Raw genomic sequence first — 71830 nt, forward strand, 5'->3', positions numbered from 1 at the left:
TCTTTAGGCATTAGGACTTAGTCTCCTACTCTGACTAGAAGTCTCATGTGCACGTGCAATGCACTCAACTTGTGTGTGTCCTGTGCACTTCCTATGCGTGCGATCTATGTGTAGCCTGTGTGTGGCTCCATGCACCTGCCCAAGTGCTGCACCCCTCCGAGGCAACCTGCTTTCTTATTCCTTGTGTTGTTACTGCATCTGCCTATGCACAACAACCCTTGTGTGAGCCAAGCCCTCCTTTTGGTCAACACATCCGAGTCATGGCATTGTACCCACAACTCCCCAATCATCTCCTTACACAAGGCATTATGCCCTTGTGCCATTCTGTTACTATCCTAGGTCACTCATCAGGGCAAAGTGCCACCCCATGATGCCTTAGTGTTGCATGGTTCATGTCAAGGGGCTAACACTAAGCCTTTATGGGTGACTCATCTCCCCTTGCTACAAAGTTTAGGAGTTTTTCCATCCATCCCTTCCCTAAGTCCTCAGATTGTGCTCCATCCCCACTCCAATTGTTTGGATCAATTGTGCTTGAAATAGAAGTGAAGTCCTTGTTTGGGAATATTTTTAAAAATAATCCTCAAAAAATATTTTTTAAGGAATTTTAAAAGTAGTTCTCAATTATTTGTATAAACAAAATTCTATTTGGGAACTAAAATTTGAAAAACAATTTTCTTTGACTTCTTCTCCATTAGGGTTCTACATACTTAAATGTTTTCAAAGTGTTTTCTATATTTTCAATTGTTATTTAGAACATTCTACAAAAAATATCTAAAAAGTATTTAAATTTTTAATAAAAAATTAATATGTTTTCAAAACAAATTCTCAAAATATTGTTTTTTTCTTTCAAAAGTTTGATTGCAATCAATGAAATAAGGCTGATATATTTTACCAATAAGGGCGGACTATATTAACTAATTAAGGCTAGAGAATGATACTCTCTATGCAATAACCTCCTTAACGATTATTCATGATTATTATTGGTTAATTTAAGAGGTGTAATTTTGGTGGCTTCAAGTAGGGATGACAATTCATGTTGGTGGATCATATTTGTACTACCTAATTATTAAACATGTAACATATAGGTCAAGGAGATTGAAAATTTTAGTACAAATTCAATATTTTCTCAAGGTTAAAAACCATAAAATGTAGGTTGGATGGAAATCTTGATGTCATGACCGAGAGAAATCTTGATGGAGCAGTTTGAAAGAGAAAATCTACATTACCTTCTGTTATTGATCTTTTAGGTTTATATACAAATAAAGTTGCTAACAGTTCCTAACAACTCATGGTAACAATTTCTTCTACTAACAACTTTTCAGCTTGAGACTTCTCAACCGTCTAACCATCTTGGAGCTTAACCGGTGCATATTTGTTGTTTCTTGACGGTTATTAATGAATAGTCGCAAGTCCTATCCAATATGTAACCATACACATTAATAATCAAATCTTTCTATTTAATAATAAGATTGCGTTAGGTTTTGTACAAGTCTATATGATTAATGTTTCAACTAAACATATTTGTGACTTAATTGACTTATTTATTTTTAAAAAGAAAATGAGTAAAATATAGGTTAAATAGTTTAAAGCTATAATTAGGTTAATTAACAAGATTATTAAACAAGTAAATTTGGATCAAATTTATAGTATGCAAGTTGATTAAAAAACTACTTATTTATCAAATGAGTTATACAAGTGTATTGAATTTAAGTCGTGTTAGTAAATTGCATTAAACTTTATCACCCCTAGTTTCAACTTATCCTAATTGATAATGAGTAATTTACTTTATAATATGACTTAGACTTGGACGAAGAAGTGATCGAAAACCTATTTAGAGTTGGCTAGGCTGATTGGGAGCTTGAACAAACAGAATTAAATTATTTGTTTTAAAAAAATAAATTATATATATACATATATATATATATATATCTTTTAAATATGGCATGTTTCAATGATTGATTATGAATTTAAATTCTTTTGTAACATGCACCAGAAGCAACCATTATTCTTGACTTACAAACTTTTTAGAGGTATCATAACATATGTAAGAAAAGTAAATTTTTTTGTGTGACGAGTGAATTGTTTGAACTATTTTATTAATTATGCAGTCAAATTCATTTTGGAACATATAGGAAAAGTCTCTAGGAACTCATATTTAATGATATATTGACTTGAAAATGATTCTCATATCTTATGTAAAGATTTTTTTTTCCTTTACTTTCTTTTAAAATTTTTTATTTTCTTTTATTTTGGGTCATGACATATTTTTTAATACATTTTGATAATCCATACTCTCATTTGCTTAGATTTTGATAATCCAAAAGTAAAATGATGACGATAAGGCTGATCTATTGATTTATTTTTTCTTTTTAAAAAGTTATAATCTTTATTGCTTTCTTTCCTCATCTTTGTCATTTTTATGACAAAAAAGAGAAGAATGATTTGTATAAGGATCTATACATGTGGGGATGATCTTGATGATTTATTTTGTTGAGGTTGCAATTCTATCTAATTATAGTCATTACAACTTGATGTTTAAAATTGTGACTTTTGTTATTTTTCATATGACTTAAAAAATTTTCTCCCACAAATTACTTTTCACAATATTGTTGTATGAGTGTGCACAAATCACAAGTTTCTAACATCTTTCAAGATTTACTTCATGATGATTAAAGATCTTTGCTTAAGATGCTTGGTTTAGACATAAGAGTCTAAATGATGTGTAAACTGTATTTGAAAATGTTTAGAAATTTATATAATTATTGTTTTATCATAAAATTGTCTAAGTGGGAGATTGTTAATTAGTTAGAATAGTTGGTTTAGGTTGAAAATTTTGTTCGAAATACTATTGGATTCAATTCTATATTTCCTTTGTTTTCACGTTGGCCTTGGAAATGTGCGATTGTTATTGATTCATTCACATGTCTATTTAGATTGAGTTTGTTGGGAGTATAATGACATGCTTAGGTGCATTGTGGCTTAATCATATAACAAGCCTAATTATTAACCAAGAAAACAAAAAATTAAGAGGAGCACAAGCACTCCATGCGTTCAACCACCCTACAAGAGTGCTTAAGCACTCATGTTTTATTTTGCATGATTATTTACTATTTTGATTGGTGTCTAATTGCCATTTATAGTTCAGCCCACTAGGTTTGTCTATTTATTAATACATTGCTTGATTTGTGTTTTTACACGTCACATGCCCCTATACCTTATTTCATCATTCTCCATGCACTCCCAACACTATCAAAGCTTTACTTTGATTGAGATTTGATAATTGCATCATCTCAAGTTGTGGGGAAATTTTCCAAGGAACATGTGGGTGTTGTGTCATGAACGAGTGTAGATGTTGCCCGATATAAGATCCTTCAAAGAAGGTAGCATTTAGTTCAACTATGCCCTCTTTCTTTCAAAAGTAATGAATTTGTTCTACAATTGATTGATCCGTGATTTTTACATTTATAAGACTTCTAAGAGACTTTATAGATGGTTTTCCATTGACATCTTATGTCTTATGAGATCGTTCTTAATTTGCTTTAAATATTTATTACAAATATTGAACAAGGGACTAAAAAAATCTTACAATCGAATTTTTGGGCTATAAAAAAATCAGGACTATCCATTTACTCCCTCTAAATAATTAATTTCATTAACCAAGATTCAAACTATCACACCCCTTCTAAATAGTTTTAGGAATCAAGAAGAAAAAAATTTAAAAAATACAGTTGATTTATTAAAAGAACAAACAATTGTCACAATCATACTCTCTTAGTGATGGACTTGGGAGATAGAAATGGAAGTTAATAGATAACTCTTCATAGACGATTCTGATAACAAACAAACGATGGTAGAAATAGGGATGGTATATGCAACACCCAAAATATATATCAATCATATTTTCATACAACGAACGAAGCACAGTATCGAACCACCGCCGCATTTACATTGGCACAGGGTCTATAAGCATCCATGCAATAAGATCTTTCATCAACTTCCCCACATGTGTGTACTCGTCTTGATTCTTGTATAAGAGATCTATCACACGGGCAAAATTAACAACACATGTGAGAAGAGGCATGGGCACTTGTGTACGTTTGAGACACTCCTCATTCATATCCTTCCATGCATTCATTATTTCATTAATGAACTCCTCACACGCCTCTTGCTCAGTAACACCATATTGCTTCATGTAGCATTGAACTCCTGAGACAACATATCCTCTTTTTTGCTCAAACTGTCGAACAAAAAAAAAGGAGAAAATCAAACAATTTCTATTGTATTAAGTTTCCTATATAGATTACTTAAAACTATATTTAGTCATATATAATTAAAATTAATAAGAAGCTTATATATTTTAAAATTATTTAATTTTTATATAAAAGAATTAAATAAGTGAAATAGGGTACCTCATGGTCAACTATGTCATCCATGAGCCTGCAAATGATTGCTGAAGCTCTAACCATCTTGGGGTCACTGAAAACCCAATCGAAGGCCTTCTTGGTTACCATATCTCCCATGCCAACAAAAGATATGGTTGCGAGCTGAAAGTAGCCACAACTTACTAGTGCGTTGGTCATGTACTCCTCAATTGTTGGTATATATTCTTGCTTCAACCATTTGGCTTCAACAAAATAGGCTTGGACTAGCTTTTTCATCTGAGTTACATAATCATGCAAAATATACATTAATTTTGGCCATACCAAACACAATTCAACGGAACAATAGGTCTATGTTTGGTAGCTAGGAAATTTTGAGGAAAAATATAAGAGAGAATGTAAAAACGGAAAAGTAAAAGAAAAGAAATGATGAAAAATATATTTATATATATATATTTAAAGCTGTAAATTATTTTTATATGCTATTTTAAATTCATTTAACTTATTTTAATCCTTTAATATAAAAATTAAATAATTTGAAAATACATAATTTTCTAACTAATTTTAATTATTTTTTATTTTTTATTTTATTTTCTGTCATGTGAGAATTATTTTTCTTATCATTTTTTTTTTTCTTTCCTTCCTTATGCTTACGAGAACCAAATATAACCTAAGGGATCTAGAAGAAGAAGGGACATTGATGCCAAACTGCTTGTTTTGCATAGTGAACACGGTATGGTTTTTCTTGCTTGGTCATCTCTTCCTCTATTTCTTCAAAGACATCTAAGAGAGCCTGATAACACAACTTCATATAATCTGGGAGTTGATCTATGCTGCTGGCATCCCATCTGCAAGTAAAGCAACAGATATATTTGGAACTTTCTACCAGAAACTAGAAATTAAGGTAAAGATGGTGATGTTCATGTATATATCAAACCTCTCAATCGCTTCGGCAAAGAGTTTGAGTTCTTCAAATGTACCATGTGTGTCATATATATCATCTATAATGGATGTCATGGCGAATACTTTCAGTAAGATCCTTCTAGCAAGGAAATATTGGGGCTCAAAGTACACTCCCAATACCCAAAAGTATCCCTCCACTATTCTGTCCCTTGCAAAGGGTAGCTTTGTAGCAAAATCTAAACCTTTCCACCACCTGATCAAAGATATATCAATAGATGATCAGAGTCATGAGAGTTGCTCAACAGCTAGCTTTCTGCAAACAATTGGAGTTAAAAAATTTACTTAGTGATCTCACTCAGCTCTTTCCTGTGGAGTGACTGCAACAGGTTGAAATCTAACTTTGCAAGCTTAAGTAAAGATTTATTATGTGAATCATATTCTTGGTAGATGGAAATGTAGTGCCTTGCCTCCACCCTTATTAAGCTCTTGCGAATCGGCCGCTCTAGAGCGTGAATCACTTGTTTTTTGAGAGGATTATCTGAATCAGGTGCCATGGACTGAAGGTGGGCAGTGGTGAAAGCCTGGGCTTCATCCAGTATGTCTTCTCCATGCACCATTAAATGTGTAGCTTCATATAGAGCTAGCATGCCTGGTAAGTCACCCACCAATGATTCCTTGAAGTTGCCTTCCTCGTCCTTGAACTTCTTAAATACATCTATTTCATCATCAAGGTTTAATATATAACCATTAAATCAAAGATAATTTATTCAAGACGACATATATATATATATATATGTTTATTTATTTATTTATTTATGAACTTCTTTTGATCATGTAGTATTGTTTTAAAATCGTGAGAACTTCTTGGATCAAATCAGTTATTCAAGATGACATATACATATTTATGAACTCTTTTTAATCATGTAGATGTGTTTTAAAGTAAAGAGGGTTTCTTGGACCAAAGCGGATAATATCTACAAGAAAAACCATTGAAAGTTCAATAGGGAACACCTAAAAGGATGATGATCTCCAACCCAAGATTCAAAGATCTAATCCTTAAATGAGATATTAGGAATGGTGTGACACTTTAGGCCTTCTCTCTAAGATCCTTTCCAAGGAATGAAAGGTCCCTCAATAATCTCTTTCCAATATCTTGAAATTCAGATCTCTTTTACAAAAGAGTTATAAGGAGGTATTTATGGGTGAATACCACAAAAATTTTCGGTGTCTTTAGTTTCCAAAATAGATCACTTTGATTGAAATTCATCCAAAATTCGTTTCTAATTTTGGTAGGACTATCATGATCTCTTAAGCGGATTTATGCCACTTGAGTGGGATTAGTTATTTGAGTAGCCCCTGCTTCTTTTGAAAAATCATTTTATAACATTTTAAGTCTAAAAATGATATTGAACATTTTTATACTTCAAAGGAGCCTAATATGTCATATGTCAAACCTCTTTAGACGTACCCATGACATCCCAGTTGGACGAAAAACAACTCTTGATCTTCAGTGAAGAGTAAGTCACTATAAAAAAAGACTTCTATAATCAAATATTAAAAGGAATAAATCTACCAACATATAAATAAGACTTAATGTCCCAACATACATGTTTGTAAGGTGGTTATAATTAGTATCAAAGCCCATCCAAACTCTGGTGTGAAAGTTCATTTAGTCTCGCAATCCCATAAAACATAACGAGAATGATTGTGATATCCTATGTCGAATAGGAGAAAAACTTTTTGATACCATATATATAGACCCTTCTTAATCATGTAGACTTGTTTTAAAACTGTGAGAGCCCTTTGAACTAGAATCAATAGTATTTACATGGTTAATAGTAGATCATTACACATACTCGCAGCAAATATGGGACAAAAGCTTTTACCGGATGGAATGTGGTAGCCTTCTTGTCTTAGTAACCGGAATCGAAGAGCAGCACTCGCAAGGTCATCGTTATCATCATCAACCAAATTATATGTTTCATACATAACTTTTAATGCGTCTTCTATCTCCCTTTCAAAGTGGTAAGCCAAGCCCAAGCGTTGGATTGAATCTATGAAGTTCAGCAGTTGTGAAGACTTCCCAGCAGTAGCTTTTAGCTCGTTTCTCACTTCTTCTTTCAGTCCTTCAAGTTCTTTTTCTTTGCAGGCATGTGTTACCTGGACCAAAAATTATATAAACAACATAAACATCTAATACTACAAAAAATAATTTTTTTTAGAACTCCCAAGTATTTACCGTATCATCAGGAATGTAGGTGAGGAAACAGTCACCCCAGAAGTTGGGAACAAAGTTTGCAGTGTTGCGAGCCAGCTTAGGATCAGCCTTCTGGGTGATTGATAGTGGGAAAGAAGACATACTTTGGCCAGAGAAGAAACCTATGAAAGTGTCGTTGCTTCTTATGCCCTTCTCGGTGGTATGTGGAAGTGGAACTCATGCATTTATAGGCCGGGCAGCTAGGCTTCTTAGTTTTGAGAAAATCATTTCCGTTCCGTTTTCTTTTTTCTTTTCTTAATATTTTCTGAACCAAATATAACCAAAACAATTATCTGAAGTGATTTTTGAAAAAGTTAAAATAAAATGCTTTTAGTCTTTTAATTAAAGTGTTTTTCAACATTTTTAAAAATGATATTAATTTTTTTTTGTTAAACATTGTATTTGTAAAAGAAGAGAACTTTCAATAAAACGATTTTAATCACTCTCTCAAACATGCATAAACAAAAAAATTGGAGATGGGTATTTTTAATCTAATTGAAAAAAAATGTTAAAAATATTTATATGTGATTTCAAATGATATTTGAACCAAAACTCTATAATGCCCTCATGGACATAGAGGTTCACGACTTATTATTATTTGTCGGTAACATGTCACATGTTTTATATGCAAAGATTTAACAATATTGTAGGGACGAAATGAATGATGTTCATACATTTGAATTGAAGATAAGATAAGATAAACATTGATGTCTCATCCTATTGAAGTAAAGGAGATTTTAGTATAATAATTTTGTGATTATTAATTTAGGATAATCTATTTTTATCACCTTTTGTGGACATTGGCTTACCAAGGATTTATTCTTTTATTCTAAATCCAATAATTATAAATTTGTCAAAATTGTGAAAATATTGTGGATTGAAGTCGAGCATGTTAACAAGGTAAACTTATACTCTACATTTGCTGAAAACCACCAAAATTGTGATTCAGAATTTTTGTAGGATGAGATTTGGCAGTAAAAAGCTAGTGAGAAGTTATGAGTTTGTTTGGGAACGACCTTTTAGAACAATTTTTTGTTCTTCATAACAAAAAAAGATACAAAATACAAGTTGGACAATTAAAAATATATATAGAAATAGCTAGATTAAAGATGGACAAGGTGGAAGCTCATGCTACACGTGTTATGATATCAAAAAATAATTGTATAAAAGATCACAAATGAGATTAATCCTTTAAAAAAAAAAAAGAATATTGAAGTATAGAAATTTCAAGATAATAATATTTTTTTTTTGTTAAATATATATCACCTGTTATTTGGGTGGAGCAAAAAGCAGCAAATTCGAGGGTTCCAAAAAAAATCAAACACAGTCACACCCAATTAATTTATTTGTTTATTTTCTTTTACTTTAAATTTTTTGGGGTTAAGATGAGGCTAAATAAAATATTTGGACCCAATTAATGGATTATCGATATTTTAAATTAATAAAAATGGAACTAGAATATACATTTTTAGAACTGATTTTTGTTGGAGGGTGGAGTGTGATGATTGATGTTGATCTTTTGAGTTTTGTAACAATGAAATGTAAAGAGAAAACACGCAAATTATACTATCAAATTTATATTAAGAGTTCCTAATATTTTATTTGATAGTGATTTTAAAATGTATTTTTGATATAAAAAGTGTTTTTGAAAAAAAATTATATATTTGGTAAAATTTTAAAAATAACTTTTAGAGTTGAAGAAAGTAGGCTTTGTTAGAAAATATTTTTAGGAGAATCGCTTAAAGTGTTTTTTAAAAAAAATCTTTATAAGTGATTTTTTTTTTTATGTTAAAAACATTTTTTTAAAAATATTTAATTTATCAAATACTTAATTTTTTTTAAAAATATTTTTTAAATTAAAAATACCTTTTAAAATCATTATCAAATCGATTCTTTAATTTAGTTTGTGGTACAAAAATAATTAGGATCAACATTTTAAAAGTTGTATTTCAGAACATTTTGAAAAAAGTTATTAGTTCCGAATTATTTTTAACTTATTTTTCATAAAAATATTAATTAGTTTACAATAGTCTATAAAATACAATTGAAAACATAAAGTTTCTTTTAAAAAACAAACCGTATTCAAAACAAATAAAACCCAAATTTATGTTAATTCTTAAGCATTTAATATTTGTTGTATTGCGCTCAAATATAGTTAATATATTATTTTTTGAAAAAAAAAATATTTTCACATACTCATATAAAAATAATTATAAAACAATAAATTTTTAAAAATAATTCAAATTTTATGTAATTTATGGTACGGAGTATAATACATAAAAATTTATATAAAATATTAATTATTTTTGGCTGCTTTCTTATATTTTATAAATTTTTTCGGAGATAACAACCTTAATAATTAGAGTTTAAGTCCAAAATAATCAATTTGTAGAAAAAAAAAATAGTAAAAATAGTACTAATTTCAAAATATTTATCAAAGTAATATTTTGTATCCATGTAATCATCCACATGAAATTTTTTTTTAAGTGTAAAAAACCATAGTTGGTAACTGTGGTTTTAAAAGTGTGATTTTACAATTTTCCTTGAAATCACAGTTAGTAAACTGTGATTTCAAAATTATTTTTAATTCACCCCAATTTTAATGGTAAAATATTCTTTATCATAATAACCATAAAACCATAATTAGTAAGGAATAATTTAAAATCACAATCATTGACATTATTTTTTATATGAAAATATAAAATTTTAAATAATATAAATAATTTGTTTCATTATTTTAAATTTTAAAAATAACATGAAAAAATAATTTTCTTTAATTCATATGTGATAAAATTTATAAAACAAATAAATATTTTATTTACCATAAATATATAAATTTTGATGGGAATGCATGTAGGTGAAATTATTTTCTCAAAATTTTAAGGAAAACATGAAAAAAATAAAGATAATATATATATATATATATAATTTTAAAACAGTAGTAGTAAAGAAAAAATTTATTAAGGATGATTTGTAAAAAAAATAGTTTTAAACTGCCAATGGAAAATAGTAAGAAATTTTCCACTTTAAGGAATTTTGGTACATTCATAATTTACTCTAAAATTGAAAATAAAAAAATAAAATTCTAAAATTCATATTTTTTTTAGTTGATGTGAAACCATAATCTGTAACCATAGTTTTTAGAATATTTTTAAAATCATAGTTAATAACTATGGTTTTATGGTTATTATGATAAAAAATATTTTAAAAATAATATTAAAATCACAATACTATTAAAACGAGGGTGTATTAAAAATAATTTTGAAACTACAGTTACTAACTATGATTCTAAGAAAAATTGTAAAATCACAGTCACATGTTATGGTTTTAAAGATATTTATGAAACTTTTAAAATTTTTTTATACTAAATTTTTTTTTTTAAGTGGATACTTATTATTACAATTTTTTTTTTTCTAAAAATGGATTATTTTGTACTTAAACTCTAATAATTATGTCCATTCATGTCAGCTTTTCAGCGTTGTCTTCGATCTCTGTTTGCCTATGTATCGAGCTGTTTCTTTATCATCCTCATCAGACCTCATGTCAGATGTCGTATGATATATCTTCATTTTCATTGTGTGGTTTGCAGTAGTACTATTCTTCTATTTTTTTTCTTTCAATTTTTGCGGCAGACATAGGAATATCGTTCCGAGGGAATAAAATCTTATATAAATTGGATTGTTCTGAGGGAAGAAATCTTATGCAGATTGCTTAGCATGATTGGTGCCACATCCTAATTTCCATACCATGGCCTACTATTTTAGATTTTAGTTGGCTTGTGGGCTCTCTCCCTAATTAGTTGGCAAAAGTTTCCCTTTCCAAAGAAGTATTTGTCAGATTTTTCATCTTGGTTGTCGAAAATATATATAATAAAATTTACATCAGTGTATGCTAATATAAATAATAAAGATGTAAAAGAATGATATCAAAAACAGATGATGGGACCAAGATATAAAGTAGTAGGACCGAATTTTATACAAAATAATAATGAGACTTGAACGTGATTGATCAAGTTTTTATATATCAACCAAATCCTATTAAGATTTAGCTTGGTTTCTTTTGTGGTTTGATGTTTCTAAGATGGGGAGAAGATGAATTTTTTTGTTTTTTGTTTTTTTATTTTTTTGAACATTTGGTATATAATCCAACCAAAAAAAAGGAAGCTATTATTATTTCAAAACAATATGGTAATAGTGCATTGCATTCTTACCGTGCTAGTCCAATTAAATCTCAAATGAAATAGGAAACATCATAAAGCCAAAGCCACAATTATATGGGCACAGGGTCTATGAGTATGGATGCAATGAGATCTTTCGTAATGTTTTCAACATGTGTGTTCATGGTTGCTGAATATCCATTCAAAAGCTTCCTTTGTTGCTATATCTCCCGTGCCAACGAAGGATGTGGCTAGCATAGAGTACCCACAACTTACTAACGCGTTACTCATATACTCATCCATGCTCGGTATGTATTCTTGGTGGAACCATTTTGCTTCAGCAAAGTAGGATTGGATTAGTTTTTCATCTGGGTTATAACATTATGTTCCTAGCTTGTACAATATAAATCACGTCATTGAAAGGTAAAAAAAAAATATATGAAGAGGAAGGACAAACCGCTGCTTTTGCATATGGAACACTACATAGTTTACCTTCCTTGGCCAGCTCTTCCTCAATTTCTTCATAAACATCTAAGACAGCTTGATAGCACAGTTTCCTATAGTCTTGGAGTTGGTCCATGTTGCTGATGTTCCATATCTGAAAGTGAAGGAACAGATGAAGATGCACTTAGATAACTTTGAATCCGAAATCTCCAAAAAAAAATGTAGAAATTAAATTGAAGATAACAATATGCATCTGTCAACCTCTCAATTGCTTCTGTAAAGAGTTCGAGCTCGTCAAATGTGCCATACACATTTTATACATCATCCACAATGGATGTCGTGGCCATTACTTTGGTTAGGACCCTTCTAGCAAGTAAGTACTGGGGCTCAAACCATACCCCCAATACCCAAAAGTAGCACTCCACCAGTCTGTCCCGAGCAAAAGGTAGTTTTGTTGCAAAGTCTAAATCTTTCCACCACCTGAAATGGGTAAACTCCGGCAGATTATTAGTATATTCTATCTACCTTGTGAGCTTGACACATGTAATGTTGGATTGTGAAGCCCGAATCAGTATTATTCCACTACTCAAAAGGACATGGAGGATTAACTTCCTCCTGAGCTCGTGGGGTTTAAGAGGGTATAGTGCTCCTAGAGCTTTTTTAATATTATTTGTTGAATGACAAGTTTACTCCTATTGTGTTTAACCCCTTATGTGTAACTGCAATTGAGAGGAGAAAGAGGTCAGTCCTATCATGTCTTTCTAAGGAGGAAAGAGGGAAACAAAGTAAAAAAAATCATGTGATACTGAATGTATCCATAAGACAGCCCTAGATGATTGTGTGGTGGGGTGTGGAATATCAAAGATATTCGCTTCAATTATGTGAATGAAAATTATGGCTTGTGTTACTCATGTGCCTATTATAGTACATGTGGGTCACATCCCTTTCTGGATTGTTTGAGGAAAACGGATATCTTGTTCTGGAAATGTACCTGAGCTTGTTTCTCATCCATCCAGTGGTCATTTTGGACTGCAAATGAAAGCTTTGGCTGTTAATCTTGTAGTACTCCATATACCCTCCTTGCTTTTTACTTTTAATTTGGGTGTGTTATTTGAATCAAAATCTTGTGTTACCCGCGCATTTTCAGGATAGCTCTGGATCTTTTTGGACGTTGCTTATTGGCTGGATATGACCAATGTTTTCAAAACCGGACCGGTAATCAAACCGGAAAAGTTACCGGTTCACGGTTCACCGGTCGGACCGGCGGTCGAACTGGTGACGTCATAAATATATAATTTATATATTATTAAAATTAAAAATAATTATAAAAATTTTAAAATATATATGAATAAATTAAACATCAATAATATTATTTTATATCTTTGATATTATCAAATTAAATCATATTAATATTTTAAATTTTATTAAATGAAATATGTATAATATTTAAATGTGAATATATAAAAAAATGAAAATTTAAACTAATTTCATAATTTTTAAAAATATTATATTATTTTTATTTAATATTATAAAAAAATTTAAAATCTAATATATATTGTTTTGTTTGGCATATGAGATAATAAAACACATGTAGCCGAGTGGTGTCTTAGGTGGACTATAGTTAAGGATTGGTCCAAGGTTCAAATCCTCTTGTGGAGTTTTGTTATGTTTTTTTTCATTGATATTTAGCAATCCTACATCGGAAAATGAGAGAAATAAGGGGTCAAATGACTCCTATAAAAGCCATCCTCAGCAAAGGCTTGGCATGGTCTTGTGGGCTCAAAAAAAAACCCACAATAATTGGAGTGGGCATGTGGGCTGTGTCATAAGACAGGCCCAACATGGAATCTTTCCTTTCATGCAATGAGAGGGTAATAGTTTTATTTTGTAATTTTTTTTTCAAAAAATTAAAATTATTTGAATCAGCCGGTTCCCTTGGAACCGGCCGGTTCACCAATTGAACCGCCGGTTTGAGCGATTCAACCCCGGTTCGATCTCAATCCGGTCCAAATGACCGAATCGAACCGGAATGATGACTGGTCGATGGTTGGACCGGCCGGTCCGGTTTTTAAAACATTGGATATGACAATAGCTCAGAACCACAAAAAAAAGTAAATTTTTTTTTTCTTCCTGTTGTCATCGATGATAAACCACGATTATTGATCCATTGTCGGTCTTTGGCTTCAACAAAGTAGGCTTCGTCTCCCTTTTCCTCCATTTCTGCAGAACACCATTTCATATAATGGTCTAGGAGTTGATCTTAATTAGCACCGATAGTGGATGTCATGACAAGTCATTATTATTATTATTATTATTATTAATCTTGGATTCAATAAGGTCAAAATAAAAGAATTGGGATTAAGGAATTTTGATTAATGGAAATTAAAAAATAATAGCCAGATAATACTATTTCACATTGAAGCTTGGGAAGCAATAAAAATGGAAAATTGGTAATCGACTCTCTCATATAAGTTGATATAATTAACAAAGTATATATGTGAAAGGGTTTGCATATGTATGATATATCCAAAATTGATCCAATTAATAGTAAATTAAGTCCAAGCATTCCAAAATACTCTATCAGTAATTAAATGTGTTTATGTAATGAAGATTTTGACTCATTTACATGTTAAAAAACAGTTAAACTTTATTTATTTTTAAATCCATTTTAAATCAAATATATTAACAATTATTATATTCACTTTTAACCAAAACAAATTATACCTTTTCATGTTAATATCCATATTTTTATAACATATACTAAAATAATATATTTTTATAAAAAGAAATATAATTTATGATTTTATTATAATATTACTATTCAAATTTTTATTAAAAACCATTTATTTACAATTACAAAACCATTTTCATTTTTAATAAGATTGAAATTAAATTTAATTAACATTATATAAATTAATTTACAATATTTTTTCAAAATCAAAATAAAAAATTATTTTTAAAAAAATTTATTAAAACATGTTTTTTTTAAAAAAATATATATTTTAAAACAACTTATCAAATATCTTTATTTTTATAAAATACTAAAACATTGGTTTTCCTTTTTAACTTAAACTTAATTTCTGAAAACTAGAAAATATGGTCAAATGGGATCTTTTTTTTTTTTTATTTATTTAAAGTGATTTTTAAAGATTTTAAAACTTTGTTAAACATTTCATTTATACAAGAAAAGCACTTTCAATCGTTTAAAAAACGCTTTTAATCACTCTTGCAAATATGCTAGAAACCAAAAATTAGAGATTGATACAATTAATCTCGTTGAAAAATAATATTAACGTAAAGATATTTTGTAATGATAATTTTTATTTAATTTAAAATTTTAGACTTTTCATCAATTTGCAATCACATAGGCCTACCAAGGATTTGATTTTATCTTCTAAATTCAATGATTATAGTAATAAAACATTCAAAAATTGTCACACATTATAAGTCAAATTAATTTATGCACATTAAATATTAATATACAGAATGTCTCATCTTTTCTATCAAATTATGTCTTTGACTAACAACTTTTTGTAATTTTTGTTTAATTAGTTTGAAATCATATTTTGAAAATACATATCTCAAAATGTGGTTTCTAAATTTGTACTGAATGCTAGGTTTTGAAATACAAAAGATCCAACAGCAAACATGTGGGACAAACTGAACGACTTTCATACGAATCGGGCTTCTAATGTCCTGTTGATATCATCCCATTCAAAAATAATTTCAACTTGGAAACATAAAAAATGTTACAAGTGAGTAGACATTTGCCCCACATCATAAATAATTGAATCAAAGATAAGATTTTCATTGCCTTTTATGGACCAACCAAAGATTTCGAGTCAAAGCAAGTATTTATAATAATTAAAGGTTCTATCTCTATGATTAAAGGATAGTACTTATGCGATCACACCTTCAATTGATCATAAATTTGAATTATTTTTAAATAATTAAAATTGAGTTTTTATTTTGGGTTTTTTCAATTATGCTAATAAAAACACATTTTTCCCATTTTACTTTTTATCATAAATCCTATGATTATAAAACCATCAAAATTGTGAAAATATCATAGATTAAAGTCAAGCATGTGAACAAAGGTAAAATGATACTCTACGATGTTCATAAAACTACCAAAATTATGGTTCCAAATTTTTGTTGGATGGAGTATAATAGTTGAAAATTTTCTTATGCATGATCAATTATGGCTTAGTTTGAGAACAATTCTAAATAATAAAATTTTAAATTATTATATGATATTTTATACAATAAAAATCTATTTGAGAATATGAAATGTTCTTAACATATTTTTTATTTTTTAAATATATTTTAAAAATAAATTTTATCTTCAAAACTTTATTTTTAATTATTTTTTATATTTATATAATTATTATATATAATAATTAGAAAAAAACAAAAGTAAAAACAACCTAAAAGATTTTTTTTTTAAATATCCTATTTTCTATTTTTTGTTTTTTATTTTTAATAACATATAACTATTTTTAAAAATAGTTGTCAAGTGACTTGACAACCCGTCCTTATCCAAATCGGAGACAAATTGACGTGGGATCCACACAACTCCATAATTTAGAAAGATTTCATTTCTCATGTGCTCTTGCGAATCTCGGGAATTATTGCAATTATGACACATTCTCCGCAGTGGGGTCTCCATGAATGACTCATGTCCCCATACCAAAAAGGGGAAAAAAACTTTTAGAAAGATTCCATTTATAGATGTTACTAAAAATTACTTTGCTACCATAATTTTAGACATATATGTATATATCCAAAATACCATGCCTCGATGCTAGATTACATTTAACATTTGACAACACTAGAGATTATGATGACTAACTGTGGTGGAAGGTGATATATCATACATGTTATACAAACATTATTAATCCTTTTCACATGGTACATACATATATATAGAACCATCTCCTGGCCATTTACATTGGCACAGGATCTATGAGCATCCCTGCAACCAGATCTTTCATCAATGGTCCAACCAGCGTGTACTCATCTTCGTCCTTGTACAAGACGTCCATCATCCGGCTAAAATTCAGAACACGGGTGAGGAGTGGAACTGGCACTGCTGTAGGTTGCAGGAACTCCTCATTATTATCCTTCCATGCACTCTCTACTTGCTTCTTGAACTCATCATAAGCTTCTTCCTTTGAAACCCCATATTGCTTCATGTAGCATTCTACGGCTGAGGCAACATGCCCTCTTTTTTGCTCAAACTGCACAAGAAAGAAAATCAAAAGAATTTCAGTATACACAAAACAGTAGCAGCATCCATTATGCAATATGGATATGTACCTCATGGGAAACTATGTCATCCATAAGCCTGCAAATGACGTTTGAAGCTCTAATCATCTTAGGGTCACTGAAAACCCAATCGAAGGCCTCCTTGGTTACTATATCTCCCATACCGACGAAAGATGTGGTTGTAAGCATAGAGCAGGCAGAGCTTACCAGCGCGTTGCTCATGTACTCCTCCATTCTTGGTATATATTCTTGCTTCAACCATTTGGCTTCAAGAAGGTAGGCTTGGACTTGCCTTTTTAACTGAGTTACATTGTTGAGATATTATGATATATTCTAGGAAAGTAGTTGTTATTGTTTAGGATTGTTTCCTAAACTCACGACATTGTTTAGGATTGTTTCCTAAACTCACGGTTTTCCCTTAATTAGGTTTGCTTGATGTACTATATATTTACGTGGATGAATATCAATAAGGGTTAAGCTTTGACCCTTTAATCACACTTTACATGGTATCAGAGCACTGACATGCACACACAATAAAACAATGGCCGGCGACGATGAACAACCACCATTGCCGCCACCTAAAAGGGAGATGAATTCACCTTTTTTTCTCGGCACAGGAGACCGACCAGGCGACTTCATCACTCCCACTCGCTTACGCGGCGACAATTACGATGATTGGGCTTCTAATAATGAAGATCACAATAGTTGTTATGGACCACCAAAAGAATTCTAAAAAGAAAAAACCCATGTAAATAGGGGAAAATCCTAAAATATCGGTAAAAAATAAAGGAAAAATTCACAAAAATGGGGAAAATCGTAATTTTGGACATGTGAGTTTGGAATTTTGTACTTGGGCTTTTTGACAAACTACCACTTTTTCCTTATTTATTTATTTTGTTATACAATACATTACAAAAAAAATACTATCAAAATTAAGATAGGCCTTTTTTTTTGCTTTTAAAAATTAGAAAATAATTGTAAATTTTACAAAAGGTACAAAGATTTGAAACTTAGGAAGTTCAGTCTTATTACAATTCATAGTAACACAACCCTTTTCAGAAAAACTGAGCCACCAAAATTCAAGTGGGGCTATGCAATATTTTTTCCTTTGTAAAGAACAGTTCTATAAATAACAAAACACAAACGGTCATTGATCACACAATTAACAGATAGAAATTTATTGTATCTTAAAAAATAATGAATTATCAAGCAATAACGCCTGTTTGGAAATGTTTTCACAAAAAAAAAAAAATAGAATAGTTTTATCTATAAAATCATAGTCATTAACTCGAGTTTAAACTTAAATTTAAAATCATAATTGGTAACTGCACTTTTAATTATTTTTAGAAAAAAAAAACATTAAAATTATAGTCATCGACAATTTTGTAACTTGGATTGCATGAGCACTGGTTTGAGAATTATGAGGAGTTAATTTATGGAATTTTTTTAAAATAAATTATTTTTATTAAAAACTCAATTAATTTGGGGTATTAAGACTAACAGAGGGTGCAGTCTACCACAAGCAGACTGGATATGAAAAAGAGGTTAAGACTCATGAAAAATAATATCTCTCATCTATTATCACACAATTTTTGTCATTAATTATCTTTCTTCTTTTTACCGTTCATTAACTAATTTCTAACCATCAATTCATTTCTTATGATGTTCATCATGTTTGAATGACATGTAACTATTTATGATATAGTAAACTTTCACTCATATTAAAATTAAAGTTAAAAGTAATTAAAAAATCAATTGATATAATAAATAATAAATTAAAATTAAAAGTAAATAATTGAAATATTGGAGGAAATTAAAAATAAAAATTTTAAAAATTTTGAATTTTAAATTTATCCATATGGAAATTGAGGGAGAAAGATAATTTGTATAATATAATTTTTATTAGCAAACTCATTTTAAAATTTTGTGTTTGATAAGAATGTAATAAAAATATATTTATTCTAATAATGAAGATCACAATAGTCCAAGTTGTTATGCACCACCAAAAGAATTCTAAAAAGGAAAAATTCACCAACGGGAAAATCGTAATTTTGGAATTTGGATAGGTGTATACTAGTCTCTTTCTTTCCTTTCCCTGGTATGGAAGGTATAGGTCTATATATACTTGGAAGAACCAGTCAAATTCGGCAAAATCCATATTATAATTTTCTTTGATTTCTTAGAGAAACTGAGTTCCCCCAATGCCCGGCATACAGAGGAAGATGAAGAGGGCAAGACGAAGACGTACAGGAGACGAGGTAAAGGGATTTAATTTCAATTATTAGAGTGTAATGTAGATGATTAACTCTTTTCTGACGTCCATTCTCAATTCTGGCTACGTAGTACATATCCGATGACGGTGATTTTGGGGAGGACCTGCTTAGCGAGTTGCCGGATGAAATTCTTATTTCAATACTATCTCGCCTAACCCTAAGGGAAGCTGCGGCTACCAGTGTTCTCTCACAGCGATGGAGGTACTTGTGGACATATACTTCACGTCTCAACTTCGATTCAGTAGTTAACAAAATTGTCAGACGGTCGCATTCCTTCGCCCTTTCGACTGCTGCAGGGCGGCGGCGGCGGCGGCGCAAATATATTAAATGGGTTCACAAGGTCTTGGCAAAGTATAGAGGCGGCCGAAACTTAGATGAATTCAGGGTTTGTTTTGATTTGTCTAAGAGATCTCGTTCTGATATCGACAAATGGTTTGAGTTTGCAATGTCAAAGAATGTCAAAAACCTTGAGTTCGACTTCTTAAGATGTTCTTCTCAGAATCAGGATCGGGATCCCTGGTTCGTCATGTTAAGTTATTTTCAGAATTTCTATAAATTCCCGCATCGAATTTTGGGAGTGAGGGAAGCACGGGATCCTAATGGTATGTTTGTTGGCTTTAAGTCCCTTAAAACTTTGTCATTGAAGTCCATAAATGTGAGCAGCGAAGCTGTTGAGTATTTCTTATCGAACTGCCCTCTTCTCGAACGGCTATCTGTGCATGGCAGCGAAAGTTTGGTTAATTTAAGGGTTGCTGGCCCATCCATCATGCTGAGGCACTTGGAGATAGTCAAGTGTTCCTCTATCCAAACCATTGAGATATGTGACACAAACCTCGTTTCCTTTACCTATCGGGGAGAAAGGAAGGGAGATCTGCTGCCAAACAATATGCATATTGAGAATTCACCTCTCCTCGTTGAGGTATTGGCCGGTGTTGGAAGATTAGGGTTTGCAAAGAATATGCTTTTGAAGCTTTCATCTTGTGTTCATCAGCTGCAGATTCTTCAATTGACAGTCGATCATTTTTTTCCGGTTAGTTTATGTATAGCTGATTTTCTTTCTTTTGTGCTTTTTGAAATTATAAAGTGATCATATTGCTGGTTTTGATTCAGGAACGATCAAGAGCCTATTTGCTTCCAAAATTAAGAAACCTCAAGCAATTAAAATTAACTGTCTTTGTTGGGTGCCCTGAGAATTGTCTCCTTGGATTTGTTGCAATGCTGAAGAAGTGTCCTCACTTAGAGAGTTTGGTGTTGCAGGTGGATGTTCTTCTGTCTGATTCAATCAAAATGTATATTCTTAGCTATAGTCCTTGCTTGTGTAAATGATTTTGACTCCCTGGCATTTTATTTTACAGTTAAAATGGCGAACTCAAATCATACCAGTCGCAAAAAGATATGCCAAGGCATTGATCCAATATTCCCATCAATACCTGAAACTGGTGAAAATTGTTGGTTTTAATGATTGTAGCAGTGCTTGTGAGCTAGTCATGCAGATTATTGAAAATGCTATTGCACTCGAGAAAATTATCATTGATACAAGCCAAGGACATAGGAGGAGGGGACCATGGTTGAAGAGACAACTAGCTGCAAGAACAAGAGCTGAGCAATTGAAATCACATGTACCTCCGAGCCTGGAATTTATAGTACTTTAAATCTTAAGCAGGTGTATGGTTTTGGAATTCAATTTTTTTTAGTATCTACTTCTGATGTTTGGTATTAATATTAAGAATTTATGGTCTCAATTAATGCTTATTTGGTTTGCTTAATTGTGAATGAGAGTGCTGCACAAACTTAAAAATTCTCCTAATGCATTTTGGGGATCGAGGGATTCACGACTTCCATACTCCCAAAACCCTCTTGCGTTAATAAGCCAGTTGCATATTCCCTAGATATCGTCATTGTGTCTTCTTTCAATTGCAATATGAAGACCATGTCTTATCTTATAGGTAAAAGTACATTTTGATACTAGCACATGCACTTGAGAGGAGTAGGAAAGAGTTCATCTAGAAGATTAAAAAATGTTGAAGATTTAAAGATTAAGGTGGTGTTTGTTTTTTTGGTTTTTTGCTGAAAGCAATTTGTTTTCAGAATTTAGGATGTTTGTTTTTATACTTTTTTATGACTTATTATAGACTTTTTATTAAATAGAAAAAACCAAAATATGTAATTTTTTCTAAATAGAAAAAATAACATATTGATTTTTCTTTACTTTTTAATATTTAATAAAAATAAAATACTACAAAAACAAACAATCTAATATTTAACACTATTAAGCATTTATGTTCTATTTAAAATTAAGTAAAAAAACAAACACCATCTAAGAATTAATAGTTGAAGAATTCATAAATTGAGTTTTGAGGCCCTTTAAAATCAAGTTTGAAAAATCCAAAACCAAGCATTCACACCCTTTGATTATCATTGTTCAATTCAAGTGAAGCCGATTCAAAGGCTAGATCATGCTGAAGGCCAAGTCATAATAAGACCCAAATCAAGTTAAAACCCAAGTCAATGTGACCAAAAGCCATGTGAAGGTCAAGAGTAGTCAAATTTCAAGTAACACCAAAGGCCAAACTAAGTCAAATCCCAACTCAAGCCAATACAAATCAAGTAAAAATTTAAAGTCAAACCAGTGTTTAAGTCAAGTCCATGCCCAAGCCATGTCAAGACCTAAGTCAATGCATGTCCAGTGCAAAGGTATACCTCTTCAATAATGCCTGGGTTTGTAATGATTCTTCCATACACCACTTTGATTGTTGTTCAAAATTGTTTGTCAATGGTGGATTAATCTGCTTAACAGTTGCTCAATGACAAACAAATCCACAAAAAATGAACTTCACCGTAACTACTGATCATCATTTTAAGCAGAATCTACCAAACGGACCAAACCTCATCTTTCTTCCTCTTCTATTCTTCCTTCTTTACATATTTTCTTTTATCAAAGTTCGAATACTGCTAAAATTTCGGCCATTTCCTCAGTCAGAATTTACAACCTTTGTTTTGGACGGGGGGTTTAGGTTGAGCTTAACTGCATGCACATGAAAGTAAGTTTTAGGAACATGCTATGTACCGTAAGGTACCTATCAAGTCCAAATCTAGACCATTGGATATGTATAGTGAGATTTAGGCATTGAACAAGGGTACAAGAAAATGAGACCAATGTATAAGGGTATAAACAAATGAGATTATGATATAAACAATAAAACTTAAAAAAATTGTACATACACTACTTGATTGATGGTGTGTTTTTAATACGTATTGAAAAAAATATCATTAGCTAGGTATCATAAATGAACCTTAAGTTTTAATATTCACTTCTTCCTTATATTCTTCAACAGTAGGACACGCCTTTTCATTAAAGTTCATTTTCAAAAGTAGTTTTCCTAACATTTTTCAAACACTTCTTTCATATCCTCATTTTTTTTTTTTAAGAACAAAACTCCATTTTTTGAACTTGGAATGTTGTCAAAATGTTTTTTATATTTTCAAATATTTTTAAAAAATAACTTATACATATAATGCTTTATTTTTAATCATTTTTTATATTTATACAATTATTTTTTTTTAAAAAAAACCTCAAAGAACAAGTAAAAACAATTAAATTATGTCATCTGCAAGGCAACTTGTTTTTAAAACAATTTTCAAAAACGTGTTTTGTAAATGATTGATCGTCAAACATGTTTTCATATTTTTCAGTTCTTAAAAATAATTAAAACTTAGTTTTGAAAACAATTTTGAAACATAGTCCAATCCTATATATGTATATCCTAAAATTGGGAGTATATGTTGTATAATTTATGAGTAATATCATAAAATAATTATCTGAAGTGACTTTTGGATAAAAAAGGAAAGAGAAAAAAATGATTTTAGTATTTTAATTAAAGTGATTTTCAAATTTTTTGAAAATGGCATTAAATTTTTTTGTTAAACATTGGATTTGTACAAGAAGAACACTTTCAATAAAACCATTTTAATCACTCTCTCAATATAAACAAAAAATTGGAGATGGGTACTTTTAATCTAATTGAAAAAGAATGTTAAAAATATTTATATGCAATTTCAAATAATTTTTGAACCAAAACTCTATAGTGCCCTCATGGACACACAGATTCATGAATTATTATTATTTGTCCTTTATGTCACATGTTTTATGTCCAAAGATTTATCAATATTGCGTGGGACCAAATGAATGATGTTCATACATTTGGGTCTTCTATGTCTTTTTGAAATACCCCATCCAAAAATAATTTCAATTTGGAAGCACATAATATGATATATGTGGGAGCAAATGATAGAGATTTGCTTCATTTTATCAAATAATTGAATTGAGGATAAGATATACATTAATGTAATCTCATCCTATTGAAGTGAAGGAGATTTTAGTATAATAATTTTGTGATTATTAATTTAGGAATATTAGATTTTTATCATTGACATTGGCTTAGCAAGGATTTTATTACCTACGGCAAGACGTAACAAAAAAGGCAAAAAGACTTACAAAAGATTCCATTTATAAACTCTTTGGTCCCTTAAAATTAAAAGAACAAACAATTGTCACAATCATACTCTTTTATTGATGGACTTGGGAGATGATAGAAATGGAAGTTAATAGATAACTCTTCATAGATGATTTTGATAACAAACAAACGATGATTGAAATAGGGATGGTATATGCAACACCCAAACTATATATCAATCATATTTTCATACGACGGATGAAGCACAGTATCGAACCATCGCCGCATTTACATTGGCACAGGGTCTATAAGCATCCATGCAATAAGATCTTTCATCAACTTCCCCACATGTGTGTACTCGTCTTGATTCTTGTATAAGAGATCTATCACACGGGCAAAATTAACAACACATGTGAGAAGAGGCATGGGCACTTGTGTACGTTTGAGACACTCCTCATTCATATCCTTCCATGCATTCATTATTTCATTATTGAACTCCTCACACGCCTCTTGCTCAGTAACACCATATTGCTTCATGTAGCATTGAACTCTTGAGACAACATATCCTCTTTTTTGCTCAAACTGTCCAACAAAAAAAAGGAGAAAATCAAACAATTTCTATTGTATTAAGTTTCCTATATAGATTACTTAAAACTATATTTAGTCATATATAATTAAAATTAATAAGAAACTTATATATTTTAAAATTATTTAATTTTTATATAAAAGAATTAAATAAGTGAAATAGGGTACCTCATGGTCAACTATGTCATCCATGAGCCTGCAAATGATTGCTGAAGCTCTAACCATCTTGGGGTCACTGAAAACCCAATCGAAGGCCTTCTTGGTTACCATATCTCCCATGCCAACAAAAGATATGGTTGCGAGCTGAAAGTAGCCACAACTTACTAGTGCATTGGTCATGTACTCCTCAATTGTTGGTATATATTCTTGCTTCAACCATTTGGCTTCAACAAAATAGGCTTGGACTTGCTTTTTCATCTGAGTTACATAATCATGCAAAATATACATTAATTTTGGCCATACCAAACACAATTCAACGGAACAATAGGTCTATGTTTAGTAGCTAGGAAATTTTGAGGAAAAATATAAGAGAGAATGTAAAAACGGAAAAGTAAAAGAAAAGAAATGATGAAAAATATATATTTATATATATATATATATATATATATATATATATATATTTAAAGCCGTAAATTATTTTTATATGCTATTTTAAATTCATTTAACTTATTTTAATCCTTTAATATAAAAATTAAATAATTTGAAAATACATAATTTCCTAACTAATTTTAATTATATTTTATTTTTTTATTTTATTTTCTGTCATGTGAGAATTATTTTTCTTATCATTTTTTTTTTTCTTTCCTTCCTTATGCTTACGAGAACCAAATATAACCTAAGGGATCTAGAAGAAGAAGGGACATTGATGCCAAACTGCTTGTTTTGCATAGTGAACACGGTATGGTTTTTCTTGCTTGGTCATCTCTTCCTCTATTTCTTCAAAGACATCTAAGAGAGCCTGATAACACAACTTCATATAATCTGGGAGTTGATCTATGCTGCCGGCATCCCATCTGCAAGTAAAGCAACAGATATATTTGGAACTTTCTACCAGAAACTAGAAATTAAGGTAAAGATGGTGATGTTCATGTATATATCAAACCTCTCAATCGCTTCGGCAAAGAGTTTGAGTTCTTCAAATGTACCATGTGTGTCATATATATCATCTATAATGGATGTCATGGCGAATACTTTCAGTAAGATCCTTCTAGCAAGGAAATATTGGGGCTCAAAGTACACTCCCAATACCCAAAAGTATCCCTCCACTATTCTGTCCCTTGCAAAGGGTAGCTTTGTAGCAAAATCTAAACCTTTCCACCACCTGATCAAAGATATATCAATAGATGATCAGAGTCATGAGAGTTGCTCAACAGCTAGCTTTCTGCAAACAATTGGAGTTAAAAAACTTACTTAGTGATCTCACTCAGCTCTTTCCTGTGGAGTGACTGCAACAGGTTGAAATCTAACTTTGCAAGCTTAAGTAAAGATTTATTATGTGAATCATATTCTTGGTAGATGGAAATGTAGTGCCTTGCCTCCACCCTTATTAAGCTCTTGCGAATCGGCCGCTCTAGAGCGTGAATCACTTGTTTTTGAGAGGATTATCTGAATCAGGTGCCATGGACTGAAGGTGGGCAGTGGTGAAAGCCTGGGCTTCATCCAGTATGTCTTCTCCATGCACCATTAAATGTGTAGCTTCATATAGAGCTAGCATGCCTGGTAAGTCACCCACCAATGATTCCTTGAAGTTGCCTTCCTCGTCCTTGAACTTCTTAAATACATCTATTTCATCATCAAGGTTTAATATATAACCATTAAATCAAAGATAATTTATTCAAGACGACATATATATATATTTATTTATGAACTTCTTTTGATCATGTAGTATTGTTTTAAAATCGTGAGAACTTCTTGGATCAGATCAGTTATTCAAGATGACATATACATATTTATGAACTCTTTTTAATCATGTAGATGTGTTTTAAAGTAAAGAGGGTTTCTTGGACCAAAGCGGATAATATCTACAAGAAAAACCACTGAAAGTTCAATAGGGAACACCTAAAAGGATGATGATCTTCAACCCAAGATTCAAAGATCTAATCCTTAAATGAGATATTAGGAATGGTGTGACACTTTAGGCCTTCTCTCTAAGATCCTTTCCAAGGAATGAAAGGTCCCTCAATAATCTCTTTCCAATATCTTGAAATTCATCCAAAATTCGTTTCTAATTTTGGTAGGACTATCATGATCTCTTAAGCGGACTTATGCCACTTGAGTGGGATTAGTTATTTGAGTAGCCCCTGCTTCTTTTGAAAAATCATTTTATAACATTTTAAGTCTAAAAATGATACTGAACATTTTTATACTTCAAAGGAGCCTAATATGTCATATGTCAAACCTCTTTAGACGTACCCATGACATCCCAATTGGACGAAAAACAACTCTTGATCTTCAGTGAAGAGTAAGTCACTATAAAAAAAGACTTCTATAATCAAATATTAAAAGGAATAAATCTACCAACATATAAATAAGACTTAATGTCCTAATATACATGTTTGTAAGGTGGTTATAATTAGTATCAAAGCCCATCCAAACTCTGGTGTGAAAGTTCATTTAGTCTCGCAATCCCATGAAACATAACGAGAATGATTGTGATATCCTATGTCGAATAGGAGAAAAACTTTTTGATACCATATATATAGACCCTTCTTAATCATGTAGACTTGTTTTAAAATTGTGAGAGCCCTTTGAACTAGAATCAATAGTATTTACATGGTTAATAGTAGATCATTACACATACTCGCAGCAAATATGGGACAAAAGCTTTTACCGGATGGAATGTGGTAGCCTTCTTGTCTTAGTAACCGGATTCGAAGAGCAGCACTGGCAAGGTCATCGTTATCATCATCAACCAAATTATATGTTTCATACATAACTTTTAATGCTTCTTCTATCTCCCTTTCAAAGTGGTAAGCCAAGCCCGAGCGTTGGATGGAATCTATGAAGTTCAGCAGTTGTGAAGACTTCCCAGCAGTAGCTTTTAGCTCCTTTCTCACTTCTTCTTTCAGTCCTTCAAGTTCTTTTTCTTTGCAGGCATGTGTTACCTGGACCAAAAATTATATAAACAACATAAACATCTAATACTACAAAAAATAATTTTTTTTTAGAACTTCAAGTATTTACCGTATCATCAGGAATGTAGGTGAGGAAACAGTCACCCCAGAAGTTGGGAACAAAGTTTGCAGTGTTGCGAGCCAGCTTAGGATCAGCCTTCTGGGTGATTGATAGTGGGAAAGAAGACATACTTTGGCCAGAGAAGAAGCCTAAGAAAGTGTCGTTGCTTCTTATGCCCTTGTCGGTGGTATGTGGAAGTGGAACTCATGCATTTATAGGCCGGGCAGCTAGGCTTCTTAGTTTTGAGAAAATCATTTCCTTTCCGTTTTTTTTTCTTTTCTTAATATTTTCTGGAGCCAAATATAACCAAAACAATTATCTGAAGTGATTTTTGGAAAAAAAAAATAAAAAAATGCTTTTGGTCTTTTAATTAAAGTGATTTTCAACATTTTTAAAAGTGATATTAAATTTTTTTGTTAAACATTGGATTTGTACAAGAAGAGAACTTTCAATAAAACGATTTTAATTACTCTCTCAAAAATGTATAAACAAAAAATTGGAGATGGGTATTTTTAATCTAATTGAAAAAGAATGTTAAAAATATTTATATGCGATTTCAATAATACCCTCATGGACATCATTCAAGACATTATTATTTGTCGGTAACATGTCACATATTTCATATGCAAAGAATATGCGAAGATTTAACAATATTGTGGGGGACCTGATGTTCATACATTTGAATTGAGGATAAGATAAGATGATCAACATTGATGCACTCTCATCCTATTGAAGTAAAGGAGATTTTAGTATAATAATTTTGTGATTATTTATTTAGGATATTCGATTTTTATCACCTTTTGTGGACATTGGCTTTCCAAGGATTTTTTTATTTTTTATTTTATTATAAAGCCAATAATTATAAAACTGTCAAAATTGTGAAAATATTGTGGATTGAAGTCGAGCATGTTAACAAGGTAAACTTATACTCTACATTTGCTAAAAACCACCAAAATTGTGATTCGGAATTTTTGTAGGATGGGATTTAACAATAAAAAACTCTTTTTTACAAGTAAGAAGTTAGGAGATTGTTTGGGAATGATAATTTAGAACAATTTTTTGTTTTTTATAACAAAAAACAAAAAAAAATATGTTGGACAATTAAAAATTGTTTTTTGTTTTATGTTATTTAGAATAAAAAATATGATATTTTCAAATAACATCTTTTTATTGTTTTTTATTATTTTTACTTATTTTCAAATAATATTTTTTTAGAACTCTTAATATTTACCGTATCATGGGGGGTGTAGGTGAGGAAACAGTCACCCCAGAAGTTAGGAAGAAAGTTTGCAGTGTTGCGAGCCAGCTTCGGATCAGCCCTCTGGGTGATTGATAGTGAGAAAGAAGCCATGCTTTGCCTAAAGAAGAAACTTAAGAAAGTGTCGTTGCTGCTTATGCCCTTGCGGGTGGTATGTGGAAGTAGAACTCAATGTATTTATAGGGAAGCCCTGGTTTCTCTAGGCTGTTTGGATTCATAGAAAAAAAAATATATATATATATATATATATATATATATATATATAGAAATAGCTAGATTAAAGATGGACAAGGTGGAAGCTCATGCTACATGTGTTATAATATCAAAAAATAATTGTATAAAAGATCACAAATGAGCTTAATCCTTTAAAAAAACAAACAAAAAAAAAGAATATTGAAGTATAGAAATTTCAAGATAATAATATTTTTTTTTGTTAAATATATATCACCTGTTATTTGGGTGGAGCAAATAGCAGCAAATTCGATGATTCCAAAAAAATCAAACACAGTCACACTCAATTAATTAATTAATTTATTTTCTTTTACTTTAAATTTGGAGATGGGCATTTTTAATCTAATTAAAAAAGAATGTTAAAAATATTTATATGCCATTTCAGATAATATTTGAACCAAAACTCTATAATGCCCTCATGGACATAGAGATTCATGACTTATTATTATCTATCGCTAACATGTCACATGTCTTATATGCAAAGATTTAACAGTATTGTGGGGGACCAAATGAATGATGTTCATACATTTAAATGAGGATAAGATAAGACGAACATTGATGCACTCTCATCCTATTGAAGTAAGGGAGATTTTAGGATATTCATTTTTTATTTCCTTTTGTGGACATTGGCTTACCAAGGATTTTTTTTTCTTTTATGATAAATCTAATAATGATAAAACTGTCAAAATTGTGAAAATATTGTGGATTGAAGTTGAGCATGTTAACAAGGTAAACTTATACTCTACATTTGCTAAAAACCACCAAAATTGTGATTCGGAATTTTTGTAGGATGGGATTTAGCAGTAAAAAAACTCTTTTTTACAAGTGAGAAGTTATGAGTTTGTTTGGAAATGACAGTCTAGAACAATTTTTTGTTCTTCATAACAAAAAAACATTAAAAATGGGTTGGACAATTAAAAATTATTTTTTATTTTATGTTATTTAGAATAGAAAATAAGATGTTTTCAAATAACATCTTTTAGTTTTTTTTTTTTTCACTTATTTTCAAATAATATTTTTTTAGAATTCTTAATATTTACCGTATCATCAGGGTGTGGGTGAGGAAACAGTAACCCAGAAGTTAGGAAGAAAGTTTGCAGTGTTGCAAGCCAGCTTAGGATCAGCCCTCTGGGTGATTGATAGTGAGAAAGAAGCCATACTTTGCCTAAAGAAGAACCTTAAGAAAGTGTCGTTGCTGCTTATGCCCTTGTGGGTGGTATGTGGAAGTATAACTCATATTTATAGGGAAGCCCTGGTTTCTCTAGGCTGTTTGGATTCATAGAAAAAATATATATATATATATGGAAATAGCTAGATTAAAGATGGACAAGGTGGAAGCTCATGCTACACGTGTTATAATATCAAAAAATGATTGTATAAAAGATCACAAATGAGCTTAATCCTTTTTTTAAAAAATAATAATAATATTGAAGTATAGAAATTTCAAGATAATAATATTTTTTTTGTTAAATATATATCACCTGTTATTTGGGTGGAGCAAAAAGCAGCAAATTCGAGGATTCCAAAAAAATCAAACATAGTCACACTCAATTAATTAATTTATTTATTTTCTTTTACTTTAAATTTGTTGGGGTTAAGATGAGGCAAAATAAAATATGTGGACCCAATTAATGGATTATCAATATTTTAAATTAATAAAAATTGAACTAGAATATACATTTTTAGAACTGATTTTTGTTGGGGGCCTAGTGTGATGATCGATGTTGATCTATTGAGTTTTGCAACAATTAAATGTAAAGAGAAAACATGAAAAATTATATTATCAAATTTATATTAAGAGTTCCTAAGAATTTGTTTGATAATTATTATACAACGTACTTTTGATATAAAAAATGTCTTTGAAAAAAAAAATTATATATTTGGTAAAATTTTAAAAATATTTTTAAAACTTTTAAAAATAACTTTTAGAGTTGAAGAAAGTAGGCATTGATAGAAAATATTTTTAAAAGAATTACTTAAAGTGTTTTTTTTTTTTTTGTTTTTTTTTTTTATGTTAAAAACATTTTTTTAAAAATATTTAATTTATCAAATACTTAATTAATTTTTTTTTTTAAGTTAAAAACACTTTTTAAAATCATTATCAAACTTACTTTTTAATTTAGTTTGTGGTATAAAAATAATTAGGATCAACATTTTAAAAGTCTTATTTCAGAACATTTTGGAAAAAGTTATTAGTTCCAAATTATTTTTAACTTATTTTTCATAAAAATATTAATTAGTTTACAGTAATCTATAAAATACAATTGGAAACATAAAGTTTCTTTTGAAAAACAAACCCTATTCAAAACAAATAAAAAACATAAATAAAAGCCAATTTTATGTTAATTCTTAAGCATTTTATATTTGTTGTATTGCGCTCAAATATAGTTAATATATTATTTTTTGAAAAAAAAAACATATTTTCACATGCTCATATAAAAATAATTATAAAATAATAAAATTTTAAAAATAATTCAAATTTTAAAAACAAACCCTATGTACCGAGCTGTTTCTTTATCATCCTCATCAAACTTCACATTAGATGTCGTATGCTATATCTTCATTTTCATTGTGTGGTTTGTAGTAGTATTCTTCTATTTTTTTCTTTCGATTTTTGAGGAAGACATAAATTGGAATATTGTTATGAGGGAATAAAATCTTATATAAATTGGATTGTTTGGAGGGAAGAAATCTTATGCAGATTGCTTGGCATGGTTGGTGCCACATCCTAATTTCCATACCATGGCCTACTATTTTAGATTTTAGTTGGCTTGTGGGCTCTCTCCCTAATTAGTTGGCAAAAGTTTCCCTTTTCAAAGAAGTATTTGTCGGATTTTTCATCTTGGTTGTCGAAAGTACATATAATAAAATTTACATCAGTGTATGATAATATAAATAATAAAGATGTAAAAGAATGATATAAAAAACAGATGATGGGACCAAGATATAAAGTAGTAGGACCGAATTTGATACAAAATAATGAGACATGAACGTGATTGATCAAGTTTTTATATATCAACCAAACCCTATTAAGATTTAGCTAGCTTGGTTTCTTTTGTGATTTGATGTTTCTAAGATGGGGAGAAGATGAGTTTTTTTTTTTTTTTTTTTTTGAACATTTGTATATAATCCAACCAAAAAAAAGGAAGCTATTATTATTTCACAACAATATGGTAACAGTGCATTGCATTCTTACTGTCCTAACCCAATTAAATCTCAAATGCAATAGGAAACATCGTAAAGCCAAAGCCACAATTATATGGGCAAAGGGTCTATGAGTATGGATGCAATGAGATCTTTTGTAATGTTTTCAACATGTGTGTACTTGTCTTTGTCCTTATACAGGACATCCATGACGTGGATAAGATTAAGAATAAGTGTGAGGAGAGACATTAGTGTTTGTGTAGGTCTAAGCAATGTTTTTAGAATTGAACCGGTCATTAAACTGAAAAAGTTACTAGTTCACGGTTCACTGGTTAGATCAATGGTCGAATCGCGGTTAAAGTGTTTTTTTTTTATTTTTTATGTTAAAAACGTTTATAGGGAAGTAGAACTCAATGTATTTATAGGGAAGCCCTGGTTTCTCTAGGTTGTTTGGATTCATAGAAAAAAATATATAATATATATATATATATATATATAGAAATAGCTAGATTAAAGATGGACAAGGTGGAAGCTCATGCTACATGTGTTATAATATCAAAAAATAATTGTATAAAAGATCACAAATGAGCTTAATCCTTTAAAAAACAAACAAAAAAAAAGAATATTGAAGTATAGAAATTTCAAGATAATAATATTTTTTTTTTGTTAAATATATATCACCTGTTATTTGGGTGGAGCAAATAGCAGCAAATTCGATGATTCCAAAAAAAATCAAACACAGTCACACTCAATTAATTAATTAATTTATTTTCTTTTATTTTAAATTTGGAGATGGGCATTTTTAATCTAATTAAAAAAGAATGTTAAAAATATTTATATGCCATTTCAGATAATATTTGAACCAAAACTCTATAATGCCCTCATGGACATAGAGATTCATGACTTATTATTATCTGTTGCTAACATGTCACATGTCTTATATGCAAAGATTTAACAATATTGTGGGGGACCAAATGAATGATGTTCATACATTTGAAATGAGGATAAGATAAGATGAACATTGATGCACTCTCATCCTATTGAAGTAAAGGAGATTTTAGCTAGTATAATAATTTTGTGATTATTGATTTAGGATATTCATTTTTTATTACCTTTTGTGGACATTGGCTTACCAAGGATTATTTTTTCTTTTATTATAAATCCAATAATGATAAAACTGTCAAAATTGTGAAAATATTGTGGATTGAAGTCGAGCATGTTAACAAGGTAAACTTATACTCTACATTTGCTAAGGTAAACTTATACTCTACAAGGTAAACTTATACTATCATCCTCATCAGACCTCACGTTATATGTCATATGCTATATCTTCATTTTCATCGTGTGGTTTGTAGTAGTATTCTTCTATTTTTTTCTTTCGATTTTTGAGGAAGACATAAATTGGAATATTGTTTCGAGGGAATAAAATCTTATATAAATTGGATTGTTCTGAGGGAAGAAATCTTATCCAGATTGCTTGGCATGGTTGGTGCCACATCCTAATTTCCATACCATGGCCTACTATTTAGATTTTAGTTGGCTTGTTGGCTCTCTCCCTAATTAGTTGGCAAAAGTTTCCCTTTCCGAAGAAGTATTTATCGTATTTTTCATCTTGATTGTCGAAAATATATATAATAAACTTTACATCAGTGTATGATAATAGATGTAAAAGAATGATATCAAAAACAGATGATGGGACCAAGATATAAAGTAGTAGGACCGAATTTGATACAAAATAATGAGACTTGAACGTGATTGATCAAGTTTTTATATATCAACCAAACCCTATTAAGATTTAGCTTGGTTTCTTTTGTGATTTGATGTTTCTAAGATGGGGAGAAGATGAGTTTTTTTTTTGTTTTTTTTTATTGAACATTTGGTATATAATCCAACCAAAAAAAAGGAAGCTCTTATTATTTCACAACAATATGGTAATAGTGCATTGCATTCTTACCCTGCTAGCCCAATTAAATCTCAAATGCAATAGGAAACATCATAAAGCCAAAGCCACAATTATATGGGCAAAGGGTCTATGAGTATGGATGCAATGAGATCTTTCATAATGTTTTCAACATGCGTGTACTTGTCTTTGTCCTTATAAAGGATATCCATGACGTGGATAAGATAAAAAACATGGATAATTGTATTTTGAACCTCAAAAAATTAAGTTTTAATCCATATAAGTTCATTATTTAAACCCAAAATTTAGAGAAAGTGTGAAATTGAAAAGAATGATATTAATTTTTTATCTTTTAAAAAATGACCTTTATTGACTATGAAAAAAAGAGTAAAAAAATATTAATTTAAATTTTATTCATTTTTTAAATCTCACTAAAATTTAATTTAATTTAGTGATTTGGAAAAAAATACACCCTTTTCCAAAAAAATAAAAAAAAATTATTATTATTTAAAAATCAAACATCTTGAAAAATATATATTTTTAAAATTGTATGTAAAAAATAACTAAAAATATGTCAAAATTAATTTTTTTAAATGTAATAATTTTAGAATATATATATATATATATTTAAAAAAAATTAGTTTTCTACAAATAATAAATTTTCGGAATAATTATTAAAAAAAAATTAAGATAAAAAAGTTTATCAAATATTATGATAGAAAATATTCAAATTAGTTTTAAATGGTATATTAGTCTCTTCATATTTTATATCATTCCTATCAATTGTGCACCTTTTATGAGCCAAATATTAATTTTTGAGCTCAATACTCATCTTTGTCCTTGTACAAGACATCCATGACACGAATAAAATTGAGAACAAGTATGAGGAGAGGCATCAGTGCTTGCATAGGTCTGAGAAACTCCTCATTTATATCATTCTAGGCATTCATCATTTGGTTATTCAACTCCTCATACACTTTTTACTCAAAAACCCCATATTGCTTCATGTTGCATTCCACGTTAGAGGCTATGTGCCCTCTCTTTTGCTTAAACTATACAAAAAGTGAAAATCAAATTAACATTCAACATTATATTGAATTTTTTAGAGTTTATAAAGTGAATGACGGTATAACATAATGTTTGATTGTAAAGCCTAAATTAGTTTTATTATACTGCATAAAGAGTGTTGAGGGTTGAGCTTCTCACTGAGATCAAAGAAATTTTTTTATTTATTGAATGATGAGTTTGCCTCTAGTTGTTATATCTAACTCTCTTATGATTTAGGATTTTTTTTTTAGAGAGTGAAAATCACGCGTAACCATAATTGAGAAGAGAATGAGAGCTTTTACCATTGCAACCCTTATATATATATTTTTTCGTTTAATCAATGGATTCTTAAATATTGATGTGCTCTATGAACATAGAGGTCATATTAATTACCAAATCACATTAAAATCCCATCCTTTTCTTTATTTATGCTTGTGTGTGATCATGTTAATATATAGTTATCATCTAATTATACTTGATGGGAAATGATGTCATCCATGAGCCTACAAATGATTGATGAAGCTCTAATCATCTTATGGTTGCTGAATATCCAATCAAAAGCTTCCTTTGTTGCTATATCTCCCGTGCCAATGAAGGATGTGGCTAGCATAGAGTACCCACAACTTACTAACGCGTTACTCATATACTCATCCATGCTCGGTATGTATTCTTGGTGGAACCATTTTGCTTCAGCAAAGTAGGATCGGATTAGTTTTTCATCTGGGTTATAACATTATGTTCCTAGCTTGTACAATATAAATCACGTCATTGAAAGGTAAAAAAAAAATATATAAAGAGGAAGGACAAACCGCTGCTTTTGCATATGGAACACTACATAGTTTACCTTCCTTGGCCAACTCTTCCTCAATTTCTTCATAAACATCTAAGACAGCTTGATAACACAATTTCATATAGTCTGGGAGTTGGTCCATGTTGCTGATGTTCCATATCTGAAAGTGAACAGATGAAGATGCACTTAGATAACTTTGAATCCGTAATCTCCAAAAAAAAATGTAGAAATTAAATTGAAGATAACAATATGCATCTGTCAACCTCTCAATTGCTTCTGTAAAGAGTTCGAGCTCGTCAAATGTGCCATACACATTTTATACATCATCCACAATGGATGTCGTGGCCATTACTTTGGTTAGGACCCTTCTAGCAAGTAAGTACTGGGGCTCAAACCATACCCCCAATACCCAAAAGTAGCACTCCACCAGTCTGTCCCGAGCAAAAGATAGTTTTGTTGCAAAGTCTAAATCTTTCCACCACCTGAAATGGGTAAACTCCGGCAGATTATTAGTATATTCTATCTACCTTGTGAGCTTGACACATGTAATGTTGGATTGTGAAGCCCGGATCAGTATTATTCCACTACTCAAAAGGACATGGAGGGTTAACTTCCTCCTGATCATTTAACCCCTTATGTGTAACTGCAATTGAGAGGAGAAAGAGGTCAGTCCTATCATGTCTTTCTAAGGAGGAAAGAGGGAAACAAAGTAAAAAAAAATCATGTGATACTGAATGTATCCATAAGACAGCCCTAGATGATTGTGTGGTGGGGTGTGGAATATCAAAGATATTCGCTTCAATTATGTGAATGAAAATTATGGCTTGTGTTACTCATGTGCCTATTATAGTACATGTGGGTCACATCCCTTTCTGGATTGTTTGAGGAAAACGGATATCTTGTTCTGGAAATGTACCTGAGCTTGTTTCTCATCCATCCAGTGGTCATTTTGGACTGCAAATGAAAGCTTTGGCTGTTAATCTTGTACTACTCCATATACCCTCCTTGCTTTTTACTTTTAATTTGGGTGTGTTATTTGAATCAAAATCTTGTGTTACCCGCGCATTTTCAGGATAGCTCTGGATCTTTTTGGACGTTGCTTATTGGCTGGATATGACCAATGTTTTCAAAACCGGACCGGTGATCGAACCGGAAAAGTTACCGGTTCACGGTTCACCGGTCGGACCGGCGGTCGAACCGCTATCGAACCGGTGACGTCATAAATATATAATTTATATATTATTAAAATTAAAAATAATTATAAAAATTTTAAAATATATATGAATAAATTAAACATCAATAATATTATTTTATATCTTTGATATTATCAAATTAAATCATATTAATATTTTAAATTTTATTAAATGAAATATGTATAATATTTAAATGTGAATATATAAAAAAATGAAAATTTAAACTAATTTCATAATTTTTAAAAATATTATATTATTTTTATTTAATATTTTAAAAAAATTTAAAATCTAATATATATTGTTTTGTTTGGCATATGAGATAATAAAACACATGTAGCCGAGTGGTGTCTTAGGTGGACTATAGTTAAGGATTGGTCCAAGGTTCAAATCCTCTTGTGGAGTTTTGTTATGTTTTTTTTCATTGATATTTAGCAATCCTACATCGGAAATGAGAGAAATAAGGGGTCAAATGACTCCTATAAAAGCCATCCTCAGCAAAGGCTTGGCATGGTCTTGTGGGCTCAAAAAAAAGCCCACAATAATTGGAGTGGGCATGTGGGCTGTGTCATAAGACAGGCCCAACATGGAATCCTTCCTTTCATGCAATGAGAGGGTAATAGTTTTATTTTGTAATTTTTTTTTTTCAAAAAATTAAAATTATTTGAATCGGCCGGTTCCCTTGGAACCGGCCGGTTCACCGATTGAACTGCCGGTTTGAGCGATTCAACCCCGGTTCGATCTCAATCCGGTCCAAATGACCGGATCGAACCGGAATGATGACTGGTCGATGGTTGGACCGGCCGGTCCGGTTTTTAAAACATTGGATATGACAATAGCTCAGAACCACAAAAAAAAAGTAAATTTTTTTTTTCTTCCTGTTGTCATCGATGATAAACCACGATTATTGATCCATTATCGGTCTTTGGCTTCAACAAAGTAGGCTTCGTCTCCCTTTTCCTCCATTTCTGCAGAACACCATTTCATATAATGGTCTAGGAGTTGATCTTAATTAGCACCGATAGTGGATGTCATGACAAGTCATTATTATTATTATTATTATTATTAATCTTGGATTCAATAAGGTCAAAATAAAAGAATTGGGATTAAGGAATTTTGATTAATGGAAATTCAAAAATAATAGCCAGATAATACTATTTCACATTGAAGCTTGGGAAGCAATAAAAATGGAAAATTGGTAATCGACTCTCTCATATAAGTTGATATAATTAACAAAGTATATATGTGAAAGGGTTTGCATATGTATGATATATCCAAAATTGATCCAATTAATAGTAAATTAAGTCCAAGCATTCCAAAATACTCTATCAGTAATTAAATGTGTTTATGTAATGAAGATTTTGACTCATTTACATGTTAAAAAACAGTTAAACTTTATTTATTTTTAAATCCATTTTAAATCAAATATATTAACAATTATTATATTCATTTTTAACCAAAACAAATTATACCTTTTCATGTTAATATCCATATTTTTATAACATATACTAAAATAATATATTTTTATAAAAAGAAATATAATTTATGATTTTATTATAATATTACTATTCATATTTTTATTAAAAACCATTTATTTACAATTACAAAACCATTTTGATTTTCAATAAGATTGAAATTAAATTTAATTAACATTATATAAATTAAATTTACAATATTTTTTCAAAATCAAAATAAAAAATTATTTTTAAAAAAATTTATTAAAACATGTTTTTTTTTTTTTGAAAAATATATTTTAAAACAACTTATCAAATATCTTTATTTTTATAAAATACTAAAACATTGGTTTTCCTTTTTAACTTAAACTTAATTTCTGAAAACTAGAAAATATGGTCAAATGGGATCTTATTTTATTTTTTTTTATTTAAAGTGATTTTTAAAGATTTTAAAACTTCGTTAAACATTTCATTTATACAAGAAAAGCACTTTCAATCATTTAAAAAACGCTTTTAATCACTCTTGCAAATATGCTAGAAACCAAAAATTAGAGATTGATACAATTAGTCTAGTTGAAAAATAATATTAACGTAAAGATATTTTGTAATGATAATTTTTATTTAATTTAAAATTTTACACTTTTCATCAATTTGCAATCACATAGGCCTACCAAGGATTTGATTTTATCTTCTAAATTCAATGATTATAGTAATAAAACATTCAAAAATTGTCACACATTATAAGTCAAATTAATTTATGCACATTAAATATTAATATACAGAATGTCTCATCTTTTCTATCAAATTATGTCTTTGACTAACAACTTTTTGTAATTTTTGTTTAATTAGTTTGAAATCATAGTTTGAAAATACATATCTCAAAATGTGGTTTCTAAATTTGTACTGAATGCTAGGTTTTGAAATACAAAAGCTCCAACAGCATATTTTGTGGGCTAAAGGTGAGTTTGAGGCAAAAGTCTATATGCCCTCACACATTGATTGATGAATTATTGCTATTTGTGGTTGATTTGTCACTTCTTTCATGTCAAAACACTTAGCAAACATGTGGGACAAACTGAACGACTTTCATACGATCGGGCTTCTAATGTCCTGTTGATATCATCCCATTCAAAAATAATTTCAACTTAGAAACATAAAAAGTGTTACAAGTGAGTAGACATTTGCCCCACATCATAAATAATTGAATCAAAGATAAGATTTTCATTGCCTTTTATGGACCAACCAAAGATTTTGAGTCATAGCAAGTATTTATAATAATTGAAGGTACTATCTATATTATTAAAGGATAGTACTTATGCGATCACACCTTCAATTGATTAGAAATGCACAAAATTTTAATTATTTTTAAATAATTAAAATTGAGTTTTTTTAAATATGCTAATAAAAACACACTTTTCCCATTTTACTTTTTATCATAAATCCTATGATTATAAAACCATCAAAATTGTGAAAATATGTAGATTAAAGTCAAGCATGTGAACAAAGGTAAAATGATACTCTTCAATGCTCATAAAACTACCATAATTGTGGTTCCAAATTTTTGTTGGATGGAATATAGTAGTTAAAAAATTTCTTACACACGATAAATTATGGCTAGGTTTGAGAACAATTCTAAAAAATAATTTTTAAAATTATTATATGATATTTTATAAAATAAAAATCTATTTAGGAGTATGAAATGTTCTTAATATATTTTTTATTTTTTAAATATATTTTAAAAATAAATTTTATCTCCAATACTTTATTTTTTATATTTGTATAATTCTTATATACAACAATTATCAAAAAATAAGTAAAAACAATCTAAAAGATATTTTTTTTAAATATCCTATTTTAAATTTTTTATTTTTTGTTTTTTATTTTTATTTTTATTTTTAAATAACATATAACTATTTTTAAAAATAGTTGTCAAGTGACTAGACAACCCGTCATTATCCAAATCGGAGACAAATTGACGTGGCATCCACACAAGATAACTCCATAATTTAGAAAGATTTCCTTTCTCATGTGCTCTTGCTTCATCTCGGGAATTATAAGATTTGCAACTTTTAGACAGGAATATAATCTTTCTTCTGGGGTCTCCATGAATGACTCATGTCTCCATAACAAAAAGGGACTTTTGATAAAAGTATGGTAAGTTTAAAAAATTATTCTTAAATTATGGTAGTAGGAAAAGTAATTCTAAATCTAAGTAGGAGAGGTATTAGAAATCGTCTTTTCAAAAGACGATTTCTATCAAAACAAGTAAAAAAAAAAAATTAATCCCTCAAAAATTGTCTTTTGAAAAGATGAGATGATTTTCCCTTAATAAATAAATAAATAATCCAAAAAATAAAATAAAATTTCCTAAATGGAAATCGTCTCTTTCAAGACACGATTTCCCTTAAAAAAAATCCAAAAAAAAAAAATACATCCAAATTTAATATCTTTAATTATCTCTATTTTATAAAACAAATAATACAATTTAATATATAAATATTTTATAAATCCATTTTAAAATTAAAAAATTAATTATATTTATACAATTATTATAAATATATATTAAAAAATTAATTAATTTGATTTACTAAATTTAATATAATATAAATAATATTTATCTATTGTTTTTTTTTCTTTCACTTTGCAATTAAAAAAAAAACTGTTATCAATTTATATGAAAAAATGAGTTTAAAAAATTAAATTTATTATGAATTTATTAAATAATTATTTACACAATAAATCATTTTGTTTTGTTTTTATTTTTAAATTAATTATATTATATAATTTTAAGATTAAAAATATTAATCTTTTAAGTTAAAATTTCATGTGTTTTCATAACTCTTATAACCTATTATACTTCATCACACCAATTTGAAGAAGACCGTTTGCTACCCTCATACCAATTTGAAGAAGACCGTTTACTATCCTCTCACCAATTTGAAGAAGAACACTTCATCACACTAATTTGAAGAAGACCGTTTGCTACCCTCTCATAACTAGCCCATTGGTATAGAAGACCGTTTTTTTTTTTTAAACTTTTTTGGCAAATTGTCTCTTTAAGAGATGATTTCCACTTAAATAATTTTTTTTGAAATCATCTTTTCAAAAGACGATTTTTGAGGGATTAATTTTTTTTTTTTTTACTTGTTTTGATGGAAATTGTCTTTTGAAAAGACGATTTCCAATTCCTGCAAAATCCGCTCTCCTACCTGACAAAAACTACTATATATTTGGAATTATTTTTCCTATTACGATAATTTAAGAATAATTTTTTTAATTTACTGTACTCTTGTCAAAAGTCCTAACAAAAAGGGCAAAAAACTTTTAGAAAGATTCCATTTATAGATGTTACCAAAAATTACTTTGCTACCATAATTTTAGACATGAATATAATCTTCTTCTGGGAATATACCTGAGCTTGAGTTTCTCATCCATCCAGTGGTCATTTGCTTGGTCTGCCCTTTCCTATATTTTTGCATAACACCATGAATAATTTTGAATACTACGCTTAAGGAAATTTGATTTGTGGAAAGAAAAAATAATTGCCAGAAAACTGTTTCGTATTGCGGCTTGGGAGACAACTCCATGTAAGTCGATATAACGAACAAAGTATGTGAAGGGTTTATATATATATATATATATATATACATACATACATACATATATATATATATCCAAAATACCATGCCTCGATGCTAGATTACATTTAACATTTGACAACACTAGAGATTATGATGACAAACTGTTGTGGAAGGTGATATATCATACATGTTATACAAACATTATTAATCCTTTTCACATGGTACATACATATATATAGAACCATCTCCTGGCCATTTACATTGGCACAGGATCTATGAGCATCCCTGCAACCAGATCTTTCATCAATGGTCCAACCAGCGTGTACTCATCTTCGTCCTTGTACAAGACGTCCATCATCCGGCTAAAATTCAGAACACGGGTGAGGAGTGGAACTGGCACTGCTGTAGGTTGCAGGAACTCCTCATTATTATCCTTCCATGCACTCTCTACTTGCTTCTTGAACTCATCATAAGCTTCTTCCTTTGAAACCCCATATTGCTTCATGTAGCATTCTACGGCTGAGGCAACATGCCCTCTTTTTTGCTCAAACTGCACAAGAAAGAAAATCAAAAGAATTTCAGTATACACAAAACAGTAGCAGCATCCATTATGCAATATGGATATGTACCTCATGGGAAACTATGTCATCCATAAGCCTGCAAATGACGTTTGAAGCTCTAATCATCTTAGGGTCACTGAAAACCCAATCGAAGGCCTCCTTGGTTACTATATCTCCCATACCGACGAAAGATGTGGTTGTAAGCATAGAGCAGGCAGAGCTTACCAGCGCGTTGCTCATGTACTCATCCATTCTTGGTATATATTCTTGCTTCAACCATTTGGCTTCAAGAAGGTAGGCTTGGACTTGCCTTTTTAACTGAGTTACATAATCATGCAGAATATATATTAATTTTGACCATACCAAACACAACTCATGGAACATTGAAGGATCAAGAAGAAGAGATAATATTGGTGCCAAACCGCTGCTTGTGCGTAGTGAACACGGTACAGTTTTCCTTGCTTCGTCATCTCTTCCTCCATTTCTTCATAGACATCTAAGAGAGCCTGATAACACACCTTCATATAATCTGGCAGTTGATCTATGCTGCTGGCATCCCATCTGAAAGTGAAGCAACAGATCATATCCTTGGAACCTTTTGAAATTACACCAGAAATTTAGAAATTAAGTTAACAATGTTGATGTGCATGCATCAAGTAATTACCTCTCAATTGCTTCTGTAAAGAGTTTGAGTTCTTCAAATGTCCCATACGCATCATATATATCATCTACAATGGATAGCACCCCGAATACTTTCATTAAGATCCTTCTAGCAAGGTAATATTGGGGTTCAAAGTACACTCCCAAGATCCAAAAGTAGCCTTCCACTATCCTGTCCCTCGCAAAAGGTAGCTTTGTCGCAAAGTCTAAACCTTTCCACCACCTAAAAGATAGATACATCAACAAGTGATGACCAGACTGTAGAAAAATATTGTTAAATGGCTAGCTTTCTTCAAACAATTGGTTAAACAACTTACTTAGTGATCTCACTTAGCTCTTTCCTGTGGAGTGACTGCAACATGTTGTAATCCAACTTTGCAAGCTTGAGTAAAGATTCATTATGTGAATCGTCTTCTTGGTAGATGGTAATGTAATGCCTTGCCTCCACCCTTGGTAAGCCCTTGCGAATCGGGCGCTTTAGAGCACGAATCACTTGTTTTGTGAGAGGATTATCTGAATCAATTGCCATGGACTGAAGGTGAGCAGTGGTGAAACCCAGGGCTTCATCTAGTATGTCTTCTCCATGCACCATTAAATGTGCAGCTTCATATAAAGCTAGCATGCCTGGTAAGTCACCCACCAATGATTCCTTGAAGTTGCCTCCCTCATCCATGAACTTCTTAAATACATCTATTCATTCATCAACGAATTAAGTTAAACGTTAAATCAAAGGCAAGTAATTCAAGATGACAAATATATGTTTTGGCAAATATGGGGCGGAGGCTTTTAATTACCTGATGGAATGTGGTAACCTTCCTGTCTTAGTAGTCGGAACAGAAGGGAAACTGTAGTGAGGTGATCATTATCATCAACCAGAGTATAAGTTTGATACATGGCCTTCAATGCTTCTTCAATCTCCCTTTCAAAGTGGTAAGCCAATCCCAAGCGTTGGATGGAATCTATCAACTTCAGCAGCTGTGAAGTGTTCCCAGCAGTAGCTTCCAGGCTCTTCCGCACTTCTTCTTTCAGTTCTTGAATTTGTTGTTCTTTACAAGCATGGGTTCCCTGCACCCAGCAAATCACATCAACAGCATAAACATATAAAAAAACAAAAAAACAAAAAAAAAAAACTTTATGTTAATTGAATTATATTATTTATGTTTAGACATATATAGTCTAATCCCAAAGCACATTCCACTGGATGCTCACACAGAAATCATCATCAGGATTGTAGTGGAGGAAACGATCACCCCAGAAGTTAGGATGATATGTGGCTTCGTGGCGAGCCACCTCAGGATCAATCCTCTGGCTTAGTATAGGAGTGACTGAGACTGATAGTGGAACAGACATTTCTTTTTTCTTTTTTTGTGGGAGAAGAGAACCTCAAGGAAGTGTTGTAGTTGTTTCGGTGAGATACATTGTGTATTTATAGAGGAAAACGTCCTTTGTTTTTAGGGTTATTTAATTAAAAGGCCTCTTAAAACCCAATTTTTTATATTTAACCTCTCACCTCTTTTTTAAGTCATTTGGACAAAAATGTCTTCATCATTTCCTTGTAAAAATAATAATTTCTTTTAAAACCTACATGTAAATACTTAAAATAAAAAATTAAATTAATATTAAAAATGGGTTATTTTTCTGAGAAAAAACAAGGGAATCATTAGATTTCCAATTTGAGGATTATTTAATCCCTTTTAACTAAATATTTATTATTTATATGGCTGTTTAGATTGAATTTACAAAAAATATCCAAAGTGCATCCACAAGAAAGGTATCATTATTTATATCTTAATATCATTTATTTATATTTTTATACCTTAAATCTCATCATACATGTTAACCATCCAATAGCTATCATTACCATAACTTAGCATTTTATATTTTAATATTCACTTCTTTCACTTAATGCTATTCAAGATTGTGAACGGAGCAGTAAATGTTTCAAAGATTCCATTTTCTTCCATCTATATTCAATCTTTCCATGATGCCCATAAATTTGAATATAAAATTTTTCTTATTATTTAAGTGGTGCCTTATTCTTCAACAACAAGTTAATTTCATCCTATATGTTTGTTTCTATGTATATACCCTAAAATTGGAATTTCATGTTGTATAGGTATTGCATATGAATAAATATTATAAAATAATTATCCATTATTTTGGAGTGACTTTTGTAAAATAAGAGAAAAAAAAAAGTTTTAGGGTCTGTTGAGCCTATTGATTTAAAAATATCTTTTCTAAAAAATTTATGGTACCAATATTCTAATTTTTAAGTATATAAAGAAATAGAAATGATTTTTAGAGAATAAGTAAATATTTAAAAATAAAAAAGTATAAAGAATTTTTTTATAAAAAATAAAAAATCAATTGATGAAGTGGCGAGGTAAATTTTATCCCATGTCTCTACATTATTAGTAAAAGGAAAAGCAAAAACCAACTATCCCATGCCACTTTGTGAGTCTCTGACAACCCACTTTTTTAATCCCCTCTTTCTAATCTTTTTCTTCTACCCATACCTCACGGCCATCTCTCTCCAAATACACCACACCCTTCTCTTCTTTCACTCCCTGTCTCCCATCCCTGTCACCCGCCGCTCTTTTTTCCTGCTTATACCCATTCCTTCCCACTTTCTCCCATCCGTCTCACAGCAGCTCCTTTTTCGTCTCCACCTTCCCTCCCCCCACATGGTCGACGTCCCCCCACATGGTCGACGTCCCCTTTTGCTACAATCACTAGAGGCTACCCACTCCCCCCACATGGTCGACGTCCCCCCACATGGTCGACGTCCCCTTTTGCTACAATCACTAGCGGCTACCCACTCCCCCCACATGGTCGACGTCCCCTTTTGCTACCATCACTAGCGGCTACCCAGATCTACCCATGCCCACCTGCACACGTGTGGACCCCGCATTTCGCTCGCTCAATGCGTTTCCCACTCGAATGGCGAGCTCGATTTTATATTTTGAAAAATTGATTTTTATTGATTATTTGAAAATGACTTGGAGTCGCCACTTATTTTTGTTTTATTTTTAAAGGGTAAACAAAATAAGAAAGAAAAACCCTAAGTGTGACTCCTTATTTTGGAAAAGACGGTCTACAAAAACCGGATCGGGTTCGGGGGTCAGGTTACTTATTGGGAAGGTACGGTATGGACCGTAGCACCCCTCTAAGTCCCTAAAGTCGGGTCTCTACTAATGAAATGAAGCTGACATGGCAACCAATGAGAAAATCAATGAATACTCAAATCAAATCATGCACATATGAGTATCAAAGCATGTATAAAGAATGAGCAAAATATGAATAGATGCGTACCTGGGCGGCAATCATGAATGCGCTATCATGAAACATGGTTAGTGAACAATAAACATATATAATTAAGCGCATATCAAGGAGTAGAGTAAATAAGTCATGCATGGCAAATAAATCATCCAAACAGTCAATCAATTATAAAGTCTCATATGTAGGGCCCCACCAAAGCCCATTTATTTTGCATGAACCAAATATGTAAATTCCATAACTAGGAATTACAAAATTTGATTTTTGCGTATTTTAAAACATTTTAAAAAACAAAGAAAATTCAAAAGTGGCTTGCCGAAAAGAAAATGGCGGCCAAATTTTATTGAAAATGGGATTTTGATACCTAAAACTCTAAGAATGAAAATTTTGAAGTTGAGATTATTTCTAAACATGAGGATCTGGAAAATTATTTAAAAAAATGAGGTCCGAAAAATTATTGTCAAAGCCGAAGAGGATAAAAAAGGGAGATGTCACGTGACCAAAAGTGGTCATGCAACTGGATACATGCATGCATGGGACCGGGGTGGAATGAGGGGATTGGATTCTTCAAGATTGGAGACTGCTTGGAAGCAGTCTGTAGCATCAGCTATTCGTCCATCATCTTTGTGAGCCATTCCCAGGTAGTACCAAGCCCTTTGGTTGGTAGGCTACATCCTCAATGCGTCTGAAAGTAGGTTTCTTGCAGCAGGAAATGCCTTCGAGCCTATCTTCAACAACAGAGCACCAATCAAAATCTTGCAAGACACATAACCCGGATCTAGTAAAAGGGCATCGATATAAGCGGCCAAAGCTTCTTATATTTGCCCATGACCTTCCAATTCAACACCTTTTGTATGCAGTAATTCTACCAAGTATTCTCTCAACCCTCCAGTCTTTCCATTGACCAACAACATAGTTACTGCCTGAGAAAAAGAGCGTGAGCTAGGGAATAGTCCTTTATGGATTTGCTTGAAAACAGGCGAGGGGAAAAACATGTTATTGGGGCCACATAGGATGACTGAATCCAAGAGGGTTCAATGCATGTAGGTCGGACACCATATATTGGATCCTTTCATAAGGACTTGGTGCCAAAAGAAGAGGACTTGACCAGTGTTGGGCTGACTGCGCGCCGGAGAGAGAGGTCAAAATCAGAAAACATAATGTGCTCGTCTTCCCTCACAAGGACATTCTCTGGCTCCAGGTCACGACAAATAATCCCGAGCATGTGAAGGTATTTAAGAGCAAGAAGAACCTCTGCTACATAGAACTTTATAGCTTGCTCAGAAAGATGTTTCCCAGGTTGCCTCCATTAAAATCACAAGATAATTCTCAAATCCAACAAATTATGGACCACTATTACCCTTGTCGCTATCAAGAGAGGACACAGCCTTGGGATGAGGTTCAGTGTAGTCAAAATGCAAACTCTTTCTGAGAAGCACCCTTCAACCTGTAACGTCGGGCTGCTGCTGCGCGCCACTCTTGGGGGCATGTTCCGAGCTGCTGAAGTCACACTGTCTTTGGCCTCCTCTTCATCGGAATCTGGTAGAGTTCATATCACAATGAGTTCTCGCATTACAGTTAGCTGGTTTCCGGCAGAAGCGGAGGGAGCAACAAGAATATTCACGGCTTCAATGAGAACCTGCTGGAAGTACTGAAGGATGGATGATTTTTGGATTGAAATTCCCTAAGTCGGTACAAAAGGATATAGTGAACTTTCTTAAAGGTTTCTATGAGCTTTCTGGCGAGAGGTTTTCATTCTGGATACCATGCTTTTTCTATGTCTCGCAAGTCTCATTACTTGGGCACCCAATCATTATCCTTCTCCATCTCCACAAGACATCGAGTGGATTCCAATCTTGGCTGACAACTCAGAGACTGATTCTTTAATCGCTATACGTTCAAATGATAGTGGCACAAATCTGAAACAACCCAAAGTAGACTTTCATTAGGCTTATGATGTCTTTCTGAAAACAGGACCCACCGGAACCAACACAAGCATGCAAGAACTTGGACCCAATCTGGGTATCCATGCCGACCATATATAGAAACTAAGTGACACCAGTAGCCTCACAGGGAGCCGTCATGACGTTAATAAAGAGAATCCTCTAGGTCAAGAAAGCATTAACAATGAGCTTAGAGAACTCTTCTGGAGTTTCTTTGCTTCCAGAGAAGACTTAATCCAGTTTCAAAGGATCTTGAATGGCAGCATTCTCGGCAGGGAAAACTGAGTATAGAGACATTCGGGACTTGACTCCTCAGCTGTTATGGGTCAGGAACTTAGCTGGCAGACCTTGCTTATATTTCAGGTTGCGAATCCCGTCCAACAGCAAGAATCCATTTTGCTTGGTGAGTGGTGTATATGCAGCAGCTGACTCGGCACTAGGAGGGGATATATTAGGTATATCAGAAGCTACAGCATGGGTTTTGAGAAACGTCAGCAAGGGTATCTCTAGTGTGAATAAAGTAAGGGGTTGAGAGATGAAATGGGTATGAAGATTTAGTGAGGAAGATGGATGGATGAATGATGGGTATGGTGGAGTATCGGAGGGTAATGACGTGCATGGGGGTTGAGATATGGGTATATTAGGTTAGGTGATGAGTATGAGAGAGGTAAATAACGGCATGGACATGAGTGGTATGAAACGGATGTGAAAAAGGTGGGCGTGATGATGGATATAATGGGCATGAAGGGTGTCGGCATCGTTGGTGCTATGGGTAGTGATGGGTGATGCAATCAATTAATGGAGCAATTTGTAGAGAGATGTATGCAAGGGTTGATGCATGCATGTGGGAAGGGTTGAAGAGAATCCGGTATGAAATGTGCGGTAAAGAAAGTGGTCCCACTCAACAATGATATGCCTCTCTTTATTAGCTTTGAACTGGTAAATTCAGCCTCAATTGGTTGCTTTAAAACCACCACTCCATTTTCAGCTTTTTCCCAGCCTGCAACAACTTCTTCAACGACTTTGGCACGATTTCCATGAGCTTCATCACCACTAGCAGCAACTTTGGATGCAACTTCTGGTGACTGAGTGCCCAGTAATGAAGCCACTTGAGGAGAAGACCCACTGAATACTTCTTCTACACACGACTAGATTACCAATAGATTCCAAATGGCGTCCCTGTACCAATTGAGCCTTCATGGAACTTCATGACCGAAACTTATCATCAAAACACAAACTAATCTCCACCATATTAGCTACCTTCAAAGCTTCATTTTAGAACACATTGGTGTCACAGCATCTCAAAATCATCAGTGGTCAAGTCAATCTCCAGAATGAATCAACGTGAGAAAACAGAACCCATCAACCATCTCACCATAATGTCAGGTCTAGCTATAACCAGCTTCTTTCAATCCCGAAACCTTGAGTGCATATCCAGGAAGAAAGCAAAGGGAACAAGAGAACCATAACAGAATAAAGAAAAGAAGAAATGAAGCTTTTAACTATCATGCTGAACCCATCTCATCATTTCATCCATAGGTTCAACAATCAGTGGGTTTAAAAGGGAAGATGTTTGCTGGGGTAAAACTTTAAAATACAACAAGCTCTCCATAGGTTAAACTAGTAATCATCAAAACACAACAACCTAACAAGCAGAGATCAAATCATAGAAAATAAACAGGAGAAATACGAAAGATGAGAGAATATACAGGAAAAACCATAAATGGCCATACCTGAAACTATCTGTCCTGCTCTCTGTGACCTCCTTGCTTCTTCTCTCAAGCTCCAGAACACACCCAAAATATCTCCTCACTAATAAGCCTTCCTCCGTCTCCTCCTCTTCTTCAACTCTAGGATCTCTCTAATAAAATCTCTCTCAAAACTCCCTCTTCAATCGGATGCCCTCTCTACAGCAACAAAAATCCTCTTTCAAGCCTCTCCTCTCTCAAAATATCTCTCCGGCAGCCTCAGCTCAAGGAATCCCTTCCAACCAAAACTCTTCTCTCCCTCTAGCTCTCTGTTCTCTCTTCCTCCCAAAAAAAACTCCCAGACCAGCACCCTTCCCCTCACGGCTGCTCCTCTGTCCCCCCACTTCCTCCGTATCCCAGGCACCTCACCTTCTCTAACTTAGAACCCTCTCTTCCTTTCTCTGCTGAGAAAACTCTAATCCCCCTGGTTCTTTTCTCTCTCTGCAGTAGCAGCCTTCTCCCAGCTATCTCTGCCCCCCGTAACCAACCTACAGACCTGCCTCCACTACTTTCCCCTGACGACACACCCCATTGCCTAACGGAATACGCTCCCCATATGTTCCTCTTCTAGAACCTTCCTCCACATGTCAAATTTCTATTGGTTCCTCAAATGCTCAGCTGATTCCCTAGCATCCATCCCTGAGCTGACACGTGGCCATCTAAAATGGTGACACCTGGCCAAATAGTCTACAGAAAATTCAAAGGGAAATGTCACCAAAATGGGGGTCAACAACACGTCATAACAGACCAGTATCTCCACCACACGCCACCATTGGAACCACCTCCTGACATGCCCGTCACGGAGTCGCCCCATGTAACGACTCGCTTCTAACATTGTAGATATTATTCACTTTAAACCTAAAGGGACTCTTACGGCTTTAAAAGGTATTTACAGTGTTACGAGGAGTCTATACTTATATAGCGTTAGAAACTTCCCCCTATCCGATGTGGGATATCACAAACACCCTCATGCAGACACAATGTTCTCGTTGTGTTCTACGGGATTGTGGGACCAAACAAACCCCACAAAGGTTAGGGATTGGCTCTGATACTATTTGTAACGATCCGCTTCCAATCGTGTAGATATTGTCCGTTTTTGACCAAAATGGGCTCTCACGGCTTTAAAACGCATCTATAGAGTTACAAGAAATTCATTCTTATATAGCGCCAGAAACTTTCCTCCTATTCGATATGAGATATCACATCCCATGTCCACAGTCAACACCGCCATCTCACACTCATTCATTTCCATCCATCTTTATCCATAAGTTTCAAAATGGGTAAGCATTCTTCGAAATCTACATTACCTATTATTGAATTATTTATTAATTCGAGTTGGTTTGTTATTCAAAATATTATTTATTTATTTGGATTTTTTTTTTTTTATAATACCTTGCAACTTTAGATTGTTGACCCCACATGTAACAATTAAGGTAAATATAAGATATTATTGGTACCAGAACTATATGTGATTTATTAGGACCACATTTATAGTCTTAACCATGGGTTTAAAAATTGAATCGGGTCGGCTCCGACTGCCAGCCAGTCTCAATTTCTATCACGGTTTCAGTCAAATCTGGCCAATTGGACTAGAAAGCAATCGAATTAGAATCGGACCACTTGAACTGAAGGTCCGAACGCGAACCAGATGAACCGATCGGTTCCCTTCGAACCGTCCGATTCAACCATTTTTTATTTTTTCCCAGCATCTCATTTTCCTTTTCCCTCCCCCACATGACTAATACATCCATTGTCACCTAGAGCGTCGTCCTACCAGGTTGTACCTCCACTATCGCCTAGAGCGTCATCTTGCCGATAGCACCCCCCGATGCTGGAACCCCCCTCTCACTCCCCCGCGCCGCACGTCGGAAACCTCCTAACCCCGCCCCCAAAACGCTTCAAATCCCAACCCCCCACCTGTAAAGCCCCATCGCCCCTCACCCCCAGCGGCCCGCTAAAAAGCTCCCCCCAGTGGCAAAAAGCCCTCCCACGGCACTGGAAACCTCCCAAAAGCCTTACCTTCCATTTTTGTCTTTTAAAATTTAATTATGATGTTTTATATTTAATTTCTTAATTTTTATTAATTATAATTGTAGTGATGTGTTTAATATTTATTTTTTTTATTTTTGTTTTATTTATTGCACATTTAAATTTTAATTTATTGAAATTATTGAAATTATTGAGTTGATTGACATCTATAGGTAAAAAATTTTGTGAAAAAACTCAACAAACGTAATAGATACTATCAAAATTTAGAGATGATTTATTATTTTTATTTATTAATTTTTAAAATTTTAATAATATATAAAATATATATTTATAACGTCATCGGTCCAACCAGTGAACCATGAATCGATAACTTTTCATGTTCAATGGTCGATCCGATTTTAAAAACATTGGACTTAACCAACTTGGCTATCAGTTGATTGGGTATGCTTGTTATTCATATTGGGCTCTTGGATTTCACTTACTTATGGGCTTGGGTCTCATTTTCTATGCATGAGCCCATTTGACGACTTTGGCAGAGTTTGTGGATATATGATGTGCAGAGGGCCAAATTTAAAGGAAGAATGGAATGTTTGGAAGGTGTATTTAAGGGCATGGAACATAGGAAAAGGGGAAGGACAACTCATTTTTCATGGGAAGCCTTTATTTAAAAATTAAAATTGAATTTTTTTTATAAATAAAGTTGATTTTTTTTTTGACAAAATAAGGATAATTTTTTTAATACTTTTTTTAAAATAATTTTGAAATCCTTTTCCTTAAAAATAATAAGTTTATAATCTCTTTTTACAAATTTGAAATAATTTGGTATAAATTGTAGAACTCCTTTTTTTAAATAAAGTTAAAGTTTTGAAATCATTTCGTAAGGCTAATGTTTGATTCTTGAAAAATGCGAGAGAAAGAAAATTGGGAGGAAAAATGGAAAGAAAGAAAAAGTTAAGGAAATGAATATAAATTTTTTCACTTGTTTGGTTATCCATGGAAAATTCAAGGAAAAAAAAAAAAGAATTAGTTTTCTTTTGTTTGGTTAACCACGAAAAAGGTCAAGGAAAAATGGAAGAAAAACAAAATCAATAATTTGTATTAGACAGTTATCAATTTGTTGAATAATAAAATAAATTTTGTGCTCTTATTTTCTAAAAATCAGTTTTGCAAAACTGTTGCAGAAACACATAACCAACCCACATCCTAACTCAAAACATTGCTCCCTACTCATAGGAATTTATATGAAAATCAATGCATAGATCAACCAAATTCAATAATCCTAGAAATCACACACAAGCAACCAAATTTCCTGCAAATTAACACTGCATTTGTGTTCTTATTCTTTTATTGAAATTGTACTGGAAACGAAGCTTTGGTCTCTCTTGAGATTCTCATAGTTTGAGTTTACATGTTTCACGGTTGAGCTTTGTGTTCAACCATGACATATTCAGTGTGACATGGCTAAATTGCATAAGCAGTTGGACTAAGAAGGAAGAGAATACAAGTCCATACCAGCATCTTGCCAAATAACCCACATGAATTGATTGGAATTGGTCCAAATCCTTTTCACATGAGTGAATCTTATGAGCATCAAATTGTTGTACACCCCCAAATCTTATTACTGTGGCTTGGAAATCATCTATTGAAAATCAAGATATTCCATTTCACCTTGTCCTAAACCAGTACATGGTTTTAAACTAAGAAAAGTAAAAACCAATGCACTTCATATAGATCTTTTTAGAATTTTTATCATACATTGTAGTTACTTCTTTAGGAAATAAGCATTTCTATGTTGAGGCTTTCTTGCAAGCAATAGCAATCAAATTATGATTATTTTTTCCCCTTTGTTTTGCATCATTTCAACCACATTGCAAAGTCAAAGGAGCTAGGAGTCAAAGAATGGCAATGGTTTGGACTAATAAAGCCAAACAGAGAAAAAACCAGAGAGAGTCCAACTTTTCTATGAACCTTGAATCTTCCATGAAAAATAAAGCCAAATAAAGCTCACAAATTTGAACATACCAGAGTTTCGACAATAGAGAGGAGCTCTATAATTTGCTTCAATCTTCTTTTGGACTGTCTCTACACTTTCTATAGGACCTCTACAAACCTTGCTAAAGGAATATACATCTACCATGCCCTCACTGCTGCATTAATCCACAAGATGCCATTAATCCAATCACAAACTACACTAATCTAATGGCAAAATGGGTTGGCAAAATCTACAACACTCACCCATTCCCCATGCTGAAAACCTGAAAAGATAATTGAATAATATGCTGAAAAGATAGATGAATAAAAAGAAGTTTCCATAACAAATGAATAAAAAGAAGTTTCCATAACAAACAAATAAAAAAAATCCCTTATAGTAAATGAATAAAAGAAGTCTTTCATAAGTCTAAAAATATAATAGATCAATTTCTAATAGTCAATTAACTATCATCCATGAGTTTTGAGTATAGCCCCAAAATAAAACTAAAACTAAAAATAAAAATAATCTCCATCTTAAATTAGGCATAAAAAAAAAGTAAGTCAAAATTTAACTGACAACCAAAGCTTACGCCTATCAATTGGACAAGCAAGGAAGGCTCGAGCTACACTGACATCACCAGTAAGAGCTTGATATGCTTTCATATGAGATACATCACTCATGCTTCCAATCTTAGCAATCTCTTCAAAAGAAAACATTAAATTGAATCACATATTTGCATTTTAATTCTTTATTTTTTTTTCCTTTTCCTTCTTTAAAAAACTTAAATGACATGTGTTTTTAATAATAACTTTTAAGTAAATATATTACTCCAAGAGACTAATGTTTAATCATTCAATCTATTTAAGTGGCTTGAGATCAAATCAAATAATCATTTATTTATTTCTTTAAGATGAAATTAGCTTCAAATCAAATGACATGCATTAATTGTTTATGATTATTGGTACAATTTGAAGAAAATAAAAAATAATAATAAATAAAATATGTTATACCGAAAAGGTGTTTGGGCATATTGCAAAATTCTGATTTTTTTAATCCATACGAAGGAGTGACTAAAAAAGTTAAAAGTAATTTCTAATACTCAAAATGAATTTTTGGTAAAACTTGGGCTTTTGACAAACCACCTCTTTTTACTTATTTATTTATTTTGTTATACGATACATCACAAAAAATAGCATCAAAAATATATTTTTGTTTTATGTTTTATATTTTGTTTGCTTCCAAAAAAATAAGTACTAGAGAAGGAAAAAAAAATTGAAGGAAAATAATTTTCTCATATTTTGTTTATCTTGGAAAATAGAAGAAAATTAAATATAATTAAAAAAAAAAAGGTGTTTGGGAATGGAATTTATTTCTCATTTTTATTTTTTATTCCAACATTGCAAACATGTTTAATATAATACAACATTTGTAAAACGACAAATCAACTATGCTTAAGGAAACTAAAGAAATAAATCATCAAGATAGTGTAAAATTTAGTGTCCATTAAGACAGACCTTTTTTTGCTTTTAAAAATTAGAAAATAATTGTAAATTTTATCTAAGATACAAAGATTTGAAACTTAGGAAGTAATGTCTTATTACAATTCATAGTAACACAACCCAAGTATCATTTCAGAAAAACTGAGCCACCAAAATTCAAGTGGGGCTATGCAATATTTTTTCCTCCGTAAAGAATAGTTCTATAAATAATAAAACACAAACATCATTGGTCACACAATTAACAGACAAAAATTTATTGTATCTTCAAAAATAATGAATTATCAAGCAATAAGGCTTGTTTGGAAATGCTTTCAAAAAAAATTAAAATAGTTTTATCTATAAAACTGTAATCATCAACTCAATTTTAAACTTAAATTTAAAATCATAATTGATAACTAGGCTTTTAATTATTTTTAGAAAAAAAAATGAAAAACATCAAAATCATAGTCATCGATAGTTTTGTAACTTAGATTGCAAGTGGATTGGTTTGAGAATTATCGGGTGTTGATTAATGGAATTTTTTTTATTAAAAACTCAATTAATTTGAGGTATTAAGCCTCATAGAGGGTGCAATCTCCCACAAGCAGGCTGGGTATGAAAAAGAGGTCAAGACTCATGAAAAATGATAATATCTCTCAATTATTATCACACACTCTTTGTCATTCATTATCTTTCTTCCTTTGATCATTCATTAACTAATTTCTAACCATCACACAATCTTTGTCATTCATTATCTTTCTTCCTTTGATAATTCATTAACTAATTTCTAACCATCAATTCATTTCTTATGATGTTCATCATGTTCGGATGACATGTAACTATTTATGATATAGTAATCTTTCACTTTTATGAGTCATATTAAAATTAAAGTTAAAAGTAATTAAAAAATAAATTGATATAATGAATAATAAATTAAAGTTAAAAATAATTAAAAGATCAATTGATACAATGAATAATTGAAATGTTGGAGGAAATTAAAAATAAAAAATAAAAAATTTTGAATTTCAAATTTATCCATAGTGAAAATAGAGGAAGAAAGATGAATGATATTCAAGTTAAAGTTATCAACTCAATTATACTAATCATTTTTTTCATCATCTACAACCATCTTGGTACACACCTCTACATCAATTAGGGATACACGATAGAAGGAATTGTCATATTTACAAACTTCACCTTTAACAAGCGTAGATTTATTTCAATAGTGTTTTTTTTTCTATCCTAAAGCATGTGTCTTTCTCCTAAGACTGGGAGCGGTAAATTAAAAAGTCAAATCGCGTCATCTCTATAATAGGTAAATGTCTCTTTTTTCTCTTGAAATTGTTGGAATTATTTGTAATAAGATATTGGCTACAATTGAAAAGGCCTTATCAATAAAATTTCCATTTATCCGCGATCTAGGCATACTAAGAGACGGGGTGCTTCTATGCAAGGTTGTCATCACCTCCACACATGCACTTCCTCACATCCTAGAGGGCTTTCTATAAGTAAAGCTTTTACATCTCTCAACATTTAGGTTAATCTAAGTGTATATTAGAAGAATGTGGGTGCATCCGAAAAACCTATGTGACTAAAACAATAAATGAAACAAATTGACCACACGAGTATCCATTCAATCCAGTTTTGGGTAATATAGGTCTTCAATGATCGGAGTCTTGTCGACATTGATATGCCTAACTCCATAGTGCTCCCAAACATCAATATAGCCCGGACCTTACTCCAAGTCTCTAGCTTGTTCAAAAGCAAACATGAATTAACAAGTCTCTTATATAATACAAGATCAAGGGAAACAAAAATACCAACTTCTCTCCTCATTTATCATAATTATGGGACCATATCAACATGCTCTCTCTATATTTCTCTTGATTGGTATCTTCATTTGAAATTAGGTTAGTTTGCGTCTCCATAGACAACCTCCCTATTTATCTTGTTTAGATACACTTGCTTTAGAAACAAAGGAGAAGAACAAATTTGGTTAATATATTTACCTTTAACAAAATAATGTTTGCTCAAACTATTTAAAGTATAAAATTAAAAAAAAAAATTGCTTTCTCTAATATTAGAAAAATGAAATTTTGATAGTAGTAAAAGATAAGTATCTATTTGTAAACTATGTAAAAATATTTTTCTAATTCAAAAAAAAAAAAATTGAAAAAATTTGTATTCAAAACAATCTTTTGAAAATGTATTCTACAAGAAAAAAGTAACCATTTGAAAGTTACTATTTGACATATTTACATAATGTTTAATAATCCAATTGTAGATGGAAATAACATCACATCAAACTTACTGAATTAAGAGGTTATATTTTTTTCCTGCCCATTATTAAAACAACAAAATCATTTTACTTCATTAGCAAATTACACCTATCCAAAATATTTTAGGTAGGTTTTTTCCATAGTGATTATGTTTTCTTACATCCATTACCATGTGGGGGAAAAAATTTAGTACCTTTAGTTCACAACATGAGAAAACTTAAATCAAATCATGTTTATGGTCAAGGGTATGTTAAAGGTAGAACTTAAAGCAGACAAAATTAAATGAAAATTGTTGATATGATAGTTAGAATGTAATTTTGCCTCGAAAATAACTATCACAAATCATTGAACTTCCATTAGGACACACACTTGATGACTATAATTGAAGACTCTAGTAAGTATACTTAGAATTTTTTTTATTTTCTAAGTGTCTTCCTTAAGTGTCCCTATTTTTTATTTTCTAAGTTTTTTTAAAAGATTTTAGATTTTTTTTTCCTAAAAAAAGTGTTTTGCTAATATGGCATGATAAAAATTAGAGCTTTAATATTAAAACAAAATGTAAATATATTTTGAGAGAGCCTAGCAAATTGAGGATTATGTTTATATATTCGATTTAATTGACAATTTTATTTCATTTCTTAGTAATTATGATGTGACATACTTCTTGGGGAGAAATGTATGCATTTTAATTTGAGGTTACTAAAGTTTACGGAATAGCTACAATATAGTTTTCAAGCATGTGAGAAATAAGTTTTAATACCCTCCCAACATTAATTATTATCATAAAAGAGTCAAAATTTTGCTTTAAAAAAAATTCAAATAAATCAATGAATGAAAAATAGAATTTATTTCTCATTCTCATTTTCTATTCTAACATTTTAAACATAACCTACAATGAAGGCTAAAAAATAAGTTCATATTAGCCATTAAAGATATAAATTCAAATTCATCAATGAATGAGAAACAAAATTTATTTCTAATTCTCATTTTCTGTTCTAATATTCTAAACATAACCTACAATAAAGGGAAAGAAATAAGTTGATATTAGTCATTAGAGATATTTAAGGTATTCATGAGTTTTTTGTACCAACCAATCACCGAGTAGAAAGAGATAATAGAACATCAATGTCAACCATGAATAGATAAGATGCATTTTGTGATCACAACGTTTTCATTCATAATTTGTTTCATATATTCAATGCATTTCGATTGATCATCATTTTAGGATGACAACGCAACTATTTACATGAGAGGTTTATTCACCCTTAAAAACAAGATGATAATTGGGTAGGTGCAAATCCAAATGTTATTGCAAATAAAAGGATTAAAAGGAATTAAAAAGGATTCAAATAAAAGATGCTACTACTGAGGGTGTAACTTAGGCAGGATTTGGATGAGCTTAGATAAACATTTTCAATACTTGGGTTGTATTTAGATTAAGTTTTCTCAATTCAAACTCAATTCTTATTTGATTCGAGGCCTTATACAACTCAAGTCTAACCCGAATCTAATTTAATTTTTATAAAATTTATAATGTTTAATATCTTGTATAATTGTATCGATTTTTTTTTTTTAGATTTTAAAGAAAACACATCAAATTATAATTATATTATGTATTTTTTATTTTTTAATAAAAATATATATGTTTTTTTTTTTTTTTTATTGTTATCTTGAAATTTTGGTATAAATATATAGAGAGAAAAAAAAGTTTGTAAAAACTACTAGAATGAATTGACTAACTTGAATCTAATCCATCAACTCGAGTTTAATTTGATCAACTCAAATTTAACTTGATCAACTTAAATTCAACTCGAGTTAGAAAAATGATGTTAGATTTGACTTGGGTTAAATTTTAAGTTAGAGGTTGGGTTGAATTAAATTTAGGTTGACTTTTTTTATAATAAAAAATTGGGTTAAGTTCGGTTCAGGTTACTCATCAACCAAACGAATCCACCCAAGTTACAACCCTGGTAATAACCCTAACCAATAGGTATAATGGAATAACTTGTCCTAGTTTTAAATCTAACACCCTTATTTGATATGTTAATTAAAAATATTGGTTTGAATTTTAGTTTATTATTGTTTCCCAAATTCCATACACTCTTGAAATAAATGAAACCTCAATTTTATTATAGTATATCATGTCTAAATAAATTTTTAACATTATATTTTTATGGTATTTTAACTTAATTTTATAAAAGAACACTAAAAAATTAATGTTAATATTTTATTTTATTGAGCAAGAACAATTAGAGGTGTCAACTTTGTGAGGTTAGTCAATCCAACCTTTAAAAAACAAGATAAATTTAAAAAACAAGATAAATGTTAATACGAGATTACTGAAAAAAAATTCATATTGAAAGAATAATGATTTAAAAAACAAGGAACAAAAAAAAAAAAAAATCATACCTCAAATTTTAAATTTTTTGAAAATGATTCTTAAAAATACAAGATAAATTTATACTTTTTGCATAGGATATTCTATTTTTTATATAAAATTTATTATACAAAAAACATGAAGTGTACCCAATCGAGAATTAAATTTTATGATAATTTAGACAACGATTTGAACCTTAAGAAGTACTGCATAATCACAATTCATAGTAACACAACCCAAATATCACTTCCAAAATGAACCATCAAAATTTATTACCAGAGAAGAGAAACTCAATTTGAAGCTTCTAAATGATTGTTCAGTCAATTGCAACTTTTGCCTTGATAACCTATGGAACCAGTTCGGCTTCCAACAAAGAAAAGAAACCCCCATTTATGAGGGAAAATAAGTAATCCATCTATATGAAAAATGACTTTTTTACATGTTCGTTTGATAACCGAGGAACCTTTCATGATGGAGTCTTTCACACTCTCCAACCGGACCCGAATGTCAGGTGTTAACTGCGCCTATCACAACCAGCACCAGGTGGGTGCAAAAGCTTATAGGAATCGAATGAGCTCAACCGCGTACTTTCCCTTCTTTGTCGAGTTTATCTCTCCAATCTGAACCAAAGAAAACAAGAGCTTAGAGAAATACTTGGATAAAGGCATAACTAAAATGATTCTCTTGCGCAATAGTGTTGTACTAAATTTCTTGACCCACCTTTAGTCTTCCCTTTCCACTAACTGAGACAACATCTCCAGTCTTGAGTGTTGTTCCGTTTTTCGTCACGGTGGTCCAGTTAACACGAACATCCCCATTACTAAAAGGAGAAGGAATTTCAAATTGTTGTACCTCCATTTTCAAGTGAGGCTATGCAAATGTTTTCCCAGCTATATAAAACAGTTCTATAAAGAACAAAACTGGTCACTCAATTAAAATACAGAGATTTATTGTATCCGAGAGAAAGATGAACTATCATCTAAACAATGGGGTAAAATCAAAATGCTGAAACAATAGGAACTGTTTGGAAATGTATTCAAAAAACAGCTTTATAATGTTTTCTAGAACAAAAATCCGTTTGGAAACTTAGAATATTCTCGACCTATTTTCTATAGTTTTAAATACTTATTAAAAATAACTTTTATTTATAATGCTTTATTTGTAATCGTTCTCCATAATTATACAATTATTTTTTAAACAAACCTCATAAAACAATTAAAATATGTTATCAAAAAACTACATATATATATCATACACGTTTTTAAATATAATACTATTTGAGGATAAATCTCAATGATGGACTACACTTAGAGAAGGGGAAGGAGGGTTGGTTTTGAATGGGTGCTGAGGAAGGATTAAAAAAACCCGAGCTAGGAGACGCTTAAAAGTTTTAGTCCGAAATTGTCAGTCTAGCTAAACACTCACGCTATTCACTACTATCCTAAATAAGTATCTCACGATGGTAAAGGAACATGAAAAGCCTAACTCTCCAAAGTTTCTAAATAGTTCAGGATCCAATACAAGACAATCAAAGATCCAATATCACAATTAAAACCAAGTTGTAGATTGCACTAAAGATAAGAGAAAATTACTAAGCAAGTCTTCAAAATAATTTTAGAATTCAAAAAACCCACAGAATCAGTTTTCCTTTTCCTCAAGACCACAATGAAACAAAATCATAACCAAAAACCTGAAACTTAAAGTGTAGTTTAGTGTTGTCATTTCAAACTTTTTTGGGCAAAAGTTCCCTAAGAGCATATCTGCTAAAAAAATTAACTAAACACCCCTAATACAAAGCATGCTCCATCCTCAATCTGTTGGTAAGTGCCACTTAAAACTTGCATAAATTTTGATACCATCAAATGTTGTTGCTGCCGTATATTTACATCATCGACTTGTTTAATGCAAAGGTAATAGTAGATCGTTCCAAAATCCAAAATAGCACAGTAAGAATGTTGAAGTAATGACATGATCAGTTATAATTCAATAGAACTTATTACCACAAAGATGCTGGTCTAGAGGTAGCACCAAATGAGAACAGGATGTTAGGAAGTGAAGATACGGTGGTTTGGTCAAGTGAAACAAAGACCAATTTGTTGAACGAACAATAACAGTTCAATCTAGCAATGAAACTAACATTATTGAAATTTAGTGGAAGACAATCATACAAATGCCAACTTGTGAAGGAAATTGAGGAGATGAAAATTTGACAAGAATACATGAAGCAGATTCAGTCCAGGTGGAATAGCTATACCTGATCAAATCAACTAGTTTGGATCGTGAAAGCTTGAACCCTGCACTAGCTAGTGCATCAACCCTTAGTGATAGTTCTATGGTTTTGAATGTTGTAGTCCTGCAAAGAGTAAACAACTATGTATAGTGTTTGCTGATGATAGACAAATAATATCAAAAAATAAAACTAGAAAGATCATCAATAGAATGACTTGTGACCTTGGCTCTTCATATTCAAGAGCAAGCAACGGCATCTTTGTACAAGAGACTGAAACATTGCCAACCTGCCAGAGGAAATTAGTTTCAATCAGAGATGGTAGGGGATCTGTTAGTGAGATACCAACTGCAATCATATTTCCATTTCCTTCTTATTTTCCGATCCCAATTCAATTGATATAATTCTGTATTTTGCTCCACAATTTTGATTATTTTGAGTGGCCCTCAAAGCCTAACTTAAGTGGCAAGTGGTTGTGGTGGGGATGTGAGAGGTTTCAAGTTCAATTCCCAATAAACAAAAACAAAATGTCGCTCATCAAAAAAATTAATTAGTTTGAACATTTTTAATTATTCCTTAAACTTTTTTATCGAAAAATAACAGAAAAGGATGAAAGTTTATTACTATGATAAAATATGACAAACATGAATTATATTGGGGTTTGTTGTACCAATCTCATAAAGTAGAATAAAATATGAATTCTATTAATTTTTATTGTCTTCAAACCCATAAAGTAGAAATGAATCCAATTTTTCAATTTTCATGTTCGTCAAAAAAAAAAAATTGATTATTTACGAAGAAGCAATATATTAGACAGTAAACCCTTACCTTCTCTAGGGATGATACAAGGAAGTCAACAAGTTCTGGAACAATCAGGACTTGAGCCCCTTTTTCTCCCTGGACATCAAATAAAGAAAGATTAAACTCAACCCAATAAAAAAGCCAAGCTCATTACTTGGGGCACCTACAGTATAGATGAAACATGAAACTAAATAATTTTTCTGATAACAAGGTACAGCCTGAATACCATGAATCACCATACTGATTCAATTGAAAATCAGCAACTACAGGTTCAAGACTATGGAATCCCAATCCCAACTAAAAGCTTTCTGGAGTAAAAATAAACTCGATCCATCAGTTACAACTGACTTACAAGCATTGAATTATTTTGCTCACAATAAATGAGGAGATCAAATAGTTGAAGTCCCCACCTGTTTTTCTCCCAGTTGGAACCAATGAAAAGATTAATCCCCGTGTTTCACCTCTAATATCATCAGTATAAATTGAATAAGAATCCCCCATGCTCAAGCAGGAAATTCTCTAATTCTCCAAAGGAACAGAATCCCTACTAGCTATGCATAAAATTAAGAGGTTGTGTGTACAAAGGTCCTTTGATTCAGTTGTAGAATATCTTCAAAAGGAACAAACCCCTCTATGGTAAAACTGAAATTCAAGTTAAGAAATATTCATGACAAACCTTCCTCAAATAATTGAAGAATGGGCAAATGAATTGATTATGGATAATACCTGCAGGATGATATCCCCAAGCTTTTCCCTAGCAATCCCTGTACCAAGAATTGCGCCAAGGAAGTCACCATGAGAACAAGATTGAAACCCAAAGTTTCCTGTGATACTGGAAAAAGTAATCATTTAACAAATACAAACAAAGGTATGATTGCCTACTGTGATGCTACTAAAGTCTGAAATGGGTGATTAATCAGTATGACTTACCGCAATGCTGCAACTATATCTGGAGCAGTTGTCAATACCTCTGAATGTCCAACTGAAAGTCGGCAACGCTCAGCCTAGAGAATTCAGAAGACACATCACTTAATAAACATAGATAATCTATTTAAACATTCCCAAACCAGAATGTATTGATTAGTTTAGTTTAACCTGAGGGTATCCTCCCTGTGCAACAGCTTTCATGTCAGCTAGCTTTTCCAACACTATCATTGATTCCTTCAGTACTGGTGGAGTAAGAAAATCAGTGTGGAGAACTTCTCTCCTTGCTGATGCTCGTTTTGCCTTGAGAAGTGCAGATAAAATTTGAGTAATCAGAATTCCATTTCAAGATAAACTGAGTAATCAGAATTACTGTTTCATGACTAAACAATAAGCTTAACCTTGAGTTAAGACACTGAGTAATCAGGACTTTCCTTTCGTAACTAAACAATGTACTTAGCTTGAGTTGAGAGTTCAAAAATCATACCACTTTCATTCTATCAAACAGAAGGGGAAAAAAAGACAAAATAAGATGTGATTCATGAGATTGTACTTTGTGAATATCTGCAAACAAGCAAAGCACATACCATTTCAAGAATATGTTTCACAGCTTCAATAGTGCTTCTGTCTGCTACTCCTTTGAGTAAAGAATTAGCATCCCCCTTCATAGCTTGTGCCAAGTGACACATCCCTGAAGCTATGTTGTATAGAGAACAAAAAAGAGTTACTTAACCATTCATCAAATAAAACATTAGATCTACTAAACCCATTGATCACATGCAATTGTATAGGTGAGCAGCAGTTTTAAGAAACAGGCTTCTGTGAACTCACTGAAAATCCTCAGGCATCCCAGGCTTTTGTTATCATGGATACAATACATAATTTCTGTTGGTCATACCCGAATGGCAGCTGTGTCTTATGAAACAAATAGCATATACTAATCATGTACCTAAATGCAACACAAACTGCTTTGGCATGAATAGCAACATTGTCCAGCTCACCAAGTACTCAATACTAGTGACCGACAATAAGTAAGCAAGCTTTCATGAAAGACTTGCATACCTAATTTTTCATTTCTCCTTCAAAGTTTTCCCAATGTTTCATTTGATTAGGGTGCAATGTTTGGATATACTAATATATATAGTTTTGGTTTCCAGAAAACTGAAAGTACCTTAACTAAGATAGCTGTACTAATCTTAGTGGTGCCAATCCCACTTGGGTGAAATGTGTCCTTCCCCAGCCAAAATAATGAAAATTTTAAAATTTTAAAATTTTAAATGCCACTTTCTAGATTTTATCATCTACCAAACAAAGCCCAAAGCCAAGGACCCCAAGTATATTTTTACCCAAATGAGTGAATCACATAATGAATCAAACATTTCCCAACAAGATTTTCAAAAAGAAAGGAAAAAGAAAAAAAATGTAATTTCCATTCACCAAATCAATTACATACCATTACTTACATGTTTCTGAACTTCACTTAAACGGGAATTCGAGATTAGGAAAAAATGCCTAAAAATTTAACACAAATACACAACACATAAACCATAATTACATATTTCTGAACTTCAACCAAATGGGTATTACAGATTCAATCAACATAGTTACTTGTTACATACACCATAATAAATTAAATGTCTCTGAAATTCAACTAAATGGATACAGAAGGCGACACAAAAATTAAAAATTTAACAAAAATCCATGTTACAGATAGCAAAAATTACTTGTTTCTGAAGATTCTGCTAAATGGGTATTTGAAATTACACAAAATGACAACAAGTTTGACACCAAATACATATTAGATACACCAAAACTTACATGTTTCTGACGTTGAAGTAAATGAGTATTACCCTGAGATACATGATTTATACCTGAAGAATTCAGATGGGTTGAGAGAGGAAAAGAGCGAAGATTTTTATAGTAGAAGAGCGTGTTGTTGATGTGAGTGAGGCGAAGAGGTAAAAAAGAGTGAAGCGCTTTTCTTAGAACAGAAGGGGTTGTGAAGCCGGTGGCAGCCATGGCAGGCATGAGGACTGAGCTCGAGTGCCCGTTCCATGACTGAAATTTAGACTTTCAAAATGGGCTGGGCGGCCCAGGCCCAGGCCACCGACCGGGCTGGCCCTACTGGGCTGCTCTCGGCGGGCCGCGGTCCAACGGCTTCTATGGGAAAATGCGAAGGTTCCACAAAGAAACAAAAAATCCGACCACGACCATCGAATATGTACGATTAAATCTAGATGGTCGATTGAGAGTATAGACGAATGGTACGGGTGTAAACAAATAGAATTATGCCACAAATAATCAAACTTAAAAATATGCCTATGGTAGCATATGATTAATAAAGTATTTTCGATGGTTATCAAAATACACTAAGTTTCACATAATATCAAACTTGTGGAAAATCTTAATTGGTAGGAAGTTGTTGTTGATGTTTTTTTTTTTTTTGATCGTTTATGAATGTTATCGTAATCACTTTGAAGATTATGATCATCATTATAGCACTCAACGGGTGTCAATCCTTTTTTGTTTTAGTTGAAATTTCTTCTACCCTATTAATCATTTCAACAACTATCCAAAAAAAACTTGTGCATACTCTAAGAATGTTCTCTCTTTCTCTTTTTGAACCAGAATTAATATACTAGCTAAAGAAATGATAAGATAATTTAATAAGCATAACAAGTCAAAAAAAAATTATACATTTATTCTAAGCCATGAGACAATTAGAAAATTATGTCTTATTCTGAAATTGACTTTTTTATTACGACAAGATTATCATATATATTTTATAAATCTCTTAAATATTTTTTAAGAGATCATGACTTCTTTTTTAGAATCATTAACATGTGTTTCAAGCTCATGGATCAGTATCGTAGATTATGACTTTTTTTTTTTCTTATATATGACATATTATATAGATTCAATGTGAGATTATAAAAGAAAAATGATAGATTTTTGCCTAATAAAATTTCCATTATATTTTAGTTCAATATAAATGGTAAAAGATTTTGGGAAAAGAAGTGTTTGAAAGAAAAGAAAATTTATTAGCATAATTAGAATTCTACCTACCATGTACTAATAATAGATTATATCAATAATACGGTAGTATTATACTTTGACTTTGACTTTGACTTTACTTTTCAAGGATCTCTCATGACACCATTATCCTATATGCCTTTAGGATCCACATTTTGTTATAACTTTTTATTCTTAATTTCTTTAAATATTTACCGAACTCTAACCTTTCGTCACATGCCTTTGTCTACATCACTTGTACCCCATTTTATAAGCTATAAAAAAAACTCTTCAAAGTTGTACTTTGTTTGTTAGTAATTTTATTCATTTTCATTCTGAAGACAAATTAATTTTTTTTGATAAGGTATGATTGAATTAAAAGTTTTAATTCATTTAAAATGTCTTAATTAATTTGGAAAGAATTTAAAATTTAAAAAGAAAAATCTTCCAAATAATAAAACTAATTTGTAAAGAAATTTTAAATTGAGGATTTAAAATTAAGAATTTTATAAAGAAATTTTTTTCAAATATTTTTTAATTCAATTTAAAATATAAAATATTTCCAAATCTTTTTAAAACTCTTAAGTTTCTAAATTATTTTTAATTAAGTATGATTTCTAAATTGATTCCAATTCTACTAGTTATATATATATACTCTACATTCTAATTCTACTAGTTATTAAATGTTTTATATGATAATAATGTACAAACCACATATTTAACCAAAACTCATCTCACATTGGAAATTTACAACATCTTAATAAAGGCAAGTGAGCTTAGAAGAAAGGAACTTAAGTCTTTATAACCAAAACCTATACCACATCGGCAATTTACAAACTACGTATATGGTGCTACACATCTTAGTAACAAGCAAGTGGACTTGGAAGAAATGAACTTGGGCCAAATGAATAGGTTACCCAACAAGTTTTAGTAACATGTCACCAATCCAGGCGGTTCAACAATGGTCCAACTTTTGAACATCTATTTCATCAATAAGATTCAAATGATAAAAAATAAAAAATAAGAATCAAATAACTTTAATAACAGTTTCAAATGATAAGAGTAAGAAATAAGATTCAAATGATTTTGGCAATAGTTATACTTATATGTATTTCGATTTCAATTTAAGATATAACTTAAAACAAGTTTGATTATTTATTAAAACTATTAATTATAATTTGAAGAGTTGGATAATCTGCCAATAGAATTGGTTTATTCTATTATTATGAATTATACCAAGAAAGGAATAATAAATATCCTAAAATTAAATATAAACTCTTTATGTATGTTTTATATTTAGTAAGCTCCCATATCTTAATATCTCTCAAGTTATCAGAATAAATTTAAATATTATTAGAGAAATAAATTTAAATATTATTAGAGTGGAGAGTGCAAGATTGTATGTGTTGTGATCTTCATAAAAAAACCCTAAAATAAAATTTTGAAACCTATGAACTATCATAAATACAAAATTACAATGAAATGAGTGTTTGAAGGCCAAGAAATAAGATTTAAATGATAAGAACAAATAATAAGGGAAATGAAGATGACTTTGAACAAGTTATGCTTAGTTGTATTTTGTTTTCAATTTAAGATATAACTTAAAATAAGGTTGATTATTTATTAAAACTAATAATTACAATTTGAAGAGTGGGATAATTGTACAATGGAAGTAATTTATTTTATTATTATGAATTATATAAAGAAATGAATAACAAATATCCTAAAATTATAGAAAATAAATACAGGGATTTGAGGGTGATCAGATTATTGTTTTTGCTTTTGCAACAAAAAAGGTCAAACAAGGATATATTGCAACAGGACAGGAAACAAAAAGCCATAACGTATGGTCATGCAAACTCATTGATCAAGAATACATTGATGCTGAAATTGCTGAGAAAGTCCAAGAAGCCATGATGATTTTGGAATTGTTGAGGAATTGTTGAATAATAATATAATTTAGTATAATTACTAATATTCTTTTTAATTACCTCCCATATCTTAAATTCACAATGCAGGTTAATTTCAATAGCATCCATCCTATTAATCAAATCAAACTAAAAAACATTTAAGCAAAGACATTTTTCAAAATGCAAGCTAAAAATCTGCAGACCCTTAAAAGTGCGTTGTAAAGCTCTACATAACTAGAAAATGGAGTTAATTGCATGACAAATACTTTTAAAATAACAAACAAATTTAACATGATAGGTAAAATGCACATGATTAATGGTGGTGCTATTAAAGTAGTTGCACACAATATCTATGCATCATCCTATTATTATTATTAAGAAATATATATATATATATATATGTTTTCAAACAACAAAGAAGAAAAATACAAAGAATCTAATAAATTTTGGTTTTCTTTTTAATTAAAAAATTATAATTCAATGGCGAATCTCTTTCTAGCAACATACGGGTAAGGTACCTATTAATTTGAGTTGTATTTCTTTTTTCCCTTTTCTCTATTGTTATTATTGTATTTTGGTGAAATACTATGCATATGATGTTATTTGTGGAAAAGTTTAGGTAGTATCTTGTTGTATTTTAATAATTTTATTGATGGAAGATTCCGGTGTTGTGATTCTTGTGCATTGTGTTAAATCTATATTGCATTTTTTTATTTGTTCGCAATTGTTTGGTTCAATGTATTTTAAGTTTTAGTATGTTGTTTGTTTAAAATTACTAACATTATCGGAAGCACCATGTAAATATGCTTTTATCAAAGTTTATATAACCTAATTTTGGAAATATTTTGTTAAAATCAATTCTAGCTATTCAATGACTTCTTGTACAAGATCTCTAAATTAACAATCCTCCATCCAAAAAATAGACTTGCTTTTACTTTCACTCACTATTGCTACATGGTATTGCTTGAGTACACCTATTGTTTTTCAAAATTGTTTTAAAAAATTAAGGATTTAAAAAAATTTACTATATAAAATTTAAAATTTTTAAAAACAAAAGGATAAATTTATATTTTATATAGAAGTTATAATTATTTTTTATTTCTAAAAACACAAAATCGGAAATGTATCCAAATGAGAATTAAGTTAATAATAAATAATAAAATAAAATTAATTATAAGTAAAAATAATAATTAAAGGTGGTATTCACAACTCAAAAGAGTAGTTATACTTTTAAAAATGTTCAAACCTTTAAATCCTAAATTATGTCCAAATGAAATATCATTCTGATTAAAATATTTTTATTCTTTTACACTAGAAGATAGTTTTTTGTAATAATGATAAAGTCTCTTACAAAATATTAGATAAATAGAAAATATATATTACAATCAACTCAAATTTCTAATCTTGTAAGCATGTACCTTATCATTATCTTTAATAAAATAAATAATGTTCCAAAAATGTTTCAACTTATTTCTTGGGAATAATTTTCATCAACATATAAAATGCATTTTCCAATGTGTAGAATGAAATAATGTTGGTGTTGTATTAATGAGTGACGGTTTGATGATATAAGGGGGAAATTCTATCAAAACAATAGGAGGAATTACTCGAATACTTGTAAGTGATGCTTATTTGGGTTATGTTATAAATGTCATAACAAAACTTATTGATGGTAGGGGTGAAATTTCAACTTTGGTTAATTAATTCTCACCCTCCATGTATTATTTCGAGATGTTTTATACACGAGTCTGTTCAAAAATGGTATTATCTATTTCAATGAAATTCATTTTACCTCCCCATATTTTATTATGACATGAAAAACTTATATTCGAGATAAGGAAATTTCACCTTTAGTATAACTATAAATAATCTAGTATAATTAAACATATTGTTTTTAAATACCATCAATACCTAAAATTCCTAATACAAATTATTTCTAATACTACTCGTAATATTACTCAAACAAAAATATTAATCAAACCATATTTTTAAAATGTAAGATACAAATTTGCAACTACTAGGTGGGTATGTCTTTGCAGGGTAAACTACAAAATGGAGTGAAATGACATGAAAAATAGTATTATTGATAGAAGAAACAAGTTTAAAATGGTAGGTAAAATCTACATGATAAAGAAAGTGTGAGTGATGAATGATAGGGTTTTTATGCTGTTAAACTAACTCAACAA

At 31.1% G+C, this 71830-nt stretch overlaps 4 protein-coding genes and 2 pseudogenes across 6 annotated transcripts; 1 reads left to right on the plus strand and 5 right to left on the minus strand.

Annotated features, from left to right (window-relative positions):
* Positions 1–3793: 3793 nt before the first annotated feature.
* Positions 3794–7809, minus strand: LOC100267551 ((-)-germacrene D synthase). Its single transcript, XM_019216916.2, has 7 exons — positions 7522–7809; positions 7169–7442; positions 5625–5997; positions 5317–5535; positions 5089–5227; positions 4410–4658; positions 3794–4237 (listed from the first exon to the last, which is right to left on the minus strand). Exons 1-7 carry the CDS (start codon positions 7639–7641, stop codon positions 3944–3946), a joined length of 1668 nt encoding a protein of 555 aa, XP_019072461.1. The 5' UTR covers positions 7642–7809; the 3' UTR covers positions 3794–3943.
* A 9029-nt stretch (positions 7810–16838) lies between these two features.
* On the minus strand, positions 16839–28034 carry LOC100245247 ((-)-germacrene D synthase-like; annotated as a pseudogene).
* Positions 19252–21380, plus strand: LOC132253398 (F-box/LRR-repeat protein At3g03360-like). The gene is made up of 4 exons (XM_059735174.1): positions 19252–19665; positions 19751–20710; positions 20791–20937; positions 21036–21380. Exons 1-4 carry the CDS (start codon positions 19609–19611, stop codon positions 21330–21332), a joined length of 1461 nt encoding a protein of 486 aa, XP_059591157.1. The 5' UTR covers positions 19252–19608; the 3' UTR covers positions 21333–21380.
* A 7213-nt stretch (positions 28035–35247) lies between the features above and the next one.
* Positions 35248–37211, minus strand: LOC109121760 (valencene synthase-like; annotated as a pseudogene).
* Positions 37212–42556: 5345 nt separating this feature from the next.
* LOC100255553 ((-)-germacrene D synthase) lies at positions 42557–45101 on the minus strand. Its single transcript, XM_002282452.4, has 7 exons — positions 44918–45101; positions 44503–44773; positions 44026–44398; positions 43713–43931; positions 43471–43609; positions 43118–43366; positions 42557–43038 (listed from the first exon to the last, which is right to left on the minus strand). The coding sequence occupies exons 1-7, from the start codon at positions 45056–45058 to the stop codon at positions 42745–42747; spliced, it is 1686 nt and encodes a 561-aa protein (XP_002282488.1). The 5' UTR covers positions 45059–45101; the 3' UTR covers positions 42557–42744.
* A 15912-nt stretch (positions 45102–61013) lies between these two features.
* LOC100248657 (hypothetical protein) lies at positions 61014–66758 on the minus strand. Of its 3 annotated transcripts, none has more exons than XM_019216895.2 (10): positions 66594–66758; positions 65310–65413; positions 64894–65025; positions 64729–64802; positions 64525–64630; positions 63826–63894; positions 63222–63286; positions 63025–63123; positions 61491–61590; positions 61014–61390 (listed from the first exon to the last, which is right to left on the minus strand). In XM_019216895.2, the coding sequence occupies exons 1-10, from the start codon at positions 66748–66750 to the stop codon at positions 61328–61330; spliced, it is 969 nt and encodes a 322-aa protein (XP_019072440.1). In that variant the 5' UTR covers positions 66751–66758; the 3' UTR covers positions 61014–61327. The 3 variants fall into 3 exon arrangements, with proteins under 3 accessions (XP_019072440.1, XP_002282453.2, XP_010644190.1); XM_002282417.4 differs by having other exon boundaries at positions 65310–65419; XM_010645888.3 differs by having other exon boundaries at positions 65310–65419; positions 66541–66758.
* Between the last annotated feature and the right edge of the window lie 5072 nt (positions 66759–71830).

Source organism: Vitis vinifera, chromosome 19, assembly GCF_030704535.1.
Source record: "Vitis vinifera cultivar Pinot Noir 40024 chromosome 19, ASM3070453v1".
Classification (NCBI taxonomy): domain Eukaryota; kingdom Viridiplantae; phylum Streptophyta; class Magnoliopsida; order Vitales; family Vitaceae; genus Vitis; species Vitis vinifera.

Coding starts and splice junctions, on each gene's coding strand:
- LOC100267551 (XM_019216916.2), bottom strand. CDS start 7,641: ATGTCTTCTTTCCCACTATCAATCACCCAGAAGGCTGATCCTAAGCTG. Junction 7,443..7,521: donor CCTACATTCCTGATGATACG/GTAAATACTTGG, acceptor TTTTTGGTCCAG/GTAACACATGCCTGCAAAGA. Junction 5,998..7,168: donor AGGCTACCACATTCCATCCG/GTAAAAGCTTTT, acceptor ATGATGAAATAG/ATGTATTTAAGAAGTTCAAG.
- LOC100248657 (XM_002282417.4), bottom strand. CDS start 66,750: ATGCCTGCCATGGCTGCCACCGGCTTCACAACCCCTTCTGTTCTAAGA. Junction 65,420..66,593: donor AACCCATCTGAATTCTTCAG/GTATAAATCATG, acceptor TATACAACATAG/CTTCAGGGATGTGTCACTTG. Junction 64,803..64,893: donor CACAGGGAGGATACCCTCAG/GTTAAACTAAAC, acceptor TGAATTCTCTAG/GCTGAGCGTTGCCGACTTTC.
- LOC100255553 (XM_002282452.4), bottom strand. CDS start 45,058: ATGTCTGTTCCACTATCAGTCTCAGTCACTCCTATACTAAGCCAGAGG. Junction 44,399..44,502: donor AGGTTACCACATTCCATCAG/GTAATTAAAAGC, acceptor ATGAATGAATAG/ATGTATTTAAGAAGTTCATG. Junction 43,932..44,025: donor GAGCTAAGTGAGATCACTAA/GTAAGTTGTTTA, acceptor TCTATCTTTTAG/GTGGTGGAAAGGTTTAGACT.
- LOC132253398 (XM_059735174.1), top strand. CDS start 19,609: ATGCCCGGCATACAGAGGAAGATGAAGAGGGCAAGACGAAGACGTACA. Junction 19,666..19,750: donor GAAGACGTACAGGAGACGAG/GTAAAGGGATTT, acceptor CTGGCTACGTAG/TACATATCCGATGACGGTGA. Junction 20,938..21,035: donor TAGAGAGTTTGGTGTTGCAG/GTGGATGTTCTT, acceptor TTTATTTTACAG/TTAAAATGGCGAACTCAAAT.